Raw genomic sequence first — 63,998 nt, forward strand, 5'->3', positions numbered from 1 at the left:
TGGCAGTGGTGTTTATTTTCAGGTTGCTGAGGTTTTTTTCAAGCCATCTTGCTCAAGTTTGGCAGGTACTGGTGCTGTCATAAGCTAACACTGTCCTAACGTGATTTTTGTTTTTTTAACAGTGTACTTCTGAATTATCTTACCTCTGGACTCTGCTACTGATAGAACATCTCCTTTAAGTTTTACCCAGATAACTTTAAACTTTACCCAGAGACTAAGTTGCTTTTTCCAAATCATTCACGTAATGGATTTGTTAAGGAATGAAAAAATGTGCTTTCTGTTAGGTTATGAATGATTGATAAAGGAAGTAAAAATCATATGCACTTCTAAGATGCTGTGTTCATAGTTCAATAAACCATTGCTTATCTCTCTACTTTTGGGGATTTTTTTTGTGTAATGCTGCTAAAATGTGTTACGTATTTACATTATTAAAAACATGTGTTTTCAATAGATACGAGCAAGATCCTATTTCTAAGTAATTTAACAGATTATTCTGCAGTTTATGTTGATAGAAATCCGAAGTAGCCTGTTGGACCTAGAGATCTGGCTGCTTCCAGCAGGGCTAAAAGGAGTTGTGGTAGGGGAGGAGGCGGCTGCGGCTGGGGGGAGCCGGAGGAGCTGAGCTTCCTGGGGTGACCGGGATGCAGTGGGTGCCCAAGTACCTCTCCCTGGCCCTGGGCGTTTCAGTGACTGGCTGCTTCCCACATTGCTTCACATGGGACTTTCTTCACTTCTTACTATGTGCTTTTAAAACTGTAGCATTTGAGGAAAGTCCAGGCATTGCCCAGGCTTGCATCTCTGTGACAACTTCCTAACTTCAAGCTTCTCATCTGCTTCCTCTTCCTCAGAGCCAAACCCCACAGTTCATCTGCTGGCTCTCAGGGGTAGTGCCAGCCACTCCATGGGATGCCAAGTAGCTCCACTGCCTTTTTAGTTTCTCGTGTGCCTGAATTTCCGTGTTTCCATTTGCAGCAACAATGCTGCTTCTTTTATTCTTTCTGGTTGCCTCCTAGCCATAAATGCTGTCTGTTATCCCATTCCAGATAAGCAAGTAGCTAGTTATGCTGTGTCACTGCCATACCCACGTGGGTGCTCTGATTTCAGGCAGAACATCTTTGTGTGTGTGTGCTGGGCAAAGGAAAGTGATCTGATTTTCACAGTGCTCCTAAACATACGTACACTCAAGGAAGAAGGTCCAGGAAGGTACATTCTGCTTTCAGGAGAAGCCTTTGACATCCATCAGTAGTGCTGCGACTCATCAGCCTGCTGTAGTAGCTTCCTTTGATAAGAAACAGCAAAGAAACAAAGCAGAATTGCTCCTGCTGTTTTTAACCTCTGGTCCTGGTTATCACGAGGCCAGCTCCCCAACTTCGAGAGGTGAGGCTGCATATGAGCACCACGTGGCTTCCTGGCCAGGCTGGCCTTTCTCCTGGTAAACCTGTTGTTCCCAGTTAAAGAGCAGCTAGCTGCTTGTTGAAAGGGCAATTCTATTTCAAAGCAAGAGCACTTAATCCTTTCTTGTTTGTCTTCTACTATCATTTAATCTTGGCAAAACAACAGAATGTTAGAAAACTTCCGCTCAATCTTTCTTAGCTCCGTTTTTTTCCTAGACTCAATGGAATATGCATTACTGCTTTTGAATATGAAAATCAAACTACACTTACATGTGATTTATTATCCCAAACAGAGGGATTGCATCTATCTATAAGATAGAAATATGGTCAAAAATAGGATGTAATTGAAGTAAATTAAAGGACAATAGTAGCCTTCAAACATATAAAGAGATGGTATGTTTTTCTTATTGTCAGTGTAAATGGTCTCTGGAGACCACCTTTTTACAGTGATTGTGCATGTCTAAGATTAAGCAAAGCTGCATGACCAGTGCTATCTCAGGAGGATGCTGAGTCATTAACTCATGTTTATTGCCTCTTGCCATCTTTAGATTATTGCAATTTATAGCTCAAAGGCCTTTTAGGCTGTTTATAAGTTAAAATTAGCTAAATTCTTCTGGATACAAGTGATAAGTCACTCGGCATTTGTATATCATGGGACGTAAGTTCCTAGCAATGATGCCAGGCGGCCTCTAAGATTTTTTTTCTTTCCATGCAAAGTCTAATTGTGCTATTTGTCCCTAGTTATGCTGGATTACTCTATCCTCTGTTTTGCTAATTTTGCTTATTTGCTATTTTGTTATGTGTGTATGCTCTTAAAGAATTTACTGAAGTTAGAGATGCTATTATTTATTAGGTTTACAGCTTCCACTTCAATCAGACTACATTAAAATGTTTGTATGTTGTCCTGGAGTCTTTTGAGTCGCATTTGGTGGTGACCTAGGAACTTCGGTTAAACGTAGTAAATGATGAGCCAGGTTAAGTAGCAGATACAGGCTGTGGTACTGAGCATATGAACAGAAGTGGACATAATTTACTATGGACCAAAGACAGGTGCAGTAGGAGAAACAATAATGAAAAAAAAAGTTAGAAGAATCACATTTTACCTTATCCTGTGGATTTTTTTCTTTTACAGTCTTATTGCTGCTGGTAACAAATTCAGTCCAGGTATTACTGCACTAAATGCTTAACTTCAGCGGAAGTTACATTGGCTTATATAAGCTAGTATTGTATGGTTCCCACTTCAGAGGGAAGTCAGGCTATTTTTCCATGTACGTGCATTTTCTGAAGTGTTTAGATCATTATTAGCATCACAGTTAAACTTGGCCTTGCCATCATGCTCAAAGAGATTATATTAAAACACCTCTGGATGTAAATTATTTAAGATTTAAGATTTCAGTACCTTGCAGTCACCTGAGAATTCTTCTCAGGCATAATAGTTCAGTGGTATTAGAGCAAAATTCCTTATTCTATGTCTTTTTAGTTTAGACTACAGTGTATAGCTCAGCCTGTTTTGGTAAATGCAGAGGCTTCATCAGGAAAAGAAATATTATAAATAAGTCCTTTGAATATACTTATTGTTGAATTTATTTTAAATTGAGCTGCGAAGGGACTACATTTCTTAAACACCGGTGCTACACTCTAATTTCAAAATCAGTCATCTAGACTTTTGTATATCCTTTCCCATCCGCACTTTTTCACACATATATTTTACATGTGAAAAATGGTACGTTAATTTACAGGCTAACCTAATGACAAGGTTGGTGTTTAGATTTGTGAACACTCAGAAGCAGTTTCACTTAAAATGGAAACCCTCTTATTTTTATGTGTCTTGATTTAAACTGAAGTGGGTAGACAAAATTATTTCAAACAGAGATTTTTCCTGAAGAATACGCAGAGTTTACTCATATATGCGTATCCACATATGCAACTGTGATTTTATATGCAAAGATCATAGAAGATGCCACTTGATTGTCGTATATCAGCTGTCTAAAAGACACCGGAATAGACTGGGTTTGAGCAACGCACAATACAAGATATTCTTATTATCTCCAGAAGTTTTTGTTCATAAATGCAAACCAATGTGTCTGCCTATCTTATTGTTCAGCAGCTTTCTGCAGGGCTAAAACAGGCTTTGATTTTGCACCTTGGTGTCACTGTTCCTTACCTATTTTCAAATGTGACCAGCTTTCACTATTGCAGGATTAGTGTATGTGCAGGTACTGTACTGTGTTTTACAATTGTGTTCTTTTCCTAACTCAAATAAGCTTAAAGGGGAAAAAACACTCTTAATGCTGAATATATTTTTCTCCTGTATTTCAGCCTAAGTAAGACTTTTGTACTTCGAATGGCGAAGTCTCACAGTTAGTTTTCTGCATATATTGCTAATTATCATAGTGTAATATTTTTTATTTCATTCACGGCAAAATAGAGTATTTGAGGGCACAGTTGTTGAAACTAAAATGCTACCGAAAAATCTGTGCCAAGCAGCGTATGCATTCAAAGTGTGCATCTAGTGTGAAATGAACTTGAAGCAAGGGATAGTCAGGTTTTTCCTAAAAGATCGCTCACTGAAAAGTTGCATCGTATTTATTTCAGAAAACTTAAACAACTTACTCAGAGTGAAATCTTCTTCAGCTTTCCAGCCTAATAATTATTTAATAAATATCAGAAGTGCTGTGCACTTAATTCTTTAGCTGAAGGCGTTATTTTCAGTTTCTGTACACTGCTTCGAGCTTCCTCCATTTAATCATTTTAAAAGCTTATTTGGTGTAAAATGAATTTAACACTGTAGTTGCAAGGCTGTTATGTTAAAAGTCCGAAAGATTTGTCTGTGACTGAGGGGCTGCTGGTACCAAGGGGGGAGCTTCAGAAGGGGAGCAGCGAGTGCATCATCTGAAACTCTGCAGCACCATCTCTTGACATCATACAGCAATGCCGGGAGCTTCCCTCCCTCCTCCGGAATCAAAATCCATAACAGAGAAATCCAGAGCTCCGCTACGTTTCACTTTTTAAAGATCTAGTTTATATAGTAAAATCTCAATTTACCGTATGTTTGGGGATTAGTTCTTCTTTTATTTTTATTTTTTTTCTCCTCCTACTGCCATTTTGGTCTATCAGCAGACCCAAATCAGAAAGCTTCAATTGTCTTAGTCTTTTTGTATTTTATTTTAATTTTTTGTTCACTGCAGAGATCCTGAAGACTTTCCAAACTGCATATTTGGTGCTGTAGAAATACAAATTGTCTGCTCTTTTGTAAACCTTTCAATTGTCAGACTGTTCTCTTTCAAAATAATAGAGGAGCCTGGAATCGCCCATGCTAAAATTAAGAATTTATAACTGTATGGAACAGATGTTTTCATAAACATTTGCTATAATTAATTTCAACTAGGGGATTGAAGGAACAAAGCAGTTTTTCCCTCTTCAAAACTTTATTGCCTTTTCCCCATACAGCGAACTCAGAAATCTTTGCTTTAATATTGTTAATGAAACAAATTTACTCTTCTGTTTGGTTTTCATTGTGAAAAAGGCAAGCTTAATTTGAACAAGATACCAGCCTTTGGAACAATGGACAAATAAGCTGGATTTCAAATATTGTGTATAAAGCAGTAAAATACAGACCATAAGTCTTTAGGTGCTAATTTCTGAGACCACAACTCTGTGGTGTCAATTGTCAGAGTATCCTGCACATTAGAATAAATTTTATCTAGATCAGTTTGATGAGTATCTATCTGTGGAGTAAATAGTATGATGGAATTTTATGTTTGAAGAGTTGTGAACCTTGGTGTTAGAAAAAGCAAAGGAGTCTCGTGGCATTATATATAGTTTTAATGCATAGTAAAATGCTTATTGTATGTTGATTACCCCTTTATACTCACAATAAAGGTCTGCAATCTGTTAAGCAATTTTTTTTGTTTGCATTATATGAGGAACACATTTTGACTAAAATCATTCTTCCATATTTGTATTGTCACTAGTTTTTTGGGGATATTGTTTGGAATGTATTGTAGTTTAGGGCCAGAATTTTGGTGTTATTGTAAACAAAAAAGAATATGCATGCATTATTGTTCTGTTTTTACTAGTTCCTGTATACCATTTAAATGTCATTTGAAGAAAAAAAAAGTTTAAAGTTTTTAAAAAAAGCACAGCTTAATTGTTTTACACCTGAAAGAACCAGTGCAGCTGCAAGGGTTTTTTTGAGCGAACTGGAATTCCTGACTGATCTGTCATCTATAAAGTGTGCAAAGAAAAATAGGTAGCTGTCATTAAAATTACATTTCAGCTTTCAATAACCATTTAATGAGTAGCGTAATTATATAAGTATGGTACCTCAAGTACTTCGCTCAATAATTAAAAATAATCTCATCTTTAAAGTGAAAGCGCTGTAATTATTATTTGACTTAACCAGGACCACTGTTATGATCTCCAGTGGCACCTCAGATTGTTCAAAGTGGGTTTGAAAGTATAAATTAAAATTGGATAAATCATTAAATTATTAAGCTTTAAATATGCTGAAAATGAATATAGCATGGAATTCGGAAGTCATGTTATAAGAATTGACAGCCTTAGACTGCAAGCATGTATTGGTGTTAAAATTTTCCTTGTCTCTAATCATAAAACACTGCATTAATGATCGAGTGTTTTATATCAACCTGAACTTAAGTTTTCACAACTGTTAAATAGATTTTTGGGTTTTGAACAACATTTTAACCTTTGATTAGAATACAAAGAAAATATTAAGCAGAGTGCAAACTCATCAGCAGAGAGATCTGTCTCCATTTTGACACTTGAAAGCAGGGGAATGCACAGTTTGATTTCCTAAGTGGGATCACTTTTATCACAAATTCCTAAACTACCAGCCATAAAGCCCTTTCATAGCTGACACAAAATTGGTAAATCGGTTAGCACTGTATAAATATACATGTGTGCCCACACATAGACATGCATATGTGTGTATACCTACATACATAAATATGTATATATGTAAAGACATTTCTTCAGTATCAAAACGTATTTTCAAAAGAAAAAAAAAACAAGTTCAATTACTTTTAAAAGGAGGAGTATATCTGTAGAGTAAGGGAACGTCACTCAAGCTTCTCGTCTTCGAAGACTTGCAGCTGGTTGCGATAGCATCCCACCCCTTCTCTGTAAGAAGTCCTGGGCTGAATTTTTGCATCTCACAGAAAACAGCTGTTTTCAGAGAGGTAATGAAGGAGATGAGTGAGAAATGTCTGATCCCTACATCATTCTTCACATGCTTTTTTTATTCTTGTTGAGCACATGCTTAAGCTCAGAGTGCTCATTGTGCCTGGTGGGCACTCAGAGCATCTTCCTGCGCGTAAATTGGGGCTCTGAAATGCTATCCGGTTTCTTCTTATTGCCTGGAGTGGAAACTGTGCACTGCACCTTGAAAAAGCTCTTCTTTGAAAAGATATTATACTGTCAGTATAACAGGCTGTTAAAAACTGAAAATACAAAAATAAGTGCGTGTATTTAGATTAGGCTTCTCCTTGTTACAGTTTCTACACTTGGTTTTCAGATAATCTTCAGGAAGTGTATTGGGCTCCTCCTTATTCTGGGTTCATCTGGTTTATGCTATGTCTATAATCTCAAACATGTTCTTACAAGAAAACAGTTACTGCGAGTGACAAGCCTGTGTGTTCTGGTTGAATCTAGTACCCTTTTAAATGTACAATTTACAAAACCTTCTCCATGCATCTCTGTAATCTGAAGAAGCCAGCATTCTTTTTTTGACTGGTTAGTAAAAGCATCAGTTTCAAGTTATGCAAATTCTCTTGAAACAGCCTCCAGCTATGTCCAGTAGTACCAGGTCCCAGGTCCCTTTGGCCCTTGGACTCCATGCACAAGAATAGCCTTTACTAAAATAGGGCAACAGAACTGAATTCTTTCAGGAGAAGGTGTTTGTTCCCAGGAGAGGGAGTTTCTCCAGTTAAAGCAGCAGCAAGAAAGATGTCCAGGTAATTTTCAGTCGCTTTGGAAGGATTCTGCTTTGTTTTATTACTGTATTAAAACCAGTGACAGCTCTAGTGCTGAAAGCTCAGTGCCTTAGCTGTACTTACTTTGATACTGGTGCTTGTTATGGTACTGGTTGTTACCCTTCTCTTTCCTCTGAAAGTGTGATAAGATTTATTTTACCTTTTTTTTTTTTTTCCCCTAGCTTTTGCATGTGAAGTTTGGAAGCCTTTTCAGGAGATGTGGGGCAGGGTTGGTAGAGCATCCTCTGTTTATTCAACAGAGCCCTTCTTCCCATTTTGGAGTCTCAGAAAAGAGCTAAAGATTAGGATAATACTGAATCAATTACGATTTTTAAAGGAGACCACAAATTCTATTACCATAACTGTTCAGTATGCATGCTAATTTTACCAGAAAGCTGGGTCGTTATCACCAGTAGATACAAGTGATCTATCTGTTCTACTGGGAGTTCACCAAACCTTTCAAATGGACAAATAACTGGAACTTGCCTGAGGAGAGGTGATCCAGGGCATGGATTCCCACAGCTTGTTGTCATTACTTAGTGAAGCACCTATCCCATTTGTTCTCCAGTATTGCTGACTATGCAAACTTACCAGGATTTGCTAGGAAGCCTTCTGGATAAAAGTAGGTAAAATTTAGGGAATCTTCTTTTAAGTGAATGAATACTTTGCACTTTGCTTTATCTTTTTATCACTTTCAGTGAGAGACATCTAAATCATCTTTCAAGATGTCCTAACAGACATATCTGTCTTAAAGGGGATGGAGCAAGAAAACAACCACAGAAATGCCCACTCCGCTAAATCCTTTTTTTGAGAGCTGAATGTCCTATCCAGTTTTGGTAGCTGCTGCTAATGATACAATGGAACAGCAAAAGCGGCTCTCAAAAAAACCTGCAACAATAACTTGTATGAATATGAGATTTATTAACAGTGGGTATACAATTAAGAATGCTAAAGTATTGTGGCAGTCATTTAAGTAAAGGAAATTACTGTCTTCTGAAAGAATGCTTCAGAGTAAAGCAAGCTACACTTAAGAGTAGTTAGTGAAGGACAGCTCCGTGGATACAGCAGACCCAGGATCCCACCAAATGTTCGTTGTGGACTCTTGATGAAAGAACAACTTTTATCAGCAAGATTCTGGTTTTCTTTGCAGAGTCCTGTTGACTGTTCAAGCAGGACAAATAGTTTAGTTGAAAGATGATAAAGGACTTGCTTGCATTTTTTGAGATATTTGTAAACCTCATTCTTCAGAAAGGAGGAAGATCATGTTGCCATTCTTGAAGAGAGTCCCAAAAGATATTTTTCAGTGTATGAACTTAGTGTTGTGAAAGAGTTTTCTTTTTCAGTCTGACTAGTGTGATAGGTGAATGCTTAGGAGTTGTCTAAGTATAAATAAAGTGCAGTAGTACATTCGGGACCCATTTTAATGTGCTGTGTCCCAATAAACAATTGCTCACTATCACTGCATCTAGCCATATGGCTTTAAAAGAGGCTGAACATAGTTCAGTCATTTCTCTGAATGCGCAGGATCAGATGTGGAGATGGGTAATATATGAAAAAGTGTATTACTTAAAATTGTCCCAATATGGGAGACTGTTTTCCAAGATACAAGAAAAAACTGAACAGATGGTTATTAATAATGGGGGGGTCGACTCCTGGATGAAATATCTGGTGTTGTTAATTTAGTTAAATTTAGTAAACAAAAAGCAGATTGATTAAGTAGGATTTCCATTTTCAAAATAAATTGAGAGCGCTAATTAGTGAAATCAACTGGACGGAGTGATTTTAGACTAAAATGTAGTAGAGGTTTGGGGTTTATTTTAGGCAAAGGTGCAAAAGTTAATAAAAAAAAAATGCATTCCAAATTAGATGAGGAAAAACACTTGGAAGGAAAGTTCTGTGCTAAAGTGAATGGTTAAGTATTTTTTATGGAATGTGTGGACTAAGCAAAGATCCTGAAAGAAACAGAAAAACAGCTTGACCTGCAAAGAAGGCTACCTCCTGGATATCAGTAAGTGTGGGGTTATAGTGGCAATTAGCAAAAGTTAAGTTGAATTAGATCATAAGAAGGAAATTTAAGTTAACAAGAAAATATTATGTGGCTATATAAAGAAGCTTTCTGGGGGAGAAAACTAGAACCATTGTGCAGTGCGAATGGACAAATGATATTAAATGTAATCCAAGTAAGGTCTAAACTGAAAAAGTTTTAATTTTCAGTAAAATAAAATTTCAGGCAAAGACCTTAAAATAAGTAAGTAAATAAATAAATAAACTAAAAGGGAGTGTTGGTATTACCCTACCTATAAAAGGGTAGGTATTATACATTAGCACATCCAATAATTAAAGCATCTGACTTGCAGAGTAAATGCCTGTCAGAAATACTGACAGATATTCCTACATGGAACAATTTTTTAGTCTTTTAAGTTCATGGCTGATAGCATATATTGGAAGGAGGGGAAATGTACTTGTACTTGGATTAAGAGGAAAAAAAAGTGATAGCAAAGCAGCTATATAGGTTGACTATAATCTGTGCAGGACTTCAGAAAAAAGTTTTAAGTAAGAAGTAAGAGAGAAAAGTGAATGGGATAACTTTTAGTGCACGTTAAATGGGAGATTGTGCCCAGCTAACCTGCTAGCCTTTCAAAATATACATTAAGGAAATACGTAAGTCTGTCTGGACCTCAGTAAACCATCTGATGCAGTGCCACAGCAGATGTTATTAAATAGAAAGCATGGGGATTAGTGAAGTATAGTAATTACAAGGAATAGAGAAATGCAGATGTTAATAAAAGAATTATTCTTAGTGGAGTTTGTGGTGGAACTGATCTTATGCAATATTTTCATTTGTTGTCTTGCCACGAAGTGAGAGACTGCACTGATAGACTTTTATGAAGAAAAAGTATTAGAAAGTAGTATCCAGTGCAAGCACAAATAGAGTATTCAGGTAGGACTGATCCTTTCTGAGGAAAAGAGGACTAGAAACAACATGAGATCGTGTGAAATACAATAAAGTACTAGCAAGAATTTTTACTGTAAACTACAAGCTTCTTTTTGTAAATAAAATAGAGAATAAATGTAAAAAATTGAGAGGACAAAAAATGGATGGCTGTGAAACTGCAAGACAGTGTGGCATGACTATAGACTGTATCGAGCAAAATTTTTTTGATAAAGAAGAAAACCACTGTTTAAAGATTAAACCACGGTTTAATCAACTGATTAAACTTTTCGTATGCTGTCTACGGCTCCTGTCCCTTCTTTTCCATGTGTAAGGAGGAGTGATTTAAACAAAACAGGGAATAAGGAAAAAGACTGAAAGAACTTGATTTCAGTACGCAGAACAGAGGACACGAAGGTGTGCAATGCTGTCTGTAAATGAATTAAGTAAATATACAGGGACATAGAATTATCAAGCTAAATGACAGATTGGGCAAGAATAAATAGTGTAAAACAGGGCATGAATAAATTTGCTTTGAAAAATAGATTATTCTTTCTGGCTTTTAACAGTCCTTCAATAGAAGTAGTTATTATAGAGAGGAAGGTTTCCTTGTAATCCTTAGTTTCTATGAACGTCACTGTTCTATGTATAAACAGCCCACAGGATGTAAAACAAGATGTTTTGCAGACGTGTTACTTAGGTAGTTTCAGAGAAGCTTTGAACTTGTGCTATGACAAAAAATATCTGGTATCATACAGTCAACTCAAAATTTTTCATAAAATAGATTAACTTCTACATTCTTTGACTTAATATTAGTAAAATCAAACTCATCTATTTATATGGTATACCTCTGTAACCTTATAGTAGTAAAATTGTGGCTAATAAGTTGAGAAGGGCCTCAGTCAAAACTTTAAGTGAAATTAAATCTCAGATTTTCAGAACATTCAGACTCCAAATTGAACATGGAGGCTGATTGTCTCTCTTGCCAGCTGTAAGAATTTGAAGAAGTAAAGTTGAGACTTGTTTGTGTAAGTTTTATCGTAAACTAAAGTTACCATATATGGTAACATAAATGGCAATTCTTATTGATATTGTGTTATTTATTATTAGGGTTTGTCTTATAACAAAGGCGTTTTCTTTTATTTTTGTATTAGGAGGCTCAAATGAAAATGGAAGTACACACCATACCTCAGATTCTGATGGAACATTTATTTCTTACAGGTTGGTAATTTTTTATATTTATTTTCTAATTTTAAAAAATTTGAATATAATAAGCAGCGTAATCTATTTAAAACAAAAGAACAGGTCCGTGTATTTTAAGAGTATTGTACAATCTAAATTGCAACAGTCAGTAGACTAAAGGACATGAAGTATTTAGTTAAGGAATGATCCAAAAAGTTGTTTTCTGGATTATTATTTTTTTGAGAAAGCTATTAAAAATGCTTAACTAACAAAAGTACAGGATGTTTAAAAGCCTGAATATTTTTAAGGGGTTTTTTTTGAGGGTGTTTTTTTTTTCTCCAAAGCATGCAATAAAGTAGAAATTCTCACCTAAACTCATAGCAGCTAAGCTAAATCTTGTTGAAATATTTAACTCACCAGCGATCACCTTTCTGATCTTCTCCAAAGTAACTGGATCTATGGACCATATGGAACTCTATTTGCTCGTTATTTCAGGTCAAAAACCAAAGCCAGGATTTGTTAAATTTGACATTTTCTGACAGGAAAATAGTATTTCAATTCTCTTGGTAGTAAACACCAGTTAAAGAAACATGATGCTGAGCAACTTTTTGCAGCGCTGTCACTGAGCTCGTGTCTTGTTTGGGTACATACCAGAGGGTGTCTTGTACTTGAAAGCACGGAAAGGTAATCAGCAGATGTGTAGTTTCATCATTCAGCCAGCAAAATACTGCCTCTGCTACAAATGCTAAATCTTTGTCCTTGTGACTGGTAAATTAATAGTAAGATTTGTGCTGACCAGAATGACTGCATCTGATTTTGATCCTTAAATACAGTAAAACAAAACAAGCTTACCACATGATTATTTTGCATTCATTTAGGGAACTATGATGGATAGCATCTTTTTCATTATTTGATGGTAGGCTACTGGAGCCTGTACTTCAAAGAGGTGTAGGCAGGTGGGCAGGAGGAACCTGCTGGTTTGCCTTCTCCTGGTTGCAGCCAGCTGTGTGGGGAACATCCCACTGTCTTGCAGGCACTGAGCTGTGCTGGGCGTGGGGAGCCTTCGGGTGCGGGGTGGCAGGGAGGGACACAACGCCTGGAGAACATGTTGCAGGCTGGAGACTGAGAGATCTTTGAGGAGAGCATGGAGCAAACAGCCTGTTCTTGAGGATGTTGAAAAGAAAGACTTTTCATAAGGACCTAGAGGGAAGAGCAAGGAGTTTGTTGCGATTTAAACACCAAGAGGAAGCTTCTGAACTGAGAGCAAGGTTGGGAACGAGTGTGCCTGCAGGGACACAGTGGGACAGGGGAGGTTTGATTTACAAATCCTTCCAATTTTCTGTATCCTAGTAAGTCTGCTGTAATGAAACTTACTTTGTGGTGATATAAAAGGCTTTGAGGGTAGTTAGCATGTTCACTTTGAGAAAAATGTGTTCGCAGATCCATTTCAGGGTTCTGCCTGACTCGATTTCTTGTCATATTTGGGTTCTCTAGTGCATGCAACGTACTATCTAAGTTAAAAGAGGGGCTCAAAAATACCACCCAGACTAATGTTCATGTTTGTTAGGTGAGAAGCATATATAGAGACCATGAAGCAGTCTCTGACAAACAAGCAAGATCAAATTCAGCCAGGTCAGCAAAAGAAAGGAGTGGGGAGCTCTCTCTGCTATTAATTGCAGGACACCAATTTCTGAAAGTCGTTAATTCAAGAGCCCCAGCTGTTGTACCTGCCGAGGTGTAACACTTGAAGAAGCAGCAGCCAGCTTCAGCTAGGCTCTGGTTCCACGAGAGCATAAGCCGTGGGGCTGGGGTCCAACACTTTCTTCCGACCCCTTCTCCACTCATGCAGTAGCACTCGTCTGTCAGTGAGCCAGTCCAGGGAGCTAACCTAGCCCAACCTGTTCATTCTTTATAGGGAGAGCTTGCTGATGGCTCGGTTCACAGGGTTCGCCTGCCAAAGCTTCGGATGGGTGTTGGTGACTGTGCAAACGAAGTAGCTAGCGTGAACAGCTAGAAGTAAGTGGGAGGGCAGAGCATGGTAGCATTTACTTAAATCAACCTAAACCGTAGTGAATCCTCAGCCATCTTTAATGCTCCACAAATAAGTGGGGGTTAAAACTGGTCTTTATATCTCCATATCCCTTAGTCTAAAGTGCATATAATAAATATGACGTTGGCTACGACTTCCACTGAATAATAATCGTATTCTGTCAGAGAGGATTACCGCCCAACTTACAAAACTGAAGTTAATTAATGTTTTAAAAGCAGTCCCATATTCCACTGCCAGACTATTGTTCTTATAATTAAAGGCAAGATGGTAAAGCAAGATAGTACAGTGTATATATATATATGGGGGGTATATATATATACACATATATATAAATGTCTTGACTTTTAATAGTTGGCAAGCTAGCACTGTTGTTAAGTAGTATTGCGGTTTTTAAGGTGTGAAATGAATATTTTCTTCTCAGTGGCAAGTAACTCCCGTTGTATAATGAGACTGGCTGTAAGTTTGCTGTGTTGATAGTTATAGTTCTGGGCTGCATGTTAAGTAAAAAATGAGTGGCTAATACCTTATGAAAGAAGAAAATTAAATCTTAAACTACCTCAAAAGGTAACAATGGTAAATGGTTGTTATTTCTTTAAGGACTCATTAGAGATTTGGACTTATTTTAGGATACATACAATCAATTAATATTGTTTCAGTTAAGTTAGTAATTTGGTAAAACCAATGATAGCCATGTTTACCCAATGTTCTTCAGTCTGTTGTATTTTAAAAAGACTGGCTAGTGAATTTTTGCCCTAAAAGAGGCAAAGTCATCTTTGGATCATGGTAGGTGTCATGATTGCAGAAGGCTAATAAATGCAAAATTCTACTGAAAATTTTTACTGAAAGAAAAGCTGCTTTATGTTTTATCAGTAGCAGTCCTTACAATTTATTTAGGAGAAGAGGCAACTCCAAATGTTAAAAAATATTTGAATGTGAATATATTTTGCTATTAAAGTGGTCTTAAGAGCATATTGTTTTTACCACAACAAAAAAAAAAAAACCACCATGGGGGGGGACACACACTTTATTCCAACACTGCTGTTTTAAAGGATAATTTTATACTATCCAGTACAAGACTCTGAGTGTGTGTATATGTATTAATAAAGGATGTCAGATCATTATCCTTTGATATGTTTATGATGCTCCAGAACTATTTCTGTGGTTTTATTTTTAATGTGAGGGTGTCACCTTAGAGTTTGTGAGTCTTGCTCGTACTGATCACGGCACAGAGTTAATGTTGCTTATGTTCAGATAGTGAGCATTTCCCTTTAGGTCGTAAAGTTTGTAAGTAATGCAAGCGGAAAGCACATGTGACTGGCACATATTTCTAAATATTCTGTGAGTTTGTGAATGCATCCTGACAGGTCACAGAGAATTTTCTAGTTTATCTTCAGGCTGTAATGGAAGTATTTTTTGTGTACTTGGGAAGAAGCTTTACTAATAAGAAATTATGAAAATTATCTCCTAGAACCATGTCATCAAAATTAGAAGTTGACTATTAGCAAAATTTGAACAAGGATTTAGACATGTAGTAACTTTCATCTTTAAAACATAAGAAAGTTGAGGAAAATATTTGAGCTGTGCTCTACTGTATTATTTTACTGCTATGGTTAAAGCCTTTCTGGGTGTCCAAATTGGCCAGACTTCACCAAAGGGAAAGGAAAAAAGATGTGAGTCTCTAGTTTCAGTATCTGCAATGCAGTGCCACTGGAAAGTAGAAATACTGTCTTTCTCCTGCCTTCCCAAGGGCAGCTGACCTTCTCCTCGCCAAAGAGGTGAACCCCTTGCCAGCACATATGACTACAGACTATTACATTAATCTGTTTAGCCTCAGTACCAGCTGCTTGCATGTTTTTAATTATCTTATTAGATGGTATAACAGTGACCTATGAAATAAAATGAAGGTGAGTATTTTTTAACTTTATTTTACAGGCTATTTTTCTAAATATATTTTAATGACCTAATTATGACTTTTAGGTAGAGCTATTGATGCAGACATTCAATTTGGCTGATAGAATCTAACGTCTCAAGGACACTTATTTTCTTCCAAGGTGGATTCATACATTAATACTGCTCCTAATAAATATATAGCCTAAAAAAAGCTCACTTTTCATACTTGTGTTGTTAACTTACTTTATGATTCAGAGACCCATGACTAGTATTACTGGATAATTTCTTAATACATCTCTGCACTTGTATATAAGTTTAATTTCTACCCCATGTATCAAGATAAAGTTCTTTCCTGTGTGACTTAAACTCCATGACGAGTGATGGTTGCTCAAAGTTGTGGAATATGTAGACAATGTATATTCGTCCTTCTGCTGATATTTCAAATAGGCAGAAGATCTAGTATAAGATAGGCTTTCGTATTCTATTTTCTTCCCCTGACTTCTTACAGATTCTGCTTACCAGATGTTTTCTTTCTTACTGCAAGAAGGCAATGTGGTCCTGCTGGTTGAGGCGTGTTTCTTGTGTGCCAGCCAACAACCACAGGACTGATACTGAGCATACAGAAGAAAGACGGCAAGGGGTGCAAGCTGTTCCTCCCTGTTTCTACCCACTTCCAAAAATGGGTAGTGAAACTAGTTTGATTCCTCTTTGACATGTGGCTTTTCTTGGCAGCTGAGCCAGAAACAGCTACATAGCCTCTTGTCCTTATATGTTAAACATAATGTGAAGATGTAGACAACTTATATTCCTCCACCTTGAAGAAAACTCTTGTCTTAATCTGTTAGGAAGCAGCCCTCTTCCATCTACAGAAGCCTGTTTAGTCTTGTTCATACACAGGTGATGTTTCTTTATTGTTTTACTTTGAAGCCACCCCTGTGCAATTATAACCTGTTTTTCCTAACTTTGTCCACTATGTGTGCACACGTAATCAAGAGCTGTAAAGAACAAGCTTGTTTCTGTTGAGTTTTTCAAATATTTTGAGATACAAAAGTTTGGGAATAGAAGGCAAAGCAGTGAAGTGGCACTGGACAGCTACTCTGTAACTTTGTAAGGAGAATTCTCAGCTCTTGCATCCTTTCTCTCTTTCCGCAAGGAAACAGTAAAACTGGCATCCGTGTTTGTTTTGTCTTACCTAGAACCATTTGCTAGATGCCGTTCTAGTTGATGCCATTTATGTGCAAAGAGGCCTTTTCAGTACAAGTTAATTTTGTCTGAGAGCCTGTAAACTCTGTCCTTGAATTTTGTGGTTCTTCTGAAAGATTGCATTCTGAATGTGCTAATAATCTTTCTCTGTATATGGTAGTCTGTGCCAGTACTCTCATTTTGTCTGTGTTTGTGAAGATGTTAGCAATTCCATCTTGCAAATCTCGTATTTCCAGCAAGAGAAGGTGACTCTTTGCACTGATCACAGGTTTCCTCCAACAGCTTTTTTCTCCAAATCCAAGAAGATCACTGTCATACCTGCTGAAAGCTTAGAAGATATCTGGTTTTATCTGAATTCTTTCAGAATTACTTTCCTTTCTTTTCCTGTTCAAGGACCCTTATATAATTTCCATTTCCATATAATTTCTATCTTGTATAACTTCTTTTATTGGCTTCGTCCTTGCACAGCTGCTCCACTCTGCACTCCTTGCCAGGTGTCCTAAGGAATTTGCAAAGGATGTTGTAGGAAAAGGAAGAGGAAGTTGTCATTAAGGAACTGAAACCCTATATGCAGCATGCTTTTTCCAAACATTTCCAAACATTTCAACAGATAGAAATTGTGGATTTTTTTAACTTTTCCTGTGAAAGTTATATTACTTTAGAAAGAGGTAGAAATGGTAATACAGCCTTGCTTTCTGTTTGTATGCAGTGTGATCCCTTAGAAAATAGGAGAAAGCAAATTTAACAAATTTACTTAAAGCCTGAGATGCTTTCAACAGAGAATCAGAAAGGAAAGATGGACTGCCAACGGCTTTTATTGGCAGAATGCTTTTTGACAGATTGATAGCAAAATCGAAAGACTTAGCACATGAAGAGAGGCCATGGAAGTTGGTAGTTTCTTTCTAGCATCCATGGAAAGAAAGTGAAAATTTTGGTTTACTCTTAAGTTATTCTGTTGTACGTGAAAAATTAGCATATGTACCACTGATACCAAATTCAGCTGATGCCATATTTTCCCTTATTAATGTTTAAAGTGGTTTTCATTATGAATTTTCTTTACTTTTCAACTCTCAGTCTTTGAATTACCATGGCAATAGGGGGAGGTGACTGAGGACTGAAGGGAAGCAAATGTCACTCCTGTCTTCAAGAAGGTTAAGAAGGAGGACCCAGGGAACTAGGCCAGTCAGCCTCACCCTATCCCTAGGAAGGTCATGAAGCAGCTAATCCTGGGAACTGTTTCCAGGTGCATGAAGGGCAAGAAGGTTCATTGGGAGTAGTCAGCATGGATGCATCAAGAGGAAGTCATACTTGACCAGCTTGAGAACATTCTATGATGAAATGGCATGGTAGACAAGGGGAGAGCAGTGGATGTTGTCCACCTGGATGCTGTCTGCCATCAGATCCTTAGAGACAAGCTCTTCATGTATGGGCTGGATAAGCACAGTGAAGTGGGTTGAAAACTGGCTCAAGGGTTGTGATCAGTGGCACAAAGTCTAGGCAGCTGGTAACTAGTGGTGTACCCCAGGTGTCAATACTAGGTCCAGTCGTGTTTGACATCTTCATTAGTGATTTCGGTGATGGGGCAGAGTGTACCCTCAGCAAGTTTGCAGGTGGCACAAAACTGAGAGAGGTGGCTTATGCACCAGATGGTTGTACTGCCATCTAGAGAGACCATGACAGGCTGGAGAAATGCAGTGCCAGGAACTTCATGAAGTTCAACAAGGAGAACTGTGAAGTCCTGCACCTGGGGAGGAAGATCCCCAGGCACGCCCAGTATATGCTGGGGCCTGGAAAGTAGCTTGGCAGAAAAGGACCTAGGGCTCCTGGTGAACATCAGGTTGGACATGAGCCAGCAATGCACCCTTGCAGCAAAGACGGCTGATGGTATCCTGGGATGCATTAGGAGGGGTGTTCCCAGCAGGTCAGAGTAGGTGAACTTTCCCCTGTACTCCGTACCTGGAGTACTGTGTCCAGTTCTGGGCTCCCCAGTACAAGAGAGACATGGACATACCGGAAAGAGTCCAGCAAAGGGCCACAAAGGTGATGAAGGGACTGTGACACCTCTCCTATGAGGAAAGACTGAGAGAGCTGGGACTGATCATCCTAAAGAAGAGAAGGCTCAGGGAGGATCTTATCAAAGTCTAATAAGTATCTGAACAGAGGGTATAAAGAAGATGGAGCCAGGCTCTTTTCAGTGGTGCTCAGCAACAAGACCAGAGGTAATGGGCACAAACTGAAACACAGGAGGTTCCCTGTGAACATCAGGAGGCACTTTTTTACTGTGAGAGTGATGGAGCACTGGCACAGGTTGCACAGGGGGGTTGTGGCATCTCCATCCTTGGAGGTATTCAAAAGCCATCTGGGCATGGTCTTGGGCGGCTGGCTGTAGGTGATCCTGCTTGAGCCGGGGGATTGGACCAGATGACCTCCAGCCATCCCTTCCAACCTCAACCATTCTGTGGTTCTGTAAACCCTATTACTCAAAATCCTAAAAATGGCATTAGTTTGTTCTAAATCAGAAGGAGGAGACACCTGTGGCAAGAGCAGAAGAAAGAAGGTCTGTATTAGTGAAAAACGTTAATTTCTAAGCAAAAACTCATTCCTAAGCTAAATAGCTTGAGCAGAATACCATATGAAGTCAGAAATATTAAGTTGGAAAAAGTTCAGAAGTATTTTGTTCTTTTTTTTTTTTATGAAGATTTTCCTTTTTTGTAAGCACCGTTAGTCCCTCAGTAAACTTGGTAGAAAAGAAAGGAACCCAACAGAATTGCTCTTGTGATTTTCATTTTGGCCCCCAATCCTTTCATGATTCTTCATTCTAAAACAAAATCTGGCAATAATGAATTTGAAATATTTATTAAAAGTTCTGAAGGTCAGTGGGTCTAAGTAATGCAGTGAATTTCATCATTGTCATTCATTTAAAGCTCAGAACTCGCATCGTCTTTGCAGGAACATGACTAACACTGACGGGTGAATGGCATTGTATTTTTCTTGATGCTTAAAGTACACTTCTTAAGATCTTAATCATGCTGACATTAGCTTCTAGTCCATGAGATGCGCAGTGGCATAAAAGCAAGAACATCTGCCACAGAACTGGGAGTGAGTTGTTGGCTGAGTTTAGCAACCAGAGAACCTGGAGAGGATCAGTTCTTTGCTGAGTACTACCTCAGTGCTCCCACTAGCTCAGTGGGATTCTAAATGGAAGAGTTGTGTACTACACCTTCATAACAGAATTACTGAAGGTTAAAACAGATATCTTGATTTTCCTACACTCTGCGCGGAATACATCTGGTGAGTGATTTCATTTTGGTTTTAAAAAAAACAAAACCAAAACCACAAACTAGAAGTGTATGTAAAACTTGAATGCAAGACAGCAGATTTGAGGAATTACAGTTTTTAATCCAAAGAAGGTTGAAGACAAAAGGTCTCTCAAAATAATGTACAACTGAAATAAATCTAAAGAGCAAAGACTTGCTTTTAGTGAGACTACATGGTTTTTAAGGATGGTAATAAAACCTAGTCAGTTCAAGAGATTAAAGTTCTATCATGAAATCACTTACTCATTTTCTTATGTCATTGCATGGAAAATGGGCGGATTTACAAAGTTAAGATGGAATTAACAATATTAACTAGAATTTTGCGTTTATCACCCTGCACATCATAAAATCATCCAAATTTTGAAATTGGGTGCATATTTTTAAATATGGTCATGACTATGCCAGTTCTAGACCTGCTCTAGCTAGTCAGGTGTGAGTAAGGAGAAACATTTTGGCATTTTGGGGCATATTCTTGCAAAAAGTATCTCCCCTCCCCCTATTACATCCATTTTTTATTTTGATGATTTGTAGAGCTGTAGCTTTTAACTTCTGTTACGTACTAGAGGAAGCTTTTAACTTTCCTCTTTTTTAAAGAATGCATGTCTGCTTGTATAACAAGGCTGCATGCATGCGAACACACAAAATTCAGAGAGCTCTGGTTAGCTGTGGGTATGAATTAGCAGAAGGGTAAAATAGCAGAAGGGAACTCTAATCAGGAGAACTAGAAAGTAAATGTTCTACATGTTCATGCAAAGGATTTCAAAGGTGTTGGGGGGATTTAAACTAGAAAGCCTCGATTCTGCAACTGGCAAATCAGTTACAATACAAAAATAAAAATAATTGAACATAATACCTAGTTTTTGTTTCACTATTCTGTAAATGTGTGCATGAAGTAATGAGTAGGGAAGAGCGAGCTGATGAAATTTAGACTTTGAAATGGCTGTAACAAGGATTCTTCTACAAAAGCTAAACAATTATAGGGTTGGAAGTGAAGTGCTCTCCCAAGGCCAAACGTGGCTCTTTGGCTGAGAACCTGCAAGGCAAAGTGGACAATTTGGAGTATGGAAAAAGGTACCTCGGGGTTCTGTGTCAGATCCAGTGCTGTTAGGAGAGGTGCTGGTAAAGTGTCCCACTGCCAGTGCAGCCTTATTTTAGTTCCCCAAACTGTACTACATACGTGCCGGTAGCTTAAAGAGAATAGCTACCTAATAACCTTAAGTTGTTGCTGGAATGTTTACCTTGAGAAAGTGATTTTATCTTTCTTCACGCAAACCTTTTTAGCTGTATGTCAGCCAAAAATAGATGAAACCTGAACTGTTCAGAAAAATCTGCCCTTTGAATGTTGAGCCTCCCAACAGTGCATCCATGCATATTCACACTTAACATGGCTGTTAACTCTGCCTCGTATCCTGAGGCAGGAGTTTGGGAAACCAAGGAAAATACATATATTTTCCAAGCAGATTGATAAGCCTTCACGTTAAGGCTGTCAAGTGGATTTTCAGGGTAGGAAATAAAAATCTGTGTGTTTCAGAAATGGGTTTGTTTTAGAAACTTACTGCTTATTACTTGATACTACCTTTCTATTGTTTCTTCCCCCTGTTTTTATAGAATTAACTCTGGTTTTATTACATTCCTGGCTGTTGCCTCACTTTTTTCTTAACTGATGATTTTATGGCATAATAAATAATACAAACTATGCATGTTTCTCAGATTTATGCAGTATGTTTGAAAAGAACCGTTACCTCTATTTAAATATAGATACTACATTCACTTATTGATGTTCCTATCAATAAAGACCTCATATTGCAAAACATATGAGTCAGTAATTCGAGAATTTGGTTTTTTTCTGATGGCCTGTTCGTTAACCTGTTCCTTCATTGAGTCCCTCTGCGGATGCGAGTTTGGGTCTCAACGTTTTGAAAAGCATATTCTGAAGATGAACAAGAAACACTGTAAAAAAAGTGAAACTGGCTTTTCTGGGGGCATGTGCACCATTTTGTTTTAAGATGGTTTTGCCAATGCTAGCAGCACTGCTCAAGAGTTTTCTTTGGATCTCTGTAAGACTATCCATTTTATCCTTCAGTATTGGTCTAGAGGGTGGAATAAGCTCGAGATTTAGTTGAAGTCTTAAATATGTATGCAGATGTTCACACCTTTCAATACTATTGCAGTATGCTTCCTTGAACTGAGAAATATTCTTTGTTACCTAAATGTTGTAAATATTAAATTGGTCTTGTTTCATCATGGACACAAAAAAAAGGGATTTCAAAACTTGGCACAGAATATTTTAAAAATGCATGAGAAAAAATAATGGTACAGACTGTCTAATGACCTGATAGATAATGATGTCTTTGTTACCCGCAATTTCAACTGAAAGTGAAGTAATTACAGAGAATAATATTTAGCGGATAGGTCTGAGCCCCTGCAGTCCCAGAACTGAATCATTGCCCTTTTTCAGTGACATAGATTGTAGTTTGATGTGGCTATTCACATTTTTACATTTCTGTGGGTTTTAGTGTCTTCCACAGAGTTTGGTGGTGTCTGAACATCATAGTACAGAAATGCTGCTTACACTACCTTTAAACTTTGGAAGGATCTGCGTTTGTACATATTGGCAGCTTTATCCTGTAAATTAGTAAATGCAGAAGTTAACTAGTGGTGATTACTGTCTGTGCTATACCACTCTTTCTCAATTGTATTTCTTCCTCTTCTGAACAGAATATTTGGTTTGTAATGAGCTTAGGTGGGCGACCATTGCATTTTTCTGTGTATCTGTGCTTGATGCACTGGTTCTGCCGTTATGCTGCAGATCAGAATTTAGCGGCAGAGCCAGAGGCTGATGTTCCACTACTGACTATCAATGGAAGAAAGTCTTTCTTACCTCTCCCCAGCACTAGCACAGCTGAGTGTTGCCTCAGTAGAACTCTGGGAACTACTATTTGAATTCCAGAATTATTTCCCAGGCTTCTTGTTATATTATTGGTGTCGCTCCTTCTTAAAGAGTTCATAGTTGCTTGTTCCTCTGTAGCTGGGCAATAGTGGCATTCCAGTGTCTTTTACTAAGATGCTAGATCTTAGGGATTTAAATACCTTTTGGAAAATGGTATTTAAGTGCATGTGAAATTTTACTTAGACTTTCTTATGTAAAGCCCTGCTCGTTGTGCTCCCTTCCTTACAGTGTGTCGACAGAGAGAGACATTTCTCTTCCAAATCTTTGGACTTTTATCTCTGAAAATCTAATATTTGTAATTGTCCTAACAAGCATCAGATCCACAAAACATGTCCTGTTTGGAAAGAAAGAAAATAATAAATATGCTTATATATGGTTGGCTAGGAGATCAACCTCATTTCTTATAAGCAGGAAAATGCGTGTATTAGAGTGGACCCCAGTATAAAATTCTTTCGCAGATTCAAACTCTTGTAGTTATGACATAAATGCATGTTTCAAAAGATGGAAAGGAACGATGAGGCCTAAGAACAAAATTTCCAGAACGAATCTGCAACCTTCATCCCTTCCATTGATTTGCTTGCTTTTTCATTCGTACGTATTGAGCACTCTTCCCACTTTGAAGTAATGCAACTGTCCCTAGCTCATGCCAATAAATATTTTACATTGGACGGTTACTGCATAGATATGGCATGTGAAATTAAGTTTCTTAAAGAAACATTAATCCAATTACCTTTTCCTCATGCGGGTCTTATATTACGAAGACTTTACAATATGTACAGTAGTATGTTAGACAGGATATTTAAGAATATGAAGTGAAAAATATGTACAAAATAACCAGAAAACATTAACATCGGCATTTGCCTTTATTTCAGTTGTACAACCTAAAGGTAGTATTAACACATGATTATGCATTTAACTTTCTAGTTTGATTAAAAACATTTGTATGTGCTTATTCATAGTTTAAGTGGTTCCAATTGGCTCATGAAGTCTTTCACTTCAGTGACGCAAATGGGATGTGGTAGACTTGAGTTCCAGCCTTCACTGCTCATTTCACTTTGACCGATGAGTTTTCTGCAAGCCTGGGTTAACAAGGCTCATAGATACTAGTTTATAGAGTAGGGCTATATAATTTTTTAAATTAGCCTTTTAGAATTGATAGCTTGTTGATATTACACAGTGTTACCATTATTGAAACAGTCTCTAGAGTTGTAAGGCTTAATTTATTAGCCTTCATTCAAAATATTTGAGAAATTAATTAGTGAAAGCTGTTCAGAAAGGATTTTAGATGTCATTCAGCTCTACTAAAACTGAAGCATATTCCAGCTTCCAAGTTGTTTTTTTTTCAGTTGCTTATAACTTTTGTTTTTAGTGATCCCAGCAGCCAAGGAGGGATGCAGAGGAGATATGATCTTGCCAAATTTCTTTTGGCTCTTTAAAATGTAATTTTGTTCAAAACGTGTTTGGAATTGCATTACAAATTTAAAAAAAAAAAAAAAAGACAAAGCATAGTATCTGCACTAGTACAATTTAAGAAGGGTTGAAATTACTTTCTTACTGTGTAGCAATCACTCCCAGCAGTTGGTGAAAAAAATAACCTGAAGAGTTTCTTTCCTCTCTGTTCTTTCTATTCACACTTACACTGGTTGAAACCTTTTGCTAACTCAGCTGACATGCCGGCATTTTCAAAGACGTTGTGGGAATGTCATCCACTTGCAGAACAGTGTGAATAGCTTCAGAGTGTGACCTGTTGTGTGCGCAGGGGAATGCGTCACTCTTGAAGCATTGCTACCTTAGGGAGGCAGCTTGGCAGTAGTTAAAATGGCCAGTGATGCTACAAAATTTACAGTGGCAAATGAAGAATGTTATACATGATTGAAACAGGAGGGTTATTTAGATAGGCATAATATACTGTAGTTACTGACGTATAAATGACTGTGAAAGAAAGGCCCAGATTTTTCTCAAGCTGTGTCTGCTATATACCATACGTTGTATTTAAAGGAGACAGAATCGTGGTAAACAATCGTAGGCAGCTCACTGCAGAAGGTGAGGATGTATGGGAGATAGGGAGCCAGTGAAATGACCAGGTGGACTTTCTGGAGAATGGGGGTTGTGGCAGGAAGGAAGGAAGCTGCCCCACACCGTTGGGAGTTACTTGCTGCTATTTTGGTCGCTTGGGAATACTGGCAGTTGGCAGAAGCTAAAAGTGGCCTTAACCCCTGCAAGCTAACACTGCTTTAGTCGTCTTTGCTCTTGTCCGGAGTACCTTCGCTTTTCAAAGTAATTAATAATCAAGACCCGGCAGTAAACACTCATTTTTTTTAGAAACCGGTCCTAGCTGAAAGGTGATGCATTCCACAAACACAGTGCTTCTGGTCTCAGCATGGACGATGAGCTCGCTCCTGTCTCAGAGGAACAGGACCATAGTTTCCTGGCTTGCCAAGTCTGTTCCGCAACTATTCCCAGCAACGATATCATATAATTCTGTTCTGAAACCGAACAAGTTTTATCTAAAACAAGGTTTAAAAAACTCACCCTCACAACTCAGCTTAAAAGGCTGAAAACTATCTAACTTTAGCTTGCATATATTTAGGGCAGTTTGCAAAACCAGAGTTTGTTGGTGTTGAGTATAACCCGCTCTGTGACCCTGCTTAGCGAAGGAAATCTGGTGAGATCTTACCCTGGAGTCATAATAGTAGTTTCCCTCTTTCTGGTTTCATTTGGTCTCCCAGGGAGAAGTAATAGTCTCCCATGTGACAGTGGGAGGAGGAGATGTTCACCTTAAGGACACGCATTGAAAATAAATCCAAAACACATTTCCTTGCACATAACCCAGCTCTTTACATTGAAATTACCCTTTGGATTGTAGAGTGGTTGCAGAAAGTCTGTGAGCAAGTCTGGGGCTACTAAGACCATCAAATGGCTTATGCTGTTCTTGAGGTTCGTTTCAGTAGAAGGTGCAGGAAATATAGATTTAATTCTTTTATTCAAACTCAGTAGATGGTTTGGGACAATTAATTTCCAATTGTTTCCCAGTAGAGCAGATTTACTTGTATATTAATGAGGCACAGGTGTTAGGCCCCTGGTGCCTGCATGCCTGGGAGGCATATTTAGGTTGTTTATCTAGTCAGCCATAGGTACTGCAAGGTACTCAAGCTTGCCTTTAACAGTTTATACAGTGAGGCTTTTTAATTTTTTGATGTTTTTTTAAATTTGCTAGCACCTGTTAAAATTTTAAAACTGATCATGTAGAAAGAAGAAGGAGTGATTTCAATAGTAAATAGCACTAAATGTTAAAGAAAGTCATCTTCTATTATGCTTAACTGCCCAGCTTGACATTAAGAAGAAAAGAAGGTTCATTTAAGCAAATACATCATGTGAGGAACTAATACAGTCAACAGTATACTTTTCTGTTGCATATTTTTGGAATAGGTACTTCTTTGTCTACAGCTGAAACGTGAATGTGCTTCTATTAATATTCATTTTTCTTGTTTATTCACTGAACTGCAGTACCAACATTTTAGAGGAAATGGAATAGCCTCCATAGACATTATGAATTTCAGTAGCTGGCATAATTATAGCGATCTACATATTCATTAAATCCAAAGAAGAAATGTGTCCAAAAAGACAGCCATGCGTTCAGAAATGGTACACAACTAAATATATACATTAAAAAAAAGTTCCTTTCTTCTGCTTATCCAAAATTGTGTAGTGTCATATAGTCCTTAAATCAGCTAAGGCTTTTTGTTGTTTAAACGTTCATTGCTTTTGCTTTTGCACGCAGCAAAGAATGGGAAGAACTATTTGTAAACAACAATTACTTGGCAACTATACGGCTGAAGGGGATTAATGGGCAGCTGAGAAGCAGCAGGTTCCGTAGTGTTTGCTGGAAGGTAAGAAGAGAAAATATTTATTTACAGTTTGTGGTTGCAATATATCAACACATTACCTGATGCGCTGGAAGATTATTGATGCAAAGAATCATGAATTTTCCGAGAGACTTCATCCCAATGTTTTGCTGCTCATTTTTATAATTCATAGGACATTTGCTAATCATATTGAGTTGCCTTAAAGCTGAATTGCGGGTGATGGCAAAAGATTCCTAGGAAAGAATATCTTTGTGCTGGGTGGTGTGTTGAAAATTGAGTGCTACACAGCTATCTCTCCTCTCAGCCTCCGTGCAGTGAAGTCATACACTGGAAATAAAAAGGAAGTTTGTCTCACAATTTAGGCTTTGTGGAACTCGAGACTCCTTTAAAATCAGTCTGATGCTTTGGCTAGCAGCTTTTCCCAGTGAAATGAGAAAATGAAGACCAGTGCCTCTTGTAATGACTGGGTAGAGAGGGAAGCCAGGTCTTCCAATCTTAAAACACAACAGGTCCTCAGAGGTCTCTTACTGTATGTTTTAAAGTTGCAGGGGAAGGAAAAGAGAAAGAAAGCAAAGTAATACTGGGATGCTATATAAAGTCCAAAAGAATTTGTTGCACTGGCATCAGGTCATCTGTTCTGCACTAACTATGATAATAGAGAACATTTTCCCTAGTAGAGTTGCTGTAGTTTAGCGCTGATAATTTAAATTACCTCACTTGGAATTTCCGAAGCTTCACTTTGGCACAAAGACCTATAAAAAGAAAATGAAAATATTGTTTGTCTATAAATGAAATAAATTTGAAAACTGAAAATTGAAATTTGCAATGTATGTAGTATCAAACAAATTTAAAGCTAATGAAAATACTTTCTTCAGGAGACCATATGAATATATGCCACAAGCATGGTTTTACTAGTCTGCTTCTTCTTGAACCTCTAAATTAGGATGCCATCATTCAAAACCCTGAACTAACAAAAGCATCCAGTTTTTCACTGTTCTTTAATTAAGTCAAGGAATGGTTTTATTTTAAAAATAAGGCTGTTTTTATTTGCGTGTCCCAGTATGGGATAGTGCTCTGTTTTAGACTGCCTATTTTAAAAATATTATCTGTGTTTTTGTTAAGTTCTGAAATATCTAACTATTTTTAGTAATTTGAGAATTTTTTTGTCAGTATTTACTGTTTCTTAACACTTTATAATGTGTAAATAAAAACATTTAAAAAGCAAGAAAATATTCTGGTTTTCCCCTTACTTTATATGCAATTAAATAGTATTTTCTAATCAGTGTTTCTTTCTAACCCTTTTTAAACAGAAATGTGAAAGAAGTGAGATGTAGGCATTCTCAATGACTTTTTGCAAAATCGCCTCTTTTAACTGTCTTGCAGAATTCTAGAATGTTTCTTTTCTATAGATTAAAATTTTCCCTTTTCCACATTTCTTAGGTAGACTACATCTCTGAGTGCTTAGTTTCTGCTCTGCATTCATGTTCTGTTTTAAGCATGTTGCATTAGGTCATCAGTGTTATGTAAATAGCTTCAAGTTTTGTGTTTTTATTTTCATCTCTTTGCATTTTGTTTCTGCCATGGAAATCTCAATCAGCTTCACTGAATTTATGACAGTTTACAAAGCCTGAGTTTGTGGCTTCAGTTCTTTTTAATGCCTTAGTTTGTACTGTGGAGCTCCTGTTGTTTCTAGCTTCTTATTTATTGACGGGAAAGTACTAAAGCCAGGAGCATTTTATAGGTCTTTGCTTTCTTTTTACGTGTAGAGTACTTGCTCCTCCTTTGTGAGATGGTTTATGTTGTCTGGTAGTATTTATATGATACGTTAAATTGATCAAGCTTAATGAATTTGTTTTGTTTTGTGGATAGTTATTTCTGGAGGTTCTACCCCAAGACAGAAGTCAATGGATTAAAACCACTTCAGACTTAAGAACTTCTTACAATAAGATCAAAGAAATTGTAAGTTGGTACACAATAGCTTCTGTACTTTCATGCTTTGACATAGATGTTAATACTTATAGTATAACAGAAGAGGATATGATTTTTTTCTGGTTTTACACAGCACATTACAAACCCTCGGAAAGCAGGACAGCAAGATCTGATAATCAACAACCCACTCTCTCAGGACGAGGGGGTAAGTTGACTCTTGGTTCTGTCAACACATGTGCTACTACAATTATCATCATACTGACACAAGTGAGTTCTTGCTGAAGAAGGCAAAATGGCAGGTGCTAAGACCTCCCTCCTAAATTTCCAAACTGACTTGTGTTAATAATTGGTTCACAGGCTCTGCTGAACAAGCAGAAATGCTCATTTCCAGGTTAATATTCTGTTTTTTCAGGGCTTATCGCAGGGAAGGCTGTGATGAACAAAAAATCGGTGCTGGACTGTAAGTCCAGTTTCACAGCATATCCTTTCTTTAACTGATATACTTTTTTATCGCTGTGTGTTTTCATTTTACATGTAAAATGGCTCTACTTGAAGGAGTGTTTAAACAGTCAATGTGAAGGGAATGCTGTTAACAGCAAATACTGAAGAACCCTCCTCAGGAAGACTGTTCAGCCTTGGAAGTTTTTCTCCAGCTAAACCAGAATTGTTCTGTGTCTGAGTTATGTGTTGAGTTAATGTATAAAGTGCCAGGCTGCAAGATAGGCATTTCTTCCAAGGTTTTTAATTCTTTTTCTTTATAGTTAAAAGAAACAAAAGTTTCTTTTCTAATTAGAAAGCAGCCAGCTGCAAAATGAAAGATCCAGATTTTAAAGAAATACTGAAAATGTGGTAAAAGTATTTGGCCTGACTGTCATTAAGTGCAGAGCATCCAGCTCTCATTGAAATCAATAGGACCTAGTAGCTTGGTATTTTTGAAGTCATGACACTTTGAGGAGGGCTTACATGTAGATTTGGGAGCTTAATTTTGGGCAACTTTTTTTTTTTTTTTTTAAACTGATTTTCTACTGCATTTTGTTGTACCTGAAAAGCTCTTAAGTATTTTATATCACATATCTTTAAGCTTTTCTGTTAATTATATTACCATTTTTGAAAATTCTTTTTTATAAAATTTTCAAAATAATACCATGAAAGTAATGTGTTTGTCTGCATTTAAGAGATTCACACCTGGAAAGACAGGTATCTTTGGTGGTACTGCTTGTACTTCCATTTAGTTCACAAACAGAAGCCCATCTTTTGTTTGTAGTGTGGTACTCTGCTTCGTATTTAACATAGAAGGAGAGAGAGATTTTCTTGTTGAAACATGGAAGTATTGACCATAGGCACATTGGTGGCTCTGCAGTCAGTATGACTGTGCGTGCCATCAAACCATTCTTGCATCCAGCTGGACAGAAAATTGTGTCAAATGTAAAAGATTTAAAGTGTTTCTGTTGTAGTTTGTGATTAGACACAGTGGCACAACCTTCTTTCTGCCTATGATGTCTTTAGGAGATAGAGGACAAAGGTTAACATGTCAGAGTATGTGGCAGGGGATTAATCTATAAAACAAAGCCACGGACCAAATCAGGCATAGGAATGAAGAGCGAAATGCATTTGAGCCTCTGCAATGACTTAATGTTTTATCACTTCAGTGTCCTGGGTTTTGCTTCCTTTTCACAATGCAGATTCTGTTTCCTTTGTTCTTTGCTCTGATGGACCAGGGTGGGAGCAGGGGCAGGGGAGTTGCAAAGTGTGATCCAGCTGCATGAAAAGAGCTGTGAGTTAAAATGATAATAGTTTTACGTAAGACATTGTCATGGATATAAATACTTCTAAAGTTTGGGGGTTTTTTTTTCATAGTTTGTAACACAAATATAGAAGCTAATTAACATTTTCTTTTTCATTATTTTACCTTCCTTCTGCTAGATAACATTAATTTACTTTCTCTTTTCTTCCTGTGGAGCATAAGCCACCATGGCAATGAATTGTTTACAGGGGAGCAAGAAATTCTGGAAGTATTGTAGCCACTCTCTTTGTACAGTATTTCATTCACTGGTGCTGCTGCTATCTGAAAACTTAATATGCATGAAAAGACTGGTGTAGATTTTGTTCCTTCTGTGTTTTTATCAATATGGCCAAGCTACCATCCCTTTACAATAAAGAATAGGCTTTACAATACTTTTCCTGGAGCATACAAACAACAGCATTGGTTGACTTCTTTCAGGTTAGCTTTTGCAAAGTATTGGTAAACAAGGCGTGGAAACCGAAGAAAGAGAATGAAGATGGTCATAAGTACAGATACAGAAGAAGCTAAACCTACTTCAAACTCCTCTATTTACCTTTTTTTTTTTTTAATGTTGACAATGAGCTTTAAATACCCTGATTTTCCCTATCAAAACTTTTTTAGAATGACCAGTCTTGATCTGCACTGTGTATACATACCATTAGAACAATGTAATTTTCATAGTAGGTATTTGATCATCATACATGCCTTATTCGATTTTGCCTCCACTAAGACAAACTAGCTTACTTCCAAACAATTTCTTAGTATGGAAACTATAGCAGCTTCCTATTAAAGTCCATACATCCAGAGGAGAAGTGTAGTACAGTACGGTGATATAGACCTTTTTCCATGAGTGAACTACAGAATTTTTTTCAGTTGAGCCTCTGATTCTGATAAGTTTGAATTTACTCTGCCTTTCTAAATTTTCTTCGTAGACCCCTTAAAGTAACTCACAGATCTGCAGCCATCCAGTGAGCAAATGGAGTGAGTCTAGAACAAGGATCCAGGAACTGGAATATTTTAATCTCTGATCTAAACTGACTTTCTCAGATACGTTGGTCTGATCACCAACATTCTTTTTCACCCATAAAATATTGATGTACCTATCTACCAGGAATGTTGAGGATCAATTAGTTAATATTTGTACAGTACTTTTCTGATGTACTATATAAACCTTAAGTATTATTAGAAGTCTCTGTTTCATACAATTATTTTTCCTTATTTCAGAGTCTTTGGAATAAATTTTTCCAGGATAAAGAGCTTCGAGCAATGATTGAACAAGATGTGACAAGAACGTATGTAGATCTTTAAAGAAATTTATATATATAAATTTAGATTCTATGTTTTTATGTGGTATACATTATATTGTGTTTTCATGACTTTGGTTAGTGTAAATGTCAGGATTATTGAACATCAGTGTGTAGAAACATACATTAAATGTGTAAAAATACAGCTTTCTTGGAGTGAAAAACAAGAAAATCGAGTTAAACATTAAACCGTGGAGATTTATTGGTATCATTGAAGAAAAGCTCTTCTAAATTAAGATATTAGGAAATGTATTACTATGTGAAATTTAAAATAGTTTTCCATGTGTAGCAAAGAGAAGGTAAGAGAAACTGAAAGGTGTTTTAACTAAATTATGATCATAATAGATTGGACAGATTACTTTCTTTAATTCTTAGCACTTAATCAATAATAAAAAAAGCAGTTTGTAATTAGTAAGGGAAATGTCACTCATATAGAGAAAGTTAAGCATCTCTATTTTTATTTATCACTTTTCTAGTGTTATTTGTCACATATGCCTTTTAAAGTTTGTCCTAATGTTACTGTGATTATGTTTTCATCTTCTTGGCCCTTAGGTCATTCCTGTTTAGAAACTTGTTTGAGTTAGAACACTCACTTCCTGAAAACATTTCTTTTCAGAGTAGAAGCATTGACTGATGTGTAAATCTAATTAAATTCAATTACTGGTTTTCTACCATGTGAAATTTTAGTGTATTGCAAATATTTTTCCTTATAACTTGAAAAAAGTGGTGATAGTCATAGATTTTACAAATCCCAAGCTCACACGTCTTCATTTACAGAAACAAAGTCATGCAGAAGAAATCATTGCTGTCTAGTTTTGGAATATTTTATATGTCCGTCCCTAGACCCATTCTTGAATGCATTTTGCCATGAGATGTATAATTAAAATCTGAGTATGCTTTCATGTGCATTCTCACAACAGATGGTATTTTTCGTTTGTGAAAGGAAACAGTTCAGGATGTTCTAAGATTAAAATATATACGTATCTAAACTATAATGGGAGAATAAAAAGTTGTATGGAGGTTACGTTGGATGTAAGACTATTATTTTAAAAAAAAAATATATATACACACACAAGGTCCAGGCTCTCACTCTGGCAAATGGCAGAGTGAGTAGTATTCACTAATATTAGTAATAGTGACTAAAGAAATTTCCATCTATGTATTTATACAAAATAATGTCTACTTGAAACAATAGCAGCATACATTATGTGTCATCAATATCAAAATAAGTCAAACAATGAAGGAGCAAAATTTATCAAAGTAACATGAGTTTATTTGATAAAGTACACGCATTTATATATACACTTGTTGTTTGCCTAATCATAAAGCATAGTGTGCATTTTATGTATACATATGTATCTGTTTGTAAACTATCATTGTTGTAAGAAGCACTAAGTTCTACATTCCTTGGCTTTGGAGTGCAAGTACCCTCTCTTTAATGTTTTCCTTTTCATTTCAATTCTTTAAATAATTACTGGAGTTACAATTAAAAAATTTGTCATTAACTTGCAATGCTGTTTATTAAAGGTTAAAATAATTGAGTATTATATTCAGTTACCATAATCATCACTTTCTAGCTTCTGTTTCTTATTTAACAAATATTGTTATATTCTTTGTCATCCAGCTCAGTACTCCGGCATCCAACAGCATAAAGTAAATAATGCTGTAGAGAGTGATGCTAACTGTTCACAGAGTAGCAAACCAGAGGCTTTTCTATCAAAGCAGTAAAAAATTTATAGTGGTTTTATTAGAATTCTCTGAAGTGTAGTAGTAATAGATGGGAAAAGTAGGTAGAAATACGCTTTGAAAATTGGTATTGTTTTAAATTGTTTTACATTTGAGAATTCTGTTACCTAAAGGGAACTGTGATAAAGTGTGTGTGTGTGTGTGTTCATATGCATTTTGTGAACACTTATCTCACCTAATAATTAGATTTGTAAAACCTAGATGCTCACACATGGGCTAATCATCCTTTGGAGTCTATGTACCTGAAGAATTCTAGGACACAAATCGTCTCTTCCTAAAGTAAATGTCTAGTATAGGTCTGATGAATCACACTATAGAGAAGTATGTTTTTCTTCAGTAATTATCAAAGGCTTCTAGCTTGCCTGTACCTAACTAAACTGTAGTCACCTAGGGTCAGATGAGAGTCATCTAAGCCATAATATCTAAATACAGCTTTTTGCCTGTTGCATTATGAGAACTTCTAATATTTAAAAGGGAAGTAAGGAAAGATTTTAAGTTAGTCCTAACTCATTAGTGATCAAAATTTCTAATTAATCGCCTGACTTATTTTTTACAGTAGTTGAGAGATCAGAATGGATTTTCCTTCAGCTGTCTAGAAATGTGTACTTTTGAGCTGGAAGCAAACCCCATCTCTTTCTATTTCAAGTGAGAAGCATCTAAAAATGAAGGTGGGGAGAAGGATAAGGGAGGTTTACTGTAATGCAAGTAAAAGCCTTACTTTAAATGTAGATAGCAGTACAAACCAAGTTATGGTTATAATACTGCATTCTATTATTCTACTAAGAAAGGAAGATGTGTATGAACTAGCACCATAGTAACTCTTAACAGACTTAAGAATGCAATGATTAATTACTGTCATTCAAAAGATGTACCAAGGGACAATGCTGATTTACTTTGTCATGATTAAGAAGGTAAGTGATAAAGAAGAATTTTTAAAAATATTCTGCAGAAATGGAAATCAGCAGATCGGCAGATGCAGTCAAATCAAAATACTGGCGATCTGCTTGCTGGCATCACCTTGTACATCTGGGATTGTAAATGGCTAGATTTGATTACTCTCTTTCTCCCCAGTATTTTAAGAAAACAAAATGCTTAGGGGGTATTCCCATTAGACTAATCAAGTGGATTTCTTTCCTTTTGCAGTAGTATTTTTATATATTGGTCTACCTAGTTTCTGCTTCAGGAGTAACAATCACAGTTTAGGACAATGGAAGCTGTGTGAAGATGCGTAGCGGTGGGTGCTGCTGTTTTAAACTCTCCATCTCCCACATAACAAAAAACCACCTACCCATAAAAAAGGTGGTGGAGAAGCCATTAGGCAGCTACATCCTTCCTAAGCATATAGAAGAGATGGGAAGAAAGAGCAATCCATTGAGTATAACACAGGAAACAAAATGTACTTTCTACATAAGAGGAGGGACTGCTGGAAGGGAGAGCTACCTTTATACACCAATTTATTCCTTTTCAAGAAAAAAAGTGAGCAACAGGGGCAGTTATTATTATTCTTTACCAAACCTTTGCAGTTGCAAGAGCATCTTCCGTTTTTTCTGGTTTAGTAGCTTTCCCCATTCCAGCTGAGTAACAGGGCTGGGGAATGACAGGGGATGGAATCTATTCATGAAAGAAAAGATGGTCACTCCGTGGCTGTGGTTAAGAGCCTCATTTCTGTCTGCCACCAAATTTGTTTCATAAAGTATTTGTGCATCCTTTCATTTGGTTGCCAGCCTTAGTTTCTTCTGTGTCAAAGTCTGGCTGCCCCTGGTGTACGGGTCCCTAAATGGGCTAAAGGAATTTTTTAAACACTGATAACTAACTCACGTTGGTCTTCACTGTCAGAAAGCAGAGACTTGAATGCGCCGTAGTTTAATTGTAGCAGTTGTGGTAAAAGTCTAGTAAAATTCCCATGTCCTTATGTAGTCTTTCTCAGAAATGTAATTAAATATAATATTGTAGTGTTCATGAAAGGTATTCTTACCTTGCCTGATTTGAGGATACTGTGTTTCTAAAATGATGCTTTAATCATAAAATTACATTCCCAATAAAAATCCATCCCGAACTGATAGTTCCCTCATGATCTCTTGTATTTACATTTACTATAATTAATACTTCAGCCAGCTTATTCCTGAGTTCGTTATTATCCTTTCTGTCACAATCTCTGGTATTACTAGGTCCTCACAGATAACTCTGTGTATTTTTGAGTCTTCTTTGTTAGTCTTCTCTTCCTAAACTTCATAGGGCAGGCCTGAATAACAGTCCTTCAGAAATAATCTCTTCAAACCCCTAAATTATGTCGATTGCCATCTGCTGTAATGCACTTTTGGTCTCAGCTGTGTCCTTCCTTTACAGTAACATGATTAGTACAAGTGCATACAAGTTTCCAAATGTTGGTCTATCATTTCCCTCACCAGGTGCCAGGAAAATGTTACACCCCTCATCCCAATGCCTTTCTCAGGACTTCAGCCTTGCTACATTTAAGCCATGGTGTCTTCTCTGCCTTGGCTCTTGATCCAGGTCGTTCATCTAAGGATTTCAAAGCACCTTTCTAGCCTTAATTAATTATGTTTCTGTGCTTACCTGTCATCACCTCTGTGAGATAACCGCAGTAATTATTAACACTAATAGTTTTATCTGACGTAATTTATTATAATTCCCTATACTGTTTCTCTGTGAACAGGCTTTACAACAGCCTTAATATAACTGGTCTAAAGTTTAGCATTGTAGCTCAGACTTGGGAAGCAGGAAAAACAAAATTTTCTTGAAGAAAACTTATCTGCAGTCCATGTGATTTCATTTTAAAACTGACAATCCTATAGCCTTTACTTCAGCAATGTAGCCTGAGGCCTGCCATTCTTGTCTTTTCAAGTATTCTTCAGTTTTTCTTTGTCCAACTTTACCTTTTCCTTCTTTTTAGTATTCTACCTTTCCAGATTTTTTGGTTTTCTTTGTTATTGCTGGATGTGGTTTGGGGTGGTTGCTTTATGAAACATTTCTGTTATTTAGTTACTCCTTTGGTAGCGCGAAAACATTTTTGTTTGTACACTTATTCATTAAAGTACATCCTGCATAACCACTTTATTTCCTACCTCCAACAGTCAAGAAGCAGAATGCACAGGTGAGAGTTGCTTCAGAATAGTTACAGACTGTAAATATTTACATTTTCCTGGATTATACACAGGTAACAGGATTTTCCCAGAACCTTTTTTCCATTATTCTCACACTAGGTCCACTTCATTCTATTTCACTTAAGGGATATTTGCCCTGCCAGAGTGTCAGATTATTTCATAATTGTAAAGTTTATTTCAGACAGCGACTAAAGACAGTGAAATCCTTAATTGTGTTGCATCACAAAAGATGCCAGTAAGATATATTGGAGTTTAACATGCTGGTTTTGATGTCAATTATGATATATTGTAATAAACTTGTCATTAAAATGCCAATCATTTTTCAAATGTTCATGACATATCGAACCTTCGTGTATATGCTTCTTCTCACATGCTCTTCCGGTTTAGAACTAGAAATTTTATAAGCTTCCTTAACATCCTGTAGCTCCTGTACTCTTCCTTTGCCCAACTTTTATCTTGAGAAAAATGAAGAGCAGGCCTGAGCACTATTTGTGAAATTGCAGGGCAGACTAATGATCCAGTTACAGCTGCCAACCTAGCCTAGATTAAAAAAATGGGAGCATGTCATATAAAGTGTTTTTTATCTATGGAGATTTGATCTTTGGTGCTTTTTCTTTCCAGTACCTGAATCAAATTAATCAATAGATAACTGTTTGCAACAGTTTTAGTTTTAAATGAGTTAGTGTTTTGAGGGGAGAAGTTTCTACTTGGATTCTTTGATCACGCTCCTTTTCTGAGTGTTCCTAGCAAGTTTTAGTTTCTTCGGTGAAGGACTGAAAGTCGGTGGAGCACAGTCTTGGAGTTAAGTTACTTTTGGGATGCTGTGCCACCTGCGACCAGAATGGTCTTCTGGGCTGCTGGGTTTGGCAGTAGGAGTCTGTATGCAGGGAGGAGAGGGTAGATCTTTGCTTCAGATTGCCTTTCATTCTGTCTCATTCTGCTTCAACTCAACTTGTTTTCATGACATGGAGGAGCAAAGGAACCTAACTCTTTAGGCAGGAACATACTCATATGGTACATCATTTTATTTTGATTAGATTCTTCAAGTAATTCATTTTCAGTGGATTGACCGTTTGTAAGAAGTTGACGATTAAAACAATCTGTCATTGTATTTCATTCTGGCAGATCTCTAGTTTTCATAATATTAAAAGGGAGTACTTATTTAAATATAACTGGTGATATCATCATATCGATGTAGCAGACTGATGTGTATTAAAGAATATGGTTCAGAATTTTGGTTGCAAAACAAATGTAATGAGTCTTTCGAAGTGTTCTTACTCTAGCATCACCCACAATTCACAGAGCGGTGGGAAAGCAGACAAGGGAGGTGCTGCTTTACCTAAAAGCATTTCTAGAAGACCAGTGACGGAGATTCTGTGCACTGTATTGTTTACTTTCGCTGTATTTCTTCATTTTCAGCTTTCCTGAAATGCAGTATTTCCAGCAAGAGAATGTGAGGAAAATTCTTACAGATGTTCTGTTCTGCTACGCCAGAGAAAATGAGCAGTTGCTTTATAAACAGGTAATGAAAATACTGTACAGGTGGCATTCATTGACTCAACATTTTCTGTTCGGTTTGACAATAATGTAGTTCTGTTGTATCTGAAGTTGTATCATAATGCTAAAGTAATCAAAGAGCTCCTTGTCAGCTGGATAGTAAGAAAAGTAAGCTCACTGAATAACATAATGCTTTTTCCTCATAACACAGTCCCTCAAATTGTTTTTTTTAAGGTTGCTAAGTTGTCTAACTTCAAATTTCTTTATAAACAACATCATCTTCAGTGTTGATTAAGAAAGAAAAAAAAAAGGCTTTCTCTGCGTAGCTGAAGAAGAAAGTATGCAGCAGGATTAAAAATGGTACTGAATAAACAAAAAACGTAAATAGTGACTTCTGAAATTTAGGCGAAGTTTACTATTTTAAGTTTTACGTAATATTTTAAGTTGTTCCTCAAAGTGCTAAAGCCATGTGGTACGGTAGCGAATAGATCCTTTATCTAAGCCAAATACAACGCAGCTGACAAATGCCTCTTGACTGAAGGATAAGGGTGCTACAAATACCACTTTTACAGTGTTGCCTGAAGAAGAGCCTGCTCAAATCATTTTTGTTAAAAAAGATAAAGAAAGCCTTAAAGCTGCACTAACTATGCATCCATATGGGATGCAGGCTAAATTAATTTAACATTCGTTCTGAAGGTCTTGAAGTTAGTATAAACTTGATACCACATTAACATAGCAAGACCAGTATGCAGAGTATCGACATAAGTATATTTGTATTTGTTTATTCAGGGTAGGGTGACTGTAAGGTGTCTAGGGACTAACAAACTGGGAGATACTCTGTGTGCATGGACAAAGGATACACTATACAGCAGCAAACTTCAGATAGAAAATTTTTCATTACAAAAATACATAGGTTCAGTAAACATGAAGATTTTTATAAGACACTGTATGCTTTCAGGCATGATCTGTGACCACCCTGTCCTCAAACCAGGAAATGAGTGGCATTTCATGAAAAAAATGACACATATGAGTTGAAGGAACAGTTACTTCTGAAGAACTGTCTTGCAGATGATACTAAAAATCAAATATATAGTTATCAAACATGGAATCTCTATCAGCTGGTTATTTCTCGTGTTTGACAGACTGTGAGCAAGGAATACTCTTGCATGAGAACAAGAAAAAATGAGATTTGTGAGCTGTATTTTGAAGGGCACTGCTAAAGAAAACACTTCAGCAGCATTCAGCCTCCCCTTTCTAGTGAACATAGACCAGAGTACTGATGATGGGAAAATGGAAGAACACATTCTGTCTAATTTAGTCTATCATTTAGAGAACAAGAAGTATTATTTTACTCTTTGATATGACTTAAAAGGACTTAATTACCCTCTGCTCATATTTAAAATCCTCTTGATTCCTTACCGAGAAATAATACCTTTCTACATAAGGATGGAATATTTAGCCGGATCAAATTTGAAAAAAAAAAAGCCCTGAGTTTCATCACAAGCTGTTAAAGCTATTATTTTCTACTAGGTGACACCCCGTTTAACATAGACCATATTGTTAATAGTTATGGGATTTTATTGAATTAATGAGACTGTTATCATGTAGTAGAATGTCTTGCTGAGTTAATTGAAACTGCAGAGATTATATAAATGGTATTAATGAACTTTGACTGCCTGATGCCTCAGCTTTAATAAAGACTGCTTGGTGGGCTAAATGAACATAGGCAGATAAAAGAACAGGTTCAATTTTGCGAGCCTACAGGCTGTTGACAAAGAAAACTTCTTTACCTCCGTTTTCAACTGGTGTACATCAGTAGTGCAGTAATTCCAGGAAGGGGTTGCCACAGGACTCAGGGGAGAGGTGAAGTGCAGAAAATGAAATAAATTTGGATCAAGAAAAACTGTTGATTTAATCTCTCACAAGTGTGTTCAGCATATCACCCAAGTCTCATGGTGCTGTGCCAAGTCCACAAAATAGCAAATGATTGTGGTTTTCCTCTCTTCTTGTGGACATGTGTCACTTTTATTAGGAGCTTTTCTTTTTTCTTACTTCATTTTAAAAGGATGGTTTTGTTTGTTGTTTTTTTAAATTAATGCTCCTGTCAGCTTATTAGTAACAATCCTGCTTTTTTGTTCTCATGTCCCTCTCTTTTTAGGTAACATTTCTTTCATGTCTATCAGTACCCTTCTCTGAATTAGCTAATAGGAAAAGAGAGTATGTTTTTTTTTCCCTCTTTTAGCAAATACCTATGTCGCAGTCAAATTTTCCTGTCCTATTTTTATTCGTTCTGTTTTTACCATTCACTCAAGCCCCACTTCCCATAATAATTCCCACTACATCAAAACCTAGCATATTTTCTTGAAAATAATGAAGATTACCATTAATTCATCAATAACAGATCACTCCAAGCTGCTCTCTCCACAGTGACCTGAATACAAAGCCCAAATTAAGGAATTTGTCTTAATATTCAGTATCCATCATGGGTCTGGTCCTGTTGTTCTCTATGAGAATTCCCTTGTCTCGTTTGTATGACCACATACAAGAGCTACGTTTGCTATTAGAATTATAACACTTGGTCAATAAGTGAAAACTTCTGCTTCTGTCTGTGAGCATCTGTACAGGACCAATGTTTCTCTTTCAAAATATTTGGAAAAAGTTATAGTTCCTTGACAATTTGCATACTTATTAATGTAAATAAAGTGTATCTGAAGTTTACAACATTTTATTTAAACTATTACTTAGCATCAGCACATAGTCTTACAAGAAGCAGTCAATAATGTTTGTTTAATATGCATATATGCATGAAAGTTGTCTTTGTAGTAGGGTTTGTGGGTTTTTGACCTATGTGAAATAACATGTTATTTGATGAGGAAAAAGATATTTCTGTCCCTAGTCAAATGGGGTAGAATGTTGTAAAGCTGTATTACAGACTTTAAAGACAGAATCCTCACTGGGATCATTGAATTTTTGAATAGCAGCAGTAAATATAAAATCTAAAGAGAACAGTATATTGTACTTAAGAATATGTAAAAATTACTCTTAGCATTCTTCTGTAAGACTGCTGCCAAAATTCCGGTCCTAGTTACACGGAAAAGAAATAGTGACAATTAAGCTAAATCACTAGGCTAACTATTGTTCGCTCGTGATTTGATTGCCCTTAGAGAAATCAATATAATTTTGAAATGCATTGATTCACTTTTCATTGTAGTAATGCTGTATTTCTGGTTTTCTTTCTAAGCTGTAGACTGTGTTCTGAAATCAATATTTTGTTGTAGCTGGGAAGTGTCATAAAATTATCTGAGCTCTGTCAACTTATTTATTAACACTAAAGAGTTTTAGTAAACTGCAGCATTGAAAAAATATGTGTATGCATATTACACTGGTGGCTTTTCTTGCCAAGCTAAAAATCTCTAAACATTTGAAGTACTCTTGTAACTGAAAGATCAGAGGTATCTTTTTGAAATCCTGATATTTCATCATCTGTTTGTTTTGTTTTTGTTGTATGTGGGCAGTCACATTATGATTCTACTTTATTATAAAGTTGATATATTATTATGTTGGAAGAATGTATGATGTGCTTTTATCTTTTATAACTAATTCTTATTTTATGTCCTCTTTCTTTTTCTTCAGCTTATATGTTTACAGCTTAGGTGGTAGTTTCATTAGATAGTCAAGTTTTTGGCATTTCCATTTCTCTTATTTCATGTTAGTATATCAGGGCGAATAAAAGATTAGACATGGAGCTCTTAATTAACCTAGGGCTGTGAGTATGTATGAAAGTACAGCCCAGGCTATCTACAGTTTATTTAAATATTTTTGCCACTTATATTTATTGTCTAATCCTGGACCTATCTCCCTGTCTCTCCTGTTCCTTTCCCTCTTGGTATGACCATAAGACTTTCAGAAATCTAAACTTGTCAATTTGTAATCTAACCCATATTGTGTTTGGGAATTTTACATCAGCTCCTGAAATCAAGTGGCTACATTGGCTTTAACCTTTTTTTTCCTAACTGAATTTCTATTTAGCCTTCATCTTTTGAAGTAGTCCCTAAAGTCTCAGAAATAGGAAGAGAAGGAAAATGTCTGAACTTCAGTAGTTTTGCTGTCTTTAGCTTTGTCTAGTCAACTGATTGCTATTGCTGCAACCCTACAGTTGAGGCTATAACAGTCATCTCAGTCCTGAAGAAATTAAAAATAAATTTCCTAGGATGTCAGTTGATAGCACACAAAGAAATTTCCAAACCTGTTTTTTTTTCCTTCAACACTGCTAGGTATTAGAATTTCCTCTTACAAACTGATAAGATTAACTAACATACATCCAAGCACACTCAAAATAGATAATGATCTAGAGAGGGCTTCCACATCTACCTCTCTGCTCAGTTTGGACCACTTAAGGAAAATCCCTATTATTTCCAATGGAAGTTAAAGTTTTTAGTAGTTAATGGATCTGTTTGATACATATGAAGCTGATAAGCTAACTGACGAATATTGAATACTCTTCAAATGCTACATGGAATATCCACTGATGTAGCAGCAGAGCAGCGGGGTAGCTGCACAAGCGTGTAACTCTCATTGTTCACATCTGTCCGTCACTGAAAGGGCTGGAAAAGTAAGTGGAGAAACTTCCTAGCTTGGAACTGCAAGCATAAAGTAGAACAGCTCCTGTATGAAGACCCATCATCTGACTCCTGACAGCAGCCTGAAACACCTATGAGCTTGATGAGCCAGCCCCAGTGCTCTTTCTGCCAACAGGATAGACAAGATGGTCTTCCTGGCACCCCTGTCTGCCCAGAGCACTTACCTGGAGTTGGGACTGAGGCTGCACTTGGTGAAGTAGTTGCACCTTTGAACTGGCACCACACTCTTCCTCCTACAGCCGGGCAAGGACTCTACCCAGAGTGAGACCCAGCAAGGGTAGCCTGGGTGCCCGGCACCAAGCCCCGGCTGTAGCTTGTGTTTTTGGGCTGAGGTCAGGAGTTCCCTCCCCTTGGAGTGATCCTTATGTCCAGAGGCAGCCAGACAGGTCTCAATCCTTCATCTCACATCCCTTCCATCACTGAAGGGCTCCCTTCACTTCTTTTGTACAGCTGATCCCCGCCCCAACCTGTAGCTTGCATAGTTCCTGCCTGCCATCCCAGTACACCACTGGAAGCCCAATTCCCCTGACATAACCAAATTGCCCAGTTACGATACCCCAAATCCTCCTTTTCCCTGATCTAATCTGAGTGAAGGGGCTGAATATCTGCTGAAGATGAGGTTTCGTTCTGCAGGCTATAGTTTTACCTGTCCATGTGTTGCTGCTTGCCAGCTGGATTGCTTGTTTCCTGAAGTGGTTGCTTCTGCTTCTGATAACAAATTGACAAGCCCCAGGTGAATCCAGGCAAATTAAGACTCCTGTTTTGTTCCTGGTGAGCTCTGGTTAAAAGCACCCATGGTTGGCCTAGGTGGCCCAGCCATGCTTCTAATGCTGGTCCAAGTCCTCAACCATCCACCAATTTTTTTTTCTCTTCCAATCCTGCATGTTTCTATTTTTTTTCTGTATGTAAATATAAATTGCATATTTAAGTAATAGTTTGTAATGGAACAGTATCAGGTGTCCTCTGCATTGTGTTATAATGAGTTTATTTTTAATATGACATAATGACTTTTTTAAAAAAAAAGGGCAAAAAACCCATTTTATTTCTCATGTCCATAGGAATGTAAGTTTCCTTTTCTGATTACTCAAATAGCTGCCCTTGTCTTCTCTAAAGGCTACTGCTATGCTGGTTTTGGAACATTATCAAATAAAAAATATTTTTAAATTTTGTAATTCATCCCAGTTGCAGATCTTTGTACTGTGGATCATGCTTGTAATTATTGTAAATAAAATTCATGTTTATGAACATAGATCTTGGAGTAAACTGCCAGGTGCAGAGTTGACTACCATTGCCAATTTGTTGTCTGTTGTGTTACAAAAAGGGAGAATAACTTGCTTCCATGTATTGTAGAAGAATAAACACTTGGATTTAGTCAGAATTTAAGATAAAAGCTATTGATTATGAAACTGTTCTGTTAAGAATGCAAATGTTCCTGCTTTTAGTTAGTCTGCACCTATTATTGTTGTCTCCCTGACGCTATATATTATGAACTATTATATGACTGGAAAATCTTACTCTACTTTTGCTTCCTTTCATGTTTAGGGTATGCATGAACTTTTAGCTCCCATTGTTTTTATCCTGCATTGTGACCACCAAGCTTTTTCACATGCCAGTGAAGCTGCACAACCAAGGCAAGCATTGTGTTTTATTCGTATAGTATTAGAAATCTGCCTTCTTAAAAAAATAAATGAAGCTGGCCGGGCTAGAACTTATAAATATGTGTTCCTTAATTCTTTGTTTATAGTTGATAAATTGATATCAGAAATGGTTGCATCCTCATGCTGTTAAGGGAATGTCCTTATTTCATCTTCCCTACTGCAGCTTCTGAAAGGGGGATTAAAAGTATAGACATTGTCCCCCTCACAGATATAAGCTGGTGAAAAAAGGGGAGACAAGAAACCCGAGGAAAACCTTAATCAAAGAGCTTACATACCTACCTACTGTTTCACCTCATTCTTATTGCTAAAAATGGTTTAGTTTTTGTTGTTGCGGAGAGGAGGCAGATTTAGAGAACTACAGTCATAGACCAGACGTTACCAACTCTCTTTCCTCATATCTTAAAAGAGAAAAAAATCGGTGCAGACAAATCATTGTGATTGATACTTCTTTCATCACCTGCAATGTTGTAGCTGCAGTATCTGACTATCCTTTGACTTGGTAGTAACAATATGTTTAGCTATTGATTCTCCATTTCACTCAAACTGTGTGTGTGTGTATGCATGTAATCATACACATATGTATAAAATACTAGATCACACATGATTGTCTGTCAGCCAGATTCAGATGCGTTTTTTCTTGCCCTATATGTAAAGCTATTTTTTTTAAAAAAAAGAAACTACTTGCCTTCTTGTGTCACTTGTGGTATTTAGGTCATTTGTTTTAATTTGTCTTTTACACTCTCTTTTGGAATCCAGCAGTGAATAAAAGCCAATTTAATTATGTGTACTATGTAATATAACTTCTGTTAGCACCCCTCAACCTGATTGTCCGAAGGCAGTTAAGCGTAAGGATGGAGATTATTTACAAGGGTGTGTTTATTCAATGTCTGTCCTTAGATGTCCTGAAATTACCTAGAAGATGCTCTTCAGTGCTAAGTAACTTAAAATAACCATGTGTTATGCACAGCATTCTGTTCCATCCCCACTGAAAAAGTAGAGCTAAGCAGCAAAGTAGATGGAAAAGAGGTGCTGTCACTGATTAATTGCTGTTAAAGTACAATAAAAATACAGGCTATTAAAACAAAATAAATTAATGTTTTGATACTGCATATTTGACCAGTAACCATATTTTTTTTGTTTGGGACAAACAGTGATAGATTGTGCAGCAATCAATTATTCTAGATCAAGCATATTCAAATAATACATTGTGACATTCAGTAATTTGTTATTTGGAATAATTAGATGGTTACTTCATTGTAGTGCAGACAAGGCAGCTAATTTGTTTTTGATCTTTATAAAAAGGAAAGACTTCATTTGTTCAATGGAGTTGCTCTTTTTAATTAAAAAGGCTAGTTTTCTCATTTGCACTTTATATGAAAGTTGGCTTATAAATACATAATAGTACATGCAGAACACTGACCAAAAATAAACATTCACATTTGGATTGTTCACTGTTGCCTTTTTCAGCGAGGAAATGAAAGTTCTTTTGAATCCTGAATATCTGGAACATGATGCCTAGTAAGTTTTAACTACTTCCTTTACATTTAATTTGTTCTTATTTGTAATACATTATTTAACACCAAGTTTCTGGGTTTTTCCCCTTCAGTGCGATGTTCACACGTCTTATGAAAACTGCAGAACATTGGTTTTCAACTTTTGAACATGACACTCAAAAGGTAAATATTGCTTTAAAATGTATTTATTCTATTTTTAAGCAAATGTGATTTTTAATATAATTGAATTAATTTGAAGCTAATAAGGCGTCTTCTCTTAAACAACTTGGTTACTCATAGAATCATAGAATGGTTTGGTTGGAAGGGACCTTAAAGATCATCTCATTCCAACCTCCCTGTCATGGGCAGGGACACCTTCCACCAGACCAGGTTGCTCAAAGCCCCATCCAACCTGACTTTGAACACTTCCAGGGATGGGGCATCTGCAACTTCTCTGCGCAACCTGTGCCACTGCCTCAACACCCTCACTGTGAAGAATTTTTTCCTAATACCTGACCTAAATCTTCCCTCTTCCAGTTTAAAGCCATCGCCCCTTGTCCTATCACTACATGCCCCTGTAAAAAGTCCCTCCCCAGCTTTCTTGTAGGCCTCTTTAGGTACTGGAAGGCTGCTCTAAGGTCTCCCCGGAGCCTTCTCTTCTCCAGGCTGAACAACCCCAACTCTCTCAGCCTCTCTTCAGAGGAGAAGCGCTCCAGCCCCCAGATCATCTTCGTGGCCTCCTCTGGCAGGCTCAACCAAGTTGACATTACTTAGAGGTTTTTCAGAATTTGGTCATAAGCACTTGTGGAAAGTCTTCCAGTTGAGAGTTCCTATCTGTTGAAAGATCACTTGGTAATCAAAAACCAAGTGAGCGAACTCAGATTCTTCTATGTATGAGTGATGTTCTTGTGTAGCATTTGAAAGAATGCCTGTCATAGGCACATCTAGGTACCCAAAACCTGTGCAAATGTCATGTTAAATAAATGCATATGGGCACTGTTTAACGTATTGAGGCTTGAATTGATTTCGGCTTTTTACAGTATAAACAATTCACTGTGAAACCAAAACTTTAATCATAGACTGTCCATCAAAGGTCAGGGTACATCTTTCCCTGACTTCCTCACTCCACTTACTTTTTTTTCTTCTTGACCTCAGGGTATTCAAACAGAGGGAATGTCTGTGCCCTCAGGTCTCCTGTGTAGCTATACAGACACCGCTGTATTTAGTATCTTGCTTCTTTTCATAGAAAAGCTTTGTCTCTGTTGTGAGTTTAGTTCTACAGAGCTCCTCTTTGCAGGGACCTTCTAGGGACCATGTAGTCCTTGCCTGTAACCATTTTTCATGCATGGCATGAGGGACAATTCCCTCAGTCAATTGCTCAATATTTAATATGAATACTTTTTTCCTGTCTTTTTCCCTGTTTACATTTGTCTCTTTTTTTAATTCTGAAAAATTATTTGCGTGATGAAGTGTACATAGAATTCTCTAGCAAAACATAGCCATGTTACAGCTATTGCCAAGACTTTCAGTCTATTATGTCCTAAAAGAGTTGTCCTCCAAACTTAGTTCCAGCTTGGTTCATTTTTCACATAGACCATGGGGTGAGTATCTAGAGTTAACAAAAAATTGATAAGACTTTGGTTGGTTTTGCATGTCCACATGTGTGCACCAGAACCTGTATTTGCAAACTGTAATTAGAGAGTACTAGTTTGAGAGGTGATTTTGTCTGTGTGTTGAAGAAAATAATGTTCACCCAAGACTCACATAAAAGCTTCTATTTTCTTTAAATGTTTAAGTGTATTTATATATATATTTTCTAAAACATGGAGCATTGACATCTTGGCCTAAGCTATCTACAGCTATAAATCAGTATTGGGATTTGGGTTTTTACATAATTCTCAGTACCTAAGGATAATGCATATGAGATACAAATTTTATGAACTTACAACATAATCACTTTTATTTCAACAACAAAGCTGTGAAATGTTTTTCTCTGACTGTAGCTTTTCAGAATTCAGTGTATTCAAATGTATTGTTCCTATTTCTGTGACAGAGGTGGTAAAGTCTGAGGTTGAATTTTATTCCAGGAAATAGCTAGGTCTGCTTAGAGATTTGCAGTGCTTGGCTAGAAGGTGAAAGTTTACATTGCCCTTTCCAGTCCTTCCATGGCATAAAAAATTAACAATGCAAAGCGCATGGATTAATATCTAGTTGTTTGTTCTTGTTCTTTGCAAACACGTATAATCTTTAATAATCCTTTCTTGTACGTATGCCTTTTACAGTCATGACTTTGAGGGTTAGCTACATAATAAAGTCTGAATCTTCCCAAAGTAAGCAATGAAAGTGTGTGCTCTGAGAGACATGTTACATTTTATAGCCTCTAACAGTTGGTTCCATTACTCCCAATTGCCATTAGAGGAGCTTCTCCAGCTACTCCATTCCCTAGTGGTTAATGAGAGAAATCTGTCCACAGTTTATACTTGTACTATGTCCTAGCCTCCCTTTATTGCCGTAGCATTTGTTTCCTAAATGCGTGAATATATAAATTGTATTAGTTTCGACTGCCAGCCATTCCAGTTTGTGTTGTGGTAGATAATGTTTTGTGGTAGGATTTGGTGACTTTATTCCTAATACTTGATCTAAATTTTTCAGCTTCATTTCACTGGTATCTATATTTAAACTGTTCGTAAAGGTGAATCTGATGCTTGCTTGTAAACAGTATCGCACACCTCTGAGCCGTCCCTCTATTTGTCTGTTTATTGTGAACCGCATCCCTTTGGGACCGATCATTTATGTTTCATGCTCGCAGTAGATGACTAAACCCATGCACTCAAATTTTTTCCAAGACTTAGAAGCTCACAAAAAGAAACTGGGTGTTTTGTCTCATGTGGCAAGTTAATGTGTAGTGAGTATGGGCAGGAGCACAGTGTCATGTTGTCCACTTGGCTCCTGTGCTTTAGGCACAGGCACTGTGAGTCATTTCCAGTTAAACATTTTGGCAGCTTGGTTGTATTAGTTTATTTGAGCATCTTTCTGTTTGGGCTGTTTCTTTCACACCAGCTGATGTGAATTTTTGGAGCAATTTCAACTGACTAAATGTATTGTCATTTTCTCAACCAAATTGCGTGAGAGGAGACAACAGACATGTCATATGCACTCTAGTCATCCACTGAGCTTCTTGGTGGAGTGCACCAAATCGAGGGGCATGGACAGTCAAGGCATTGATCATTGATTGCAACTGCTGTCCCCACAGATTCTGTCATGCTTTGAAGATTTCTGTTAATGGGGTTAATTTCTGAGATGCTGATGAACTGCATTTTGATGGATACCGTTTACTTATCTCATGCTTTTCAATATGGCAAGCCAACGTATATTATTTGATGCACTTAGCCATGTTGACAGTCAGTCAGTCTGACAGTCAGCAATGTGTCAGTGCTGCATTATGCCAAGGTGCACAAATGCTGCAAGTGACAAATAACTCCAGTTTTGGCACTCCTCCGTAAGAGGAAGCTTGCATTAGTTTTGATATTCAGAATCTTTTGACACTTGAGCCAGTGTTTAAGAGTCTGTCTTCTAATTTTGTAAAGGTGGCTTTAAACCCACAGACAACTCAGATGTAAAGGCTAATCTGGGTAATTAGCTAGTCTTCTCATGTTACAAGTTCAAATAAGTAGAAAGATTCTAATACTAGATTTCTATACAAGAATAATATAATAAAGAAAAGCTTAAAAATACAGATCTTTTGAGTCATCAAAAGTGCATGCAGTGGTCAAAGTTAATCTCAACTTGAACAAACCAGAATAAAGTTCATACCCCAGATGTGTGCCAACTGGTGGAACATGCAGAGTCTTTGAATATGTAGAGTTACAGACTTTTATGATTAGTTTCAGAGATAAATTGCTATGTTTATGCAAAACATTACTATAGACTGGCATTTAACGTTAAGGCAATCTTATCATATAATTTAAGAGTGTTTTTCTGTGTAGATTAGAAGGAGATTAGAGGATACCCTTTTTCAGTATTTTGCATTCTAGCGTGTGACCAAGAAAATAATGAAATGGGTTTGAAAATAACAATAGGGAATAGCTGTACAATGGAGAAACAAAAATCAGGGTAAAAAGAAGGCTGCCCGATTTGGTAATAAAGAAGTTAATAGAATAATTAAAAAAGGAGATAGGAAAAATATCCTTTCTCAACATACCTGCAGCTGTGAAGAACTTTAATATTAAAGTAAGTATCAACATTTCTTTTTAGCCCCTAAGATGCTAGATGTTTTATTTTAAATTTCTGTTTGGTAGAACAGAAAAGATTTTAAATGAAAGGATGCCATTTCAGTGAGCTTTATTTGACAGTCTGAGGGAGCTTTTGTCAAGCGATTTGCTAGGGCATCTTAAATGAATATGTCTTGTTACCACAATTGCATGGCAAAACCACCGCACTGTAACAGTCAGACCGGTCCCTTTGCTGCAATTGCCATAGCAAAGCAACAATTAAGCAGATTTTAAGATACAATTTATAATCAATCAGATGCTGAAATAGAAACGTTTTACCTGAAATCGCTACTCAGCATCATATCATATTTTCTGCAATACGGAAATGGAATAATTAAGAAAGAATATTTCAAACAAAGGAGATCAACATAAAAAATAGACTTTTTGGTAGAAATTATTAAATGTTTGCTGCCAACTTGAATGTTAAACCATGTTGTAAATGATTGTGAAATATGGGTACTTCTCTTCCTTCCTCTTAAAATGCTGATACAGAGAGAACGGGGTTGAAGAAGGACTATAACCATAGGAAACAACTGTGAGGATAGTTTATACAAAAAAAAAAAAAAAACACAAACCTTTCTTTCTTATTGAATGTTAGAAATAATGTGCTTTTCAGTGTATTGAACCAAGTGAATTTGTCTTTCAACAGTTTAAGCTGTAATGAAGTCTTCTGAAATTATTAAACTTTTGACCTTGTTAATGCTTCTCTATCAATATACTGAGCAAAAGGGTAGAAAAACAATAACTATTTTTTAAAGTGAAGGTTTCAGGTCAGAGAGCCATGATGACAGATTGCAACAAAGTCATCACAAAAATCTTTGCTTCTTACTGTTCCAATTTTCCCTCTTTTATAACTTTAACATTGTTCTTGACAGCTTAATTCTCCATTTCCCTTTCCGCAATCTTTTGCTTGATGGGTTTGACTTGTTCTGTTTTATTTCTCGTCCTCCTTTTTACATGTTTCCTGTTCAGTGTGGTTCATTCTAACATTCTGTCTCTTTTTCAATAATACTTCACTCTTTTGCAGGAAGAACAAATTTCAAGTGGTATCAAGTTCCAAGAGTTTTCTTCCTTTCACTTGGTGTGTGTCATGTTCTAGATCATGACATAGTTTGCACAACCTTCAGGTCCAGCCAACTACCTTCTTAATCGTCAGGTTCATCTCACTGTTCCATTTCTTTTTTTTGTTTTAAAAGTTTTCTGATGCTTTATCAAAGTTGTATAGATTTTGAGTTGCAATGACCAGATTTTCTGACCAAGGCAAGCCTGTTTAGAAGGGATTGTTCGAAAATAAGGTATTTCCTATTTGGTACACAATTTATGGTCCTCTGAGGGCATATATTCTCTACTAAGTTACCATTCATCTGCTTTGCTCTGGGCTGACTCAGACTGCTGATATTAAAGCTAAAATAAAGCTGTCAGCACTTCATCAGAGCATGAAAAGTAAAGCATGCACATAAAAATTGACGTGCAGAACAAGGGATGAACCTTGGCACGCCTGGGAAGGGGAATCCCACAATACCTTCCACAGAAGTGGGTACTTGAGATTCCTCTTTTGATGGAAAAGAAATGAATTATTAATATTTTTATATTTATTTGGAAGCCAATGATTACAACAAAACAAGTCATTTGTAGACAATCCCTTTAGACAATAAGGCTTCATGGGATGTTCTCTTTTTTGTCCTGTTTTCTGTGTTTACAGGAGAAAGATGTGATGATGACACCTATGCCATTTGCAAGGCCACAGGATTTAGGCCCATCTATTGCTATTGTAGCAAAGGTAAACCAAATTCAAGATCATCTGCTGAAGAAACATGATATTGAGCTGTACATGCATCTCAACCGGCTGGAGATTGCTCCACAGATTTATGGACTGTAAGTGTTTGCAAAGCATTATTTAATTTAATTCCTTCTATTTTTATTTCATTATATTAGGACTTTTTTTTCCTTAAATTTAGGATTAGAGGAATGGGGCTAAAAGAAGTGCTTCTTATCTCTTTGAACTTATTAAATTGACAACATTTACAGAAAACGACACCCCACTGTTGTATTTGTGACAGTGGCATTCCCAGTGCAGATAAAGTTTGTTCAGCTACATATTCGAGAACTTGATAAAGACTCCCAAGTGCAGTGATAAAGCACGTACTGAATTGAGTACATATTCTACCTGTGGTTTTCCTATAAGAAGAAATGGGATAATGGGACACAAAGAAAGGGGGAAAGGGAAGATTACTAGCATTGAATGATTTATTTACTTAATTGTATCACCAGTTCGGTACCGGTGAACTTTCCCCTGTTGCAATAATGGGGTTTTGGTTACTGATAATACAGGTGTGGTGGGGCATGTTAACAGCTAAGGCATGGAGATAATAAAAGTGTCTGTATGCAGAATCAGCCCAAGTAGTCCTTTGTCCATTAAGATGGCTCAGATATGTTCAGCTGCTTGTGTCTGTGTGTCCCCCTTCCAGGGGGGCTTTTTGGGCCAGGTGCGACTTTGGGTGTGGACTTTTCCATGTATTTCCGCAGCATTGCATCCAAACTAGTTATTTATGGCTGCTATAGTCAGTCTGGGTCTATACAGAGTGTGCAACTTGGATGAATCATGAGTAACTGTGAATTGACTGGTTTTGAGGAAGAATTTTGCCTTCATTGTCTGGAATTCTAGACATTGGATTCATTTTGATCTTTCCTTAAAGAGTTGGCAAGCCATATGTGCAGTTGCAGTGACAGAAAAATGACACTTCTAATTTTTTTTTATTTTTTTTTTACTTTTTGCAATGATTTAAAATAAGGTTGGCTTTGCCAATGAAAAATGAAAAAAAAAGTTTCATTTATAGGTGTGAATTTCGAAATGTAATTGTGAATTACATTTAACAACTCAATAGAAAATGTAAAAAAGGAGTGAAAAGGTGACTGTGTAAATGTCAGACCATAACCGCAATACTTAACTTTAAAGTCTGATGTTATAGTATATACATAGTATAGCCTTAAGAGAAGAGTTTAGCTAAGTAGTAGTCCCAGACTTACATATAACATATATTAGGAAGATATATGTAATTCCACGAAACGTATTTAAATAATTTTGATAGGAATGGGTTACAGGGAGAGGAAGAATAAGTCAAGTAAACTGAAGGTATTAAAAGTTATGAGGAGGACAGATTGTCCTATTACAGTGTTTTTTGCATAGTGTAGAGTTGTGTATTTTCTTAATATCTTCACTAGTCTGGAAGAGAAAGAAAGCATCCCTAATAAACTTTAGGGGTAGTAATGAATAAGTAAGCAGTATAAATATCAAGGAAAACAGAAAGATAGTGTTTCTTTTTTATGAAGACTTATGAAAACATAGAGAAAATAAGATAAACCTCAGAAATTTGCAAACAGATATTTTGGGGCAAAAATAATTTGTACTGTAGGTATTCACTTCAGCATAAGATTTTGCCTTTCAGTAAGATAAATAATTGAAAGAAAAAATTAGACTTTACCTCAAAACATAGCATTATAATAACAGAAGAACAGTGCAGTCTGGTGTGGCATAAATGGAACTGAATCTGAATAAAGAAATTTACAGTTAAGAGAATGAATTATGAGAGAGAGCTTCAGGCTGACTATCAGGAAAACATTACTAACAGGGAGCTGTTAGACTGTAAAATAATATATCAAAATTAACAAAGGAAAAACCATCAGAATATTTTAAAGACAGGCTTTGAAAAGCTCTCAGAAATGGGTAGTGTCATAGAGAAAGAGTCTGCATTGGCAGAAGAGGAAAGTAGGTTGCCTGTGAGGTCATATCCTTCTCTGATTTCTGATTTAATATAAAGGACAGGAGAAAAAGAAAGGGAAAGGAACATGACTGTGTTGTATTATTCTCACCTTTAATGATGTCTGAACTCTTCAGAACAGTAATTTCCAGTAGTGAGCCAGCTGACAGTCTCAGATGCTGGATCTTTTTGCTGTATTTAACATTTCTTGAACTAGAAACAGCATTTCTTAAACATAATAGGTTGTTAATAATTGCTAAACCTAACTCAAGTGCAGAATTCATGTGAGCTTTTTGTTGAAGTTTATTTTTTTGCTGAAGTTTGTTGGATTTGCCGACAATAAATATTCATCTATCAGCCTTGATATCACTCAAAAAATGCACAAATGGTAGAAGGAAGCCTGGGAACTTCCCTCAAAAGGTATTACAGAGTTCCTGGTAAAAAGTAATCAACACGAAAGGCTTGCATTTAGTGGCAGTCTCCTCTAGTCTGAACAAGTCATACAGTTTACTTATTTAGAAATATAGTATTTTATATTTTGCATCCTTCTATAACCTTCTGGGGCAAGGTAGAAACAATTCTTACTTACTCTTTGTATTTTCATAAAGTTGATTTCAACCTTTGTTTACAAATAGTCCTTTTATTTTTTTCAAACACTAGGGAGACTTGTTCTGCTGGGAGGTCAGGTACCCTAGTCTGTTGTACATTTCCATGTTCAGAAACTGTCCTTTAAAATAAAATGTAGTTACACACTTCTTGAAATTATGCTTACCTGCTTACAAGACCACCTTCAACAGGCATTTTGGTACATGTGGTTGGACTCATTAATTTTGGTTGCTATCCAGTAGTGCAAACGTTGTATGTTGGTTTTGTGGAAAAGTATACTCATTATAGTGTTTATTATATCAATGTGAAAAACCTTCTTTTTTTTTCTTCATTAGTTAGTCCTCTGCAAACCATGGTGTCATTAGCATCAGCCTGGGGTGCCAGGCAGCATGCTGGGAGGTACTGCCAGTTTAGAGGAAATCTTTTCTCTGGGTAGTTTACATTTTGTGAAGTTTTAGCTCAAGGAGGTGGGTTTCTTTATCTTCTGGGGGGGCATCAGTGAACAGACTTTGCACTACCTGGCTATCTCATTTAACTGCTGATCAGAAGGAGAACACTGTTAGGTATAGCAAGGTATACTAGGGGCCTGGCTGTGCCCTACTTCTGTGCTCTGGTCATTCAAGTTGGTGTCATACACAGTAGCAGCCTTAGCACAGGAATTTCTGTATCTGGAAATTTTGTGAGACCGCACATTCATCCACTTGCAGTCAGCTGCTGCGTTCACTGTGATAATTACTCAGCTGCTGTTAATATCAGCCAAAATGGAACCAGCAATACAGAGATAAAGGCTTTGTGCTTTGTAATTCTTCAGTCTTTATTTGCCATGTCTCTAGCTTGTTTTTAGACCCCAAGACAATGTTTTGCGGAATAACATTGCTTCACGTTCCTGGTAGCACTGCGAGTTGCATACAGTCTAACCAAACTATAATAATTATCTAATCATATCTAATTTTGTACTTTGTAAAGTAAAGCATAGGAATGGTTTGAAAATAAAATGGAATTGATTACATTAACAGTACAGTAACATGCTTCCTGATAATAAACTATCTCTAAATAAAAATAAAAAAATGTTAAGATTGAACAAAAAGATTGGATACTCTGGAGGGTTGACAGATTGAATATTCAGTTTAATTGTAAAATTAGATGAGTTAACAATGATTAATGTCCCAGATTAAATGGTAGTCTCGTGTTAATTTCTTTGACCCTTACATCTAATTCATGTTAAAGTACAAAATAATTATTGCAAAGCCATTCTGCAGTTTCTGCAGTGGCCAGTGTTTGCAGTGGCAAATTAAGCAGATTGTACTCTCAGCTTGAGAAGGGACAAGGTTTGAGGAAAGTCTTCATATATCTGTATTTTAGGACATTTTTTTCCATTTATAGTAATTTGTAGTAGAGGACTTCTTTTTCATTTCATTGAAAAGATGAATCAATTGGAAAAGTCCGACATAATGTCATTATTACTACTTTATGTACTGAGGGTTTCAAAGTGAATTATATTTCATCGAATGAAATTCTCATAGAACTGCATGCAATAAGTACAGCCAGATCATGTAAATATATATGATATGGTTGTATAAAAATAATGCACACAAAGATAATGACAAGGCATAAGGGTAAAAAGCTTTATTTTGGAACAAAAATTAACTGTTGGCATAAAGTCACTAGCTTTTGCACCATAACACTGATGGCAGTATTATATTGGTTAAGCAAACTCTCAGACAATAAAGCGCATGCAAAAGTGAGCGTAAATATTTCATGATAGCTTAATCTCAGTACAAAAAAGCCCTTCTTAGAACATTCAATGCCAATGACTTTGCCTCCTGCTGCCATTCTGCTTTATGATGATCAATCAGATAGACATACTGCCTACTGCGGTTCAAGATGCAGTTTCAGCCCTTTAGGCTGATACCACAATTATACTTCAGGAAGAAGCCTATGTCATGAAGCAAAGGAATAAAAAAGAAGAGAAGGATGCAAACCAAGTTACAGGGTAACTAGGCACGAGTGTAGATTTGAAAATGGCATTAGAAGGGTTATGTTACAGCAAAGTCAACAGCAGATGTGCTGCTCCACTCTTACTATTCTTGGTTGCTTTGCTATGAGCACTGCTCTGCAGCATCCACCTGTTTTGGTTTCTCTCCTATACCATTATGGTACCAGGCAGTATTCTTTTCTGTAACCGCATTGGTCTCTGGAGGGAGAATTTAAAGGATTCTACCTGTGCGGTTAAAGGAACATGAATCATATTCATTGTATCCAGAATAAAAAAATAAAATAAAAAAAAAAAAACAAACACTAGTCGTCAGAATAAGAAATCTTCATGATCTCCAGAAAAAGATCAAAGCTCAGTTGTGCTGAGAAGAACTTTACAGATCATCTGGGATGCCTAGGTTTACTTTGGATTCTCACACTTCACTAAAAGAATTAGAGAAATAAGATATGGCATGGTCCAAACCAATTACAGTTCCTCTGTAGTTTTTAATCCAGTGTCATCAGTTAATTGGACAGCAGTAACAATGAAAGCAACTTTGAGCTATTGTGCATGTAGTAGGGTAACCACGAAAATCTGGCCTTGCTATTAAAGTAAATGAGTATCTAGCAATGGCTAAGAGTAAGCAAATACAAAGTCCTTCTGAACAAAGTAGTAATTCTTATTTGAATGTTCAGGATCAAGTTAATCCTGAACTTAGTAGCTGGTATTGCTGTTGATTTCCAGTAATTATTTTCTGTTTGACTTAAACAAAGCATTACATATAAAGCAGATTTTAATGGAATATAAATCCTAGCTTGTCTGTCAGTAGAGGGCTTGTTAAGGATTTAATGCCAGATGAACAGGCCGTTCTAAAAAAGTTTACCATCCACTGTTGGTCCCACAAATTAAGAAGAGATACAGTCTACTGAATTTTTAGATGAAGCTTTTGGGGGCTGACTGAGACATCTGAAGACTTTACTATGAATTCGATCTTGCATGGTGAAAAATGTATTGTAAGAAGAAACCTGTAAGTTCAAAGTTAGATGACATAAGAAGACACATCTGAAGCGAATTTAGAAAGCTACAATATATTTTGGTGGAGTGAGGGATTGTCTCACCTACTGTTGACATACCAGTTTTGTTGCGATGGTTTACTAACTTTCTGCTCTGTGCAAAAAATGTGGACAATTCTTGAAGCATCAGGGTAGGTATCATACTTTCAGGCTGCAAGCAAATCCTACTTAACTCTAGAAGCTGCTCTTCTGTTTTGACGTGAGGCTACTCATCCTTTCATGTTCTTAAATGATAGATATCTGTTGCTCATTGCTGAGTTTCTCCGAAAAGCTTTCTGGTTCATTGATTGAAAAAACGTATAGTTCATTTTGTGCCGCTTCTTGTTGTGTATTAGGTTGATAATTATAGTATGATGAACTTTCAGTTTTATCCTTTTTCCCAACTGCCACAAATAGTATTTTAGTCTTACCTTAGACTTAAGATACTAACATACATATAATGTAAAAACCCACTCTATAAACAGAATGAAGGATTGGTTGAGGTGTCAAAAGTGTTTGTCTGAGTTTTACTCTCTTGCCGCATAATTATGTGCTGAGATGATAATGAGTAGTGCTGGATGGCTGTGAGGATGGAATGCAGATTTGTCATTATGTTGCTTCTTGATGCAGGTGATGTGCTTCCCATGTGAAGTACAGGGAATTAGCTTTATCTGGGAAAGAAATAAGCAAGAAAGCTTCCATTTTGACTTTTGCCACATACAATTAAAAAAAAAAAATCTGGTGGCATTAAACGTTAGTAGGCTCAGAGACCAGTGGATTTGAATAGAATAAATATTTTCTGAAACCTGTGATGAATTTAGTAGGAATATATACAGGTGTTTGGAAGGCTGTCTTTGTCTTGTGGGGTTTTTTTCCTTTTAGTTTTGTAGTCAATAGCTATTCACTGTAAAAGCTGAACAATGAGTGCAGAAGTTCTACTCTAGTAAGGAATTTCAAGTGCCATATATCAAGTATTTACTTCTCCTTTGCTTTCTTTACACTTGCATCACATCGGCTGTTCGGGTTAACCAGTACTGTTTAATTTCGTGCATCATTTTGTTTCTTTCAGTAACACAGAACTTAGTCTAGAAAACTCATGTTGGAAATTGGTACAGAAAAGGCAGTAAGTAGGTCAAGTAACTGTTGCAGAGGGCAGTTATCTCAGCATATGCCTAAAAAATGAAACTGTGCTAACATGCCCATGTTAACATAATGTTAGGAGGCAAAATAAAGCACTTTGGACTTAAGCACTTGGTAGCAGCCAAAGCATTTCCCGTAGAATCTAGGCCTGTGGATTCATGTTTTGGTTACCCAGTGCTTCATCCTCACTGTTTGTTCTTACCTGGTCTATGTGAATCAAGTTAGTATGGACATGCAAACATATGTTACTAGCATGTCCTTTATTTTCCTGTGAAGACATACCTTTAGAAATTATAATAAAGTAATGAAGAGAGCCATGTGCACCATCCAGCAGGGAAAGATCATCCTGTCATCAGTCTTTAAGATAAAAGCCAATACTCAAAGACTAATACAGACAGAAAGTTGCCCTGAGAATCTTTTGGTTCTTTTACATCATCTTGAGGCATTTAAAAGGGCCACACAAAGAGGAGCCTCTGCTAGAATACAAAGAGGAGCCTCAACAAGAGCAGTGGCAAGAGATAGTAAACACAATTTAGTGCCGAAACTGGAAAATTTAAGTTATACTGTTGTCTTTGAACACAACTGGGATCAAGCAGGTAGTGCAGATAAGAGAATTTTGTTTGAAATCTTTAAACAAATGAGCATGAAATACTTAAATGCATGATGTAGGCCTGTTGGAAGCACAGGAGTTAGATTTCATAAAAAACTCGAAGTTTTTAAAACTTTGTTGTTATTCCATGTCAGAACAAACTAGGCTGTTTTGGATGGGCAGAAGAATGACAGAGAATTGCGTTTGAGAAGAAAGCAATAGTTAGTGAACTGCGTTAAGGTGTGGGATGTCAACTTCAGGGATAGCACAGTCTTCAATCTGAGTCTCCGTCGGCCTGGGAGGACATGTTAATCATCTAGCTTGTTGGGGTCATTTTCATCTGAGTCCCTAGGTTTAGCAGAAAATTATATCCTGAAACCACAATTCATCCCTAATGAAAATTAGTGAAATAGTAATTCTGTAGGAATATGGCCAGTCTGCATTTTCTCTAAAGGCATCTGGTTGCTCAGTGGAATGCAGTTAATGTGGAAAATGAAAGGCGGTATAGTGTCAGCATTGGGACGAATGCTTCCTTTTTGCTTTTTCTCCCCACAAAACTAATAGTTCACCAGATAGTCAAGTCAGTCCACCTCTTGTTTCCACTTCAGATACTGAGCATAGTTCTTGGATAGCCATTTCTACCCCTATGGACAGTGCTCTGTCCCCCTTCAGTCTAACCAAATGTTACCAACTGAGGTGAGAGGTTTGGGGAGGGGCGAAAAAAAGAGGTGGGAAATTCTGCAGACAACCTATGTAGTTGGGATTATGTGTTCTGAGTCTTATCTGACAGTTGTTTTATTGGGAGTTCTTGAGTTGGATAAGTACATGGCAGCATTGGAAGTGCATGCAACAGGAAAAAAAGGTCCTGCCCTGAAAATAATTAAACTGACTGTCCTAACTTTTAAAATGGGTGACCTGGATAGTAGTTCTCCATGAACTTGTGAACCTCTTTCCAACATCTTGCTAGAGTTGTAGAAGCTTCAGCAACAAAAAAAAAAATCCTATTCCAAATAGATGCACGCCTTGAGTATCTGTTCTGGTTCTGATGTGGTTTTGAGCAAGAATTTTTAGAAGTATCCTATGAAATATTAAAGCAAGCCAGCCATTTCCAAAAAATAAAATCCATTAACGCAGGTCACAGGAATAGGTTGCTCAAGAGTAGTACTGTTAATTAGGGTGCACAATTTTGTGTAACTTTTGCATATTGCATGAATTCACAATATTTTAGTCTAGGTAAAGAATGAGAAATGATGTTTGAGAAACATTTCTAAAAATAGAGACTGTAAAAATACTGAGAATATTTCATCACCCCTCATACTGAATGTAATAGCATGAGGCCCTAAAGGGTTAAGTTATATAACTTGGCATGAAGGCCCCACACATTTTGGCAAGAAGAGAAAATCTGTGCACAACCCTGCAAAACAGAATTGCCTAGTGAAAAAGAAGAAGAGTAGACAAGAGTAGGAGCTGGTTTCAAATACATGTTTTGAAATCAGTGAATGAGTCACACGAATTTTTACAGAAAGCCAAGGGTGCTGCACTTCTATTTTCTTCCTCTGAAAACACTCTTAGCATACCATTTGCAGCTTGATATCGACTGCCCTTGATGACTTCCTTGAATTTCCAGATAGCATTGTTTATAAGGAAAGAAGGCAGTGGATGCACATAGACCTTGTTATTCAGTATTGAATGTATTGCCGATAATTATTCCCATGTTTCAGAGAAGCAAAACAGCATCACCAAATAAAACATCCACTTGGGAAGTCCACAAAAGAGCATCTCTTTCCATAGACCTTTACATTGTCATCTGTAATTTTTAATGATTTCTCTGATTACCTTTATATAAATTTTTTGCCCTTGAAGTCCGAAAAAGTGTCCAATACAGTGATCTTTGAAGACCACACAAGCACTATATTTTATTTTGCTCTTGGTATTGAGGAGAGAGAAAAGAAATTTCGTATTTTCTGCCCTTCCAGTTCATAATATAATATAATGTAATAAAATATAATATAATGAAATTCACCCTGCTTCTGATTGCTGTTACTCCTACCAATAATGCTACCCAGTTTTTGTTAGCAGAGGTGGAGAAATTTGTAAAGAATATTTTGATATTTCGGATAAATCTGTACACATACCTACGTGTGCAATGTAGCAGCAGGACTGTGTAATATGTTGTATGTTTTTAAATATCATTGCAATGCTTAAATCAAAATTCCAGACAACATTTAAATGCAGTCCTTAGTTGTTTACAGCTTAGATCAATAAATGTTGTGTAAGCTGTTGGAGTTTAAGCTTGGGCCTTGTGGTTTATTCCATTTCTCATAACAGGTACACGTGGGAATGACTTGGAGAATTGGCAATATCAGGTTTGGGGTTTTTTTTAATAATGCATATACAGTTAACTATATGGGACATCTTGACTCAAAGAATTCTCCTCATTGTCTTATTTGTCCATGAGAGAAATCACAAAAGAGTAAATAGAAGAAAAGAAATAATTCCCACAGAAAGTTTGCAACATGTCTATGTGCTTAATATCTAGAAATGTTAATGATGACACATTTATGTTTGTATAGACTGAACAGTAGAAAAGGTAATGGCATCTTTGACCTTAGCAATTCTTATATTAGTATTAGTGGTTTGAGATGTTACGGATATTGAAAAATTGTTTAAAAGAATTGAAATAGATTCCATTCTCCTTTTTCTTATTTCAATAACTGTAATCAGAAAAACCTTTTTAATGGTGTAATCCCATATCCAACCAAAGTACTTAGTTATACATCCTGCTTTACTGTACATCTGAGCTCTGGGACTCTCCCGCCGAAATGCATCCCCTGATTTATCTTCTGTCTAAACTATTTCTTACATTATGACTCTGTGCTGCAGCCTTTGATATTCCCTGTGACATCATGAGACAGCTGTGTTACATGGTGTTTAAGCAGTGCTAAACCTTTAAACTTTAAACGAATATTTTTCTTCTTGGAGGTATAAATAGAGTATGTAATAAGCATCTGTGGGATAAGCAATTAATGTCACTTGCGAGGAAAGACCTTCATGATGCACTTGGGTTTTAGCACTCTTAAATTATGAGCTCTTCACTACACTCATGGGATAAATTCCATATCCCCCAGATGCTTATTATGTATCTTCCATCTCCCTTAATTCCTATTAGCTGGATTAGTAGTTGTTGTGATGTTGAGGTTTATGGTAATTTAACTGGGGTAGTTCTCAGTGATCAATAAATAAACTTCAAAAGTTTACTAATTTTTATTTTCTAGCAATTCCAGTGTGTATAGCTGTAACAATTTACATTGAATGCTACTTGGATATACCAAAAACTTTGGTCAACTGTGCACACTGGTGTATCCATTACCTAAATTTCAAAAACCAACCAAATATATAAAAGCAAAAGATTTCGATAGCAAAGAATGGGCTGAATTACAAGCTCTTGGGGTGACTGAGATGGGGGTGTTTCCTTTAGCATCCGCAAATGCTAAAAAAAACTAATTTGCTTAGAGAATAAATATTTTGTTCTTAAATGACGATATTATTAATGTTCTAGTCACAGTCATTATCTGGAGAGTTAGTCAAACTGGTACAGAATGACCTAGATTAGTTGTCAACTCAGGAGCAAATAAGGTTTTTAAAAGACTCAATAAAGTCCGGTGATTAATTGTTATATATTCTGATTCATGCCTATCCCATTTTATCTAATTTAATAAAAGTCTAAAATGATGATTAATCCTTTCACACCAGCAGTTGCTGGTACATCCATTACATGTCCAATCTGAATTCCTCTGCCAAGGAGTTAACTACTATTTTGAACTTGGTGTGAAAAATATCATTATAAATTTCATTAACCTGATCATCAAATTTAAAAAAGTCAACTCGTAAAATCCATTACTACATATCATGCATCGAAGATTAAAAACTGGTCCTCAGTGGGCAGGAATAGCCAGGATTTAATTCCCACAGCATATGTTTAAAGTGCTCATATGACATTATTGTATCTGTAATTATCAGAATTTTATGTTTATTAACCCAAGTGAATTAAGAATCTTGTTTTGCGTAAAATTTAGCATGCATGTTAAATTGACCATTAATTCAGAGCATATCAATGTATATGTATTTACCACAAATGCAAAGATATTTGTTTAACATATTGTAATAATTTTAGCATTTAGAGAATTGCCTAGCTTTAATTTTTCCTTCTCAGATAAAATAATTTACTTATTCAGTGCTTCCAGTTGGCTATCTTTATGTGAATCCCCACGGGTAACACTGATTTAAATCTTACTTCAAGTAGTCCTTCTGGGGGAAACTTGGAGTATTTCATGTTTGCACTATATCTCCACTGTAACAAAGTCTTCATCTTCAGTACGGTGGTTTTCCAACGGTAACGCTGTTTATTCTTCACTGCTGCATGGCCCGTCGGTAGTCAGCTCCAAGAGAGACGCGCCTCTACATTAAATGCGCCTCAGCACAGAAACAGACGCAAAACCTCACAGTGGTGCGGGATTCAGGATGGGTTTACTGCTTATTTTTGTGAGGGTTGCTCAAGATGGACAATCAGTAAACGCATGAAAAATAACCTGCCGGAGAGTCCCGAGAGGCCTCGATTTCGCCCGTCCCTTGGGGGGATTTGAACCCGGGTCCCGCTG

The 63,998-nt window shown here is 36.7% G+C and overlaps 1 protein-coding gene across 1 annotated transcript; it reads left to right on the plus strand.

The window, feature by feature from the left end:
* Positions 1-11,473: 11,473 nt before the first annotated feature.
* Positions 11,474-52,099, plus strand: LOC104165243 (TBC1 domain family member 5-like; the record flags this gene model as incomplete). Its single annotated transcript, XM_009704819.1, has 10 exons — positions 11,474-11,540; positions 26,693-26,801; positions 28,647-28,736; positions 28,840-28,911; positions 31,714-31,781; positions 38,081-38,183; positions 44,341-44,429; positions 45,924-45,974; positions 46,063-46,132; positions 51,923-52,099. Coding segments are annotated over 10 exons (896 nt in total), but the record flags the coding sequence as incomplete, so codon positions are not given.
* Positions 52,100-63,998: the final 11,899 nt, after the last annotated feature.

The sequence above is a fragment of the Cariama cristata genome, unplaced genomic scaffold (genome assembly GCF_000690535.1).
Source record: "Cariama cristata isolate BGI_N322 unplaced genomic scaffold, ASM69053v1 scaffold12697, whole genome shotgun sequence".
Lineage (NCBI taxonomy): Eukaryota > Metazoa > Chordata > Aves > Cariamiformes > Cariamidae > Cariama > Cariama cristata.